The sequence below is a fragment of the Sitophilus oryzae genome, unplaced genomic scaffold (genome assembly GCF_002938485.1).
Source record: "Sitophilus oryzae breed Bouriz unplaced genomic scaffold, Soryzae_2.0 scaffold_574_pilon_pilon, whole genome shotgun sequence".
Lineage (NCBI taxonomy): Eukaryota > Metazoa > Arthropoda > Insecta > Coleoptera > Curculionidae > Sitophilus > Sitophilus oryzae.
The window spans coordinates 113,010-185,098 of record NW_022147167.1 but is presented as its reverse complement, the minus strand read 5'-3'; positions in this window follow the sequence as shown (position 1 = coordinate 185,098).

Sequence of the window (72,089 nt, the reverse complement as noted above, 5' to 3'; positions counted from 1 at the left end):
GCTGAGACGAAAACCATTCGTGCCATGAAAGCTGTTATAACTCGTTATAGTTCAAGAAAGGGGGACACACAATAGATCTGTAAGGTCGCAGTGATTAACCGCCTTCCCATACGTTCTATATTCTACTCTTGGTAAAATACGGAATCTACTAGTAAGTTTATTATTAATATAAAATTAAGAAAAATTAAAAGATGAAAAAAAGTGAGTTTGTCTTTGTAATCTGGAATATCGCAAAACTTAATGAAATTAATGTTCAGTGCCTAATAAAAAAAATGATTTTTTACAAAATAAATCAATAATTTAATTTAATAATGGTCTTAAAATAGCGTATATAAGTGTCTGAATTAATAAACTTGTCTACACCTACTTGACTTGAATATTCTTTATATCTTCCCTCAGTTAGAACTTCTTTTTATGCAAAAAAGCATTAGCACTGGTTACATAAATAAGTAATTATATCGGGAAGATACCCGTAAAATTGTTGACATTAATTGGAAAACACCATTAAAAACGCTAATGAAATATTTATAAGATTTCAATGTTGCACTACTTATTGAATTGAGAAGAAATAATTAGGAGCAGCAAGTTAAACTATGCGTGATGAACAAAAATTGCCGTGAATAATGTAGGCGAATATATTTTACGTTAATTCTATTTTCAACAACAATTACTCAGGAAACATAGTATACCGTGTGGTCCATCGGAACACGGGACATAGGAATTCCCATGTAAATTTTGAAAAGGTCAAATATTATCTCACCAGATAATTTTAAAGAGGCCTTAAAGTTGAACCTTTTGTCTATCATTTCGTTTTATTTGGAATAGTCATTTAAAAGTTATTTGCAAAAATCTACTTTCAAATTAGTAAAATTTATAATACAGCCACGTTCAAGTTTAATTTTAATTCTACAATTTAAATACCAGCAAAAATGTGATTGTGTCATTGTCAAATTCGATGTCACATTTTGTTTACAAAAATTTTAAGGTACCAAATAGAGTAATCGAGGGGTGTTTCATTATTGGAATTACATGTACATTTTCTTGGCAGTCGCTGGCAGTCATTGGCAATCTTACGGAAGTCGCCTATAATAATTACATGGCAGTCATAGGCAGTCTTCTTCGCAGTCATTGGCAGTCGCTTGGCTGTAAACTGATTTTTAGCAGTACATGTACAGGGTGGTCGAAATTGGTCTGTTTTAACAGAGAACACCTATTTCCTGACTAGATACAGCAAAACCGACATAGATGTCATGGGCTCGAGTTCTTAGAAACGTTTAATGGCGTAAACCGCCTGTTGATATTTTCACTGCCAACTGAGATACGGGGTCTTTTTGAATTTTTTACCATTTTGAAAATTGCCCATAACTTTTTTATTTTGCGGAATAATAAAATTCTATAAAAACGTTATTAAGGCAGTTTTTTAGGCACAATCCAGTGGCGTAGTCAGTTTTTTTCTATGCTTGCTCTGTTTGTCAGAAATAATAAAAAATAAAATTTTTTAAATGAAAATCATAGTTGGCTATGAACTTAAAAAAATGCTGGCGTTTTACCCTTTCCAATGATCTAAAGTTATGGACATATATTTCTAAGAATGAGAGAAATATTAGGTTTTTTAGGGCTTTGATTTTGTATTGACCTATTTGCCTAATTATTTTTTATCACAATTTAATATTCTATATTATTATTTATCTGCATAATTAAAGAGTTTTGAAAAGGTAAATTAACATTCTATATTAGTATTAGTAATTAAAATTGAAATCGATACAATAAACAAAGAATAAAACTAAAAAAAGTATTTTTTGAGTGACGAATATAGTTTTCTAAAAAAAAAATAATCAAAGATGTTCAAACTGAGCACCCCCTTATTGAATACACAGTAAACATCTTTTGCGCACAGAGTTACAACAATTTATTAGGCGAACTGGTGTAATAAGTCCAAAAGCTTACTTAGTAGTCTAGAGTTCTTCTCTCGTCCCAATGGTTCTTGCCTTATATATAAGGCCTTTTAATTTCCCCCATAAAAAAAGTCAAAAGGAGTTACATCACAGGACCTATATAGCAGGCCAAGATATGGGAACCCTTGTTCCAATCCAATTCTCTCTAAATTATCCATTTAATAATACAGTTGTAACCCTGGCTTTTTAATTGTAAATGGTAATACTAATATAGAATGTTGATTTACCTCTCCAAAAGTCTTTAATTATGCAGATAAGTAATGATATAGAATATTAAATTGTGATAAAAAATAATTAGGCAACTATAGGTCAGAAGATGGACATATAAGCTCATCCCAAATATAAATATGTGGATTAAAAGAAAGCATGGAGAGGTAAACTTCTATCTTACTCAAATATTGAGTGGTCAGTCGCGGAATGCCGATACTGTGCTGAACCCAATGATACTCCAGAACACACAATGTTTGCTTGTCCAAGATGGGAACAGGAAAGATGTGAGGCACAGATGTGATTGGTGGCAACATCTCCGCAGATACCTTCTTAAAATCGGTAATAGAAAGAAGAGAAAACTTTGAAGCCATCTCAAAACTGGCCCAAAAAATACTAGAGGCAAAATACAGCGAAGAGCAGGGGTAATGAAAAAAAAAAGGACAGTAGACGTGGCAGGAGCGAGGGGGTGATGTTTAGTGGGTAGTGTCCATGGTAGTTTTGTGGGCAGCTTAAGGAGAGATCGAGTCCCACACTCCGTACGTAAAGGTATTTTACACCTCCAAAAAAATAAAATAAAAAAAAACCAACACTAAGTCAACACAAAATCAAGGCCCGCTTCGATACAAAGATAAAAAACGTAATATTTCTCTCATTTTTAGAAATAAATACACATAACTTTATCTCGTTGGAAAGGGTTAAACGCCAGCATTTTTTTAAGTTCATAGCCAACTATGCTTTTCATTTAAAAAATTATATTTTTTATTATTTCTTAGTAAGAAAGCAAGTATAGAAAAAAAACTGACTACGCCACTGGATTGTACTTAAAAAAGTGCCTTAAGAACGCTTTTACAGAATTTTATTATTCCGGGAAATACAAAGTTATGGGCAGTTTTCCAAATGGTAAAAAATTCATAAAGACTCCGTATCTCGGTTGGCATTGGTTTAATAAAGTTCCTTTAGTTACTTACTTTAGTTACTTTAGTTAATACCGAAATTCAAGTTCCTATCGGTAAGAAATCTTAGAAGTTTTAAGAAAGTTGTTTTAGCTTGTTCAATCTTACCTGGATATCTTTTGATCTGGATACAATGTTTTGTTAATCATACATACCAATTTTGTGTAACCTGTTTGATTTCTTCTCCATTTCTGGTGTTTAATTTTTAGACTAAATTTTCGCTTTCGTCACATATTTAGAAGGATTTAGAGATCATTTGCATTGACTATCAAGAGCAGGGTGTCATCCGCATATTGAATATTGATTCCTTGAGATTAACCAACCGTAAAAATAAGGATAAAATGTACAAGCTCTCTATAATTTGGTTCCCTAATCTCATTGAGGTAATCCCCTCAGGATAATAAACAAACAAACTCCAGACCGAAGCGTCTATATCAGATTTCCACCTACTCCGCCGTAGTAAATAAATCCAGGTAGACGTAGGTTTTTGATTTAAAATTGGAAGCATCGTGCGTACGGAGTACGCGAAATTGGTAAACAGAAATATCCTAAAAAAGCATAAAGCAATGCGATTTATGTGTAGCTATATTCAATTGCAGAGGTTTATTTAGAAAAAAATATCGTAGTTTTGTGTTAAGAGAATAAAACATTTTTTTTTATTCCCATAGTATTTCAAAATATAAATGTTTTACGTCAATTTGTGCCTGTTTTAATATGTATTTTTACTTAAAAGGCTTTTACTGAAAAATAGAAACATAACGTTTTTTATCATTAAAGGGGGCAATACTTTTTATCATTAAAAGCAGTACAATAAATGCGCATTGTACTGCTCATTGATGTTTTGGCTGCAGTACTGCACAAAATATGGTGGGATACGCAGACTTTATTGAACACAAAATATAAGGAATATAAAAAGTTAATTAGAAGAATTTTAACTGTCCAATGTGTCATTACCTATACCTTTAACAACGTAGTACAGCGCTCTCAGATGGAGCGGACAGTACGCGCGGAACGTCCGCGTGGATGTTTTTTCAATATAGCTCATCCGGACGGACTATACGCGACCCATGTGAAACCGTTCATATAAACTCATGGTACTTGCTCGAAGTCGCGGACGCCCCGCTCCATCTGAAAACGCTGGTAGATGTTCGCTGTGAAAATAAGGTGAAATTTGTTGAGATATAAAAATGACGCGGAATAAAAATTACAATGAGTTAAAAAAAATATTACTATTAAGGGGCGTTCCCATCGGCTGCGCCGCTCCGCTCCGCGCCGCGCAAAACATGTCTTTAACATGTACCTTTGAACTGTTTTGTTTTAAGCGCGCAAAAATGTATATGTTAAAGTTCTAACAAATATCTCTTACGCTATTTTTATAAACTCCTGTACTCTGCTTTACTTTACTAACCTGTATTTTTGTAATGTTTTGAACATTAAATTGTGCTTTTGTCAGTTTGGAGAAATTGATTTACCTGCTTTTTTTCCCTTAGCTTTCATATGCATTTAAAAAATACTGTAACATACTTTACGACTCATTCATTCTGTTTACCACCAATAATTACCTACTAATACTAAATACAGCATCACATAACCGTACGTTACGAGAGAAAATCTCAAACACAATACGTTTCAAATTCGCGTTGAAAAGCCGCGGCGGATAACGGACACACACCGATCATACATAAAACATTCTCGTAATTATTTCAAGATCGGTTATTTTTTCCCGGTTCGGACACGACGTAAACTATTCCTGCATTAATTTTCTGTCACAAACGGCAGGAGCAGGATTTATTCGCGACCCGCAGGGGAAACTACGATAATTACGAGATAATGCCGCGGTCGTGTCTAGGTCCGCGTTTCAGGGAACACGATATACATGTCAATAAATAATTCTTTCGGTTCTGAAAATTATTATTGATATCGTCGGCAAGGGGGGAAATTATAGATTTCGCGATCGAGGATGTATATCTTCTTTCTGGTCGACGCCGAAGCCTCGGTGCTGAATCTGCCCGGAGAAGGATATTATCGAGAATACTGGTTTCTAAATTTACGGTCGTACTTGGCATACATTAATAATTCAGTTCTATCTAGTGAAGGGAGAATTGGATGATTTTTAGAATCAAATATCTTCGATTTTGACAATCAACTATATTTCGATTGTTTTCGAATTCGAATATTTTTGAGATTCGAATATATTTCGATTCTTTTGAATACTTTTATGAATCGAGTATAATCGAGAGTTTTATGGTGAACTGAACAGAGCTTTAAACAACTCTCCCAAGGGAGACATTACAATTATCATGGGACATATAAACGCAAAAATTGGATCAGACAACAACAATCTAGAGCAAGCAATGGGCAAACACGGCCTCGGAGTGATGAACGACAACGACAAACGCCTCTCTAACTTCTGTGCAAACAACAACTTTGTTATTGGAGGATCCATCTTCCCACATAAAATTACTCACAAAGTAACTTGGGTTTCCCAAGACATGCAATTTCTCAAGACATGCGATCAAAAATATACTAAAACCAATAAAAAAATTATAAAAGACAGATATTTTACAAAAAAACCGAATTAAAACATCCTAACCTAACAGCTCAGAAAATCAAACGAACCCCAGAAATTTAAGAACAAACTCAAAAACGAAGGGAGAATACTAACGTAGCTTCGTGGAACGAGGCAGCAGAGTTGTTTAAAACCGTTGTTGAAGAGACATTAGGCACAAAATGCACAAAACACAAAGAATGTCTTAGTATTGATACTTCGAACTTAATAGAACAAAGAGCTCAGATAAAACAAAGAATAAATACAACTTCAACCCACGAGACCAAAACTACTTTACAACAACAATATCAAGTATCGAATAAGCAGTTAAGAGATCAGCCAGAAAGGACAAATGAGCTTGGCATGAACAACTAGCAAACGAGGCACAAAAAGCTGCAGAACAACGCAATATGAGGGAACTGTACAAAATAACAAAACACCTGAGTGGACAACGCATTAACTACAATACAGTTATTAAAAGCACAGACGGCAGACCACTAACATCCTCTGAAGAACCGCTTAATGGAAAGAGCACTTCAGCAACCTGCTTGGACCAACAAATGAACAAAATTTTGAATAATCTTTAAAATAACAAAATTTTGAAAATCAACTGCGACACACCAACTAAAGCAGAAATACAAAAGGCTATTAAAGCACTTCTTCTTTTCTTCTTTATGTACCGTCTCCATATCGGAGGTTGGTTATCATCATTGCTATTTTGACCTTGGAAGCTGCGGCCCTAAATAGATCAGATGACGTGACATTAAACCATTGTCGCAGATTTCTGAGCTAGGATATTCTTCTCCTTCCAACAGATCTTTTTCCTACAATTTTTCCCTGGATTATGAGTTGCAAAATCTCATACCATGGACCTCTCATGATATGGCCGAGATATTGCAATTTTCTTTTTTTCACTTCCTTGAGGATCTCTAAGCTCTTTCTCATTCTTCTCAGAACCTCCACGTTGGTTACATGTTCTGTCCATGCTATTCTCAACATCCTACGGTATGTCCACATCTCGAAGGTCTCCAGTTTCCACTCGCAAAGCTTGTTGAGGGTCCAAGCTTCCATACCATACAAAAGGACTGGGAATATATAACATTTGAGCATACGAGTTCTCAGATCTAGGCTCAAATCGCGGCTACAGAGCAGCTTCTTAATCTTCATAAAGGATGCACGGGCCTTTTCAATGCGAATCTTTATTTCTGAACAATAATCCGCGGTGCAGTCGACACTTGTACCCAGGTAGTCATACCTCTCTACTCTTTCGCGCTCCTCGCCTTCCGCGTACAGATGTTCATTGGGCACTCCAGTTTTAGTGACAATCATGTATTTGGTCTTCTTAACCATATTCTCGACTAGTTGTGATGACGTTATTTAACATATTCTGAAGGTCTTGCATGTTTTCAGCGAGAAGGACTGTATCGTTCGCGTAGCGCAAATTGTTCAGTGGTATGCCGTTAACTAGTATTCCACCAGCATCATTTTCAAGGGCTTTGTTAAAGAATTCCTCTGAGTAGACGTTGAAAAGGAGTGGTGAAAGAACACATCCCTGTCTAACTCCTCGTTTGATCCACTGCTCTCGTCAGTTCAGATTGGACGCGAACAGACGCACTTTGATTGGGGTACAGTTTTACTATTATTTGTATATCTCTTGTATCGAGATTTTTTCGTTCAAACGCTTCTATTAGTTGCTTGTGTCTTGCTTTATCGAATGCTTTATTATAGTCAATAAAGCAGGCATATACATTTTGATTGACATCAAGGCATCGCTGCATTAATACATTGTAGGCAAACAAAACCTTCCTACTACCGAAACCATTTCTAAAGCCAAACTGAGTATCTGTTATATATTTTTCTAATTTTCTGTAAATCCTGCGGTGCATGGATGATTTTGAGAAAGATCTTAAGTGTATGACTCATAAGGCTGATCGTGCGGTGTTCTTCACATTTTTTGGCATTATGCTTCTTTGGAATTGTGACAAACGTCGACTGGAGCCATTCATTAAAGCACTTAAGAACAATAAAGCAGTCGGCATGTCTTTGAGCCTGCCCCGATAGCGTTCCTACAGGCCTCTTCAAAGCAGATCATAGCACAGCAGCAGATATACTGTATCCTCTAATTACAAGATCTTGGGTATCTAACATCATCCAAGATGAATGGAAACAGGGTCTCATTATTAACCTCCCAAAAAAAGGAGATACCACCAACTGTGACAACTGGAAAGGTATTGTTTTGTTAAACACCATTCACAAGATAATATCCTCTATAGTTCATTTAAGGTTAAGCTTCTATATCCTATATGGAGCCTACTCTGAGAGAGAACCAAGCTGGTTTCCGACCAAACCACTTGTGCATTGACCATATTAATACATTGCGTATTATCATAGAGTAGTCAATAGAATTTAGGTCACCTTGATTTTTATTATTCATTTCGTCAAAACTTTTGACAGTATCCCCCATACTATGTTATGGAAAACTCTAAAAGAAAAAGGTTTTCCGGAAAAACTAAATAACATAATCAAGGAACTCGACAGAAATTCAGAATACAATGTGCTGCACAAGGGTAGGACCAGCGACAGTTTTAACTTAGGGACAGGAGTAAAGCAGGTTCAATACTTTGGATGATAAAGAGAAAAAAATATTTTGAACATCAAAGAGTTCTTTAATAAATTTAAGATGCTTTTCTTTTTACAAATTAATCTTTAAAAGTTAGTGTGTATTTAGTCACGTATATATAAGACGTATAATTATGTCAGTGTTATATTACACCCGATATTCAAAATTAGACTCAAAAAACTGGTAAATATATTATTCCTGTGATGCCAATATAAGGGAGCGTGTCTAACCACGTTTCAGGGAACACGCTAGACATATCAATAAATAATTCTTTCTGTTCTGAAAATTATTATTGATATCGTCGGTATGCGAGGAAATTATAGACTTGGAAATAGATGAGAGGGTACGATATACATCTTCTGGTATATCTTATGATCGAGGAAGTTCTAGTGAATTAATATGGCTCGAAGATAGATTTATCGAGAATCATGGTTACTTAATTTACGTTTGCGCTTAACATAAACTAGTAATTCATTTAAGTTGATATTTTGTTTACAATATAAGTTTTCGAGTTTTATATGAGTCCAAAGCAAGGGGCAAAACAAATTATATTTTTTTACTAAAAGAGCTTCGTAGGTAAGCAGTATTTCAAAAAGGTAAGCAGCAGTTGCAAGTTGTTTTACTAGTTCGTCAATAAAAGAACAGTCCGAAATCCATGTGGGATATATGGTTATGGTGATGTGCATTTTCTTCGGTATAAAGGGTAGATCTTCCTTTTTTATTATTTTTCCGGGATAAAAGCTTGTATTTGTAAAACACAGTTTGGTTTTACTTTTAATGCGTATCTACTTATGTATGTGTGGAATATGTATATTATTTGCCATGGAATATGTATGTTATTATTACATAATTAACTATAAGGTTTATTTACATAATTCAGGATCCAGCTATATAGTGCGTCGGGCCTTTGTAGATTTGTAGATCCTAGAATAAAAAACTTGAGAACTTTGTTTAAGTGCAAACCTAAAGTATTTACGAGGATGTATTTCAGGAAAATATTTTAACTTCTATAAGTTGGCTCAAAAAATTGTTAATGGATCTGGATGATTTTGTTTTGAATGAAACACCCTGTATATTATTGCATTCTTGGCTTTCCTTCAGATCACTCTACCTGATCCTAAGATATGAATAAATATATTTCGATAGTTTCAGAGATATTAGTAAATAAATAAAAAATATATGTAAATAAAATATTTGTCCCCTTACCCGCCTTCAGAGGTTTTACTTTGATAAAAAATATATATTTTTCAGCCTTTCTTAAAAAAATATTAAAAATACAAGAACTTTCCTGAAATCAAAACTATATTAGGTTAAAAACTACTTTAGATGGTCTGTACTTACTTTGCTATAAATATAGGTAGTAATCGTAAATCAAACAGGATGTTCAAAATTCTACGGCAAACTTTCAAAAATATAAAATATTTTTTCTTTGTTTTTTTAAATGGACCACCCTATATATTATTTGTTTATTAGATAGACAGTATAATAATATAATAATGAACATTTTTTGTATTTAAAGTATTTCAAAATTTTTAACGGTTTCGCAGATAAAAGCATTATTATTTCATATATGGTCCTTTCAACGGTAAAATGCGAGAGAAAAGTCATAAGAGTGGCTCTGATATAAAACCGCGAATATCTGCGAAACAGTTAAAAAAATTTAAATACTCTAAATACAAAAAATGTCCATTTTTTTAATCCTCCATCTATCGAAAAAATAATATACAGGGTGTTCCATTAAAAAAAAACAAGAAAAATTATTTTATATTTTAGAAAGTTTGACGTAGAATTTTGAACATTCTGTATGATTTACCGTTATCATATTTAAAAAAAAGTAAGTATAGACCATCTAAAGTAAACACCTAATATATTTTTGATTTCAGGACAGCTCTTGAATGTTTAATAATATCTTTAAGAAAGGCTGAAAAATATATATATTTTATTTATTTATCAATATCTCTGACACTATCGAAATATATTTACTCATATTTTAGGACCATATAAAATGATCTGAAAGGAAGCCAAATATGCAAGAATATACAAGGTGTTCCGTTTAAAAAACATCATCCCAATCCACATCTCACACTTTTTTGAGCCACCCTATAGAAGTTAAAATATTTGCCAGAAATGCATTATAGTACATCTTTAGGGTTACACTTTTACACAATTCTAAGCTGTTAATTATAAGAGGCTACACAGATGCCCGACGCACTATTGCCGGACCCTGAATGATACAATAGGCAATGTATATTATATTGTTAGATTAATAATAAAAATCGATAAAAATATATATTCGCTAAGCGGAACGATTCGGCTAACCGGAATAATAGGCAATTACAATTAGTTGTTCCGATTAAAGATGTTGCACTGTATACTCTGTCATCAAAAAGTTTTGATTAAGAGGACATTTACACAGTACATTTATCACATAAAATTGTTTCATTCATCATTTTCCATACTCATTGCTATGACAACTCGTTTTTTGAAATATCTATAATTAATATAAGAATGATAACACTTAAATTATTCCTATTTTTTAATAATAATAATAATAATAATAATAAATCGTCTTTATTGTACTATAAAAACGATAGTTACAATTTGTGGGCGAAGTGTAGCTGTAACATAGCTGTAAGCTATTCTACCTAATAAAATGCAGTAAATTTGTGGTCACGTGCACATATGCATTTATTGAGAAACCTCCACGGTCTGTATCACCGAAAAATACTTTTTTTCGTCTTATTAAATATATTTCTGGCTCTGATATCACTAAACAATTCCATAAAATATATCCACGAATCAAACTGCCGCGAAACTACAATATATTTTGGAGTAAAAATAAGCGAGCAAAAGAGAGATCGCACACTCCGCCACTTTCGAGATCGTTGTGGGTTCGGTTCGGCGCGGTTCATAGTTCACGCCGTTCAATGTAGAACTCGTAAGAACCCGTGCTTTTTGTTTACATAGCTCTGTTGCTTTCTTAATTTACGCCGCGGTCACGATTCGCCCGCCGTTCGTGGCTCGAAACGCGCAAAAATGGAGAATTGAGTGTGGCAGCCCAGTTCTGGCGTACCAGTTCCTGATCGTTTAGCTGAAATATGTCCGTAAAAATGAAAATTTTTCGTTTGCCGGGCAATTTTCCGTGTTTTGGAAATACGCGGAAAGATGTTTGTACACGTTTGTTCGAGTTGCGTAAGAGATTTGCATAAATTAGCTGTGCACTTCCAAATTGGGGCCTAGTGGAGGGTTTTCGGTAGGGTTGGTCGTGTAATTTACATCATATACTTTACTCGTTTTTACCGTGTAAAATTCTATGTAATTTATACAGGGTGGCCCATCGAAAACGTTCCGCATGGCATAACGGCCAGGGTAATTTTTTTTTCAGAAAATCCAAAAAACACGTCAATTTTGTTTGTGAGAGGGACAACTTTTGCCCCAAAAATGATTGCAAAATCTTCAACCCTCTAAGCGGGGGTGTCATCCCCCAACTTTTTTGAATGGTAGGGGGGTCAAGTGGCGCCGCAATGAAAAGAGTTTTTTATTCTCTATATTTTCCCGCTTCGTTTTTGAAAATCGGTCGAGTCATTGAGAAAATATGAAGGATTGAAATTTGAAAAGTTTATTTGAACATTTATCAGAGTAAATGATAAGGATAAATTCCTTCGACCAATTTGGTGTTTTTTCTTATTATTTCTAGATGTTTACGCATTTTTTCACTTGCCAGAAGGTTGAACGATCACGAAAACGATAAACGAAAACCATCTTGCAAGCAAGATGGTTTGGTTTATACCTTTGACACGTTTTACTTTCATCTACACTTCAAACGCCTTGAATTCCCTATCATATACTGCATCAGACTTTTCTGGCAGCAGTTGTGATGTAGCCGCCTCTGTCTGGTTAACAATTTCTTGCGGAAGATTTTCCTGAATCATTTTTCTTTAAAATCTGACTTGCTGGTTGATAATTCACTATTTTATCATTAAAAAATCGCGAAACTGGTTCCGTTATGAATAAAAAGAGGCAGAGGGAAAATCCTGTAGTAAATGAAGCTATGGATGTATTCGTATTGGGCCAAGTTGCTATGGATAGTACGCTGAGTACAAGAAAATTAGCCAATTAGATAGGATCTTAAAACAACAACACGGAAGATATTACAAGTTCCACCCGTACAAAATTCAAGTGGTACAAGAACTCAACGAAGACGATTTTGATCGTCGCGGGCTGGTGTTTTTGGAAATTCTATTGTAGGTTAGTTTAATGATATTGAGACCGCACCTGATCGTTCAACCTTGTGGCAAGTGAAAAAATGCGTAAACATCTAGAAATAATAAGAAAAAACACCAAATTGATCGAAGGAATTTATCCTTATCATTTACTCTGATAAATGTTTAAATAAACTTTTCAAATTTCAATCCTTTATATTTTCTCATTGACTCGACCGATTTTCAAAAACGAAGCGGGGAAATATAGAGAATAGAAAGCTCTTTTCATTGCGGCGCCACTTGACCCCCCTTCCCATTTGAAAAAAGTTGGGGGATGACACCCCCGCTTAGAGGGTTGAAGATTTTGCAATCATTTTTGGGCCGAAAGTTGTCCCCCTCACAAACTAAATTGACGTGTTTTTGGATATTTTGAAAAAAAAAATATCCTGGCCGTTATGCCTTGCGGAACGTTTTCTTTTTTTTGGACCACCCTGTATAACCTTCGATCATGAAACAAAAAATAATTAAAACATTCGAGTCCAAATTCCTCGTGGGTACCATGCTGTAATTTTTGTGGTCCATCTGTTGTCCATCCTTCTTGCCAGGTGTCATGCCCATTGCCATTTGAGGGATTTGACCTGGTGGATGACTATTATCTGTTTTTTTTTCTCCTATCCAATCTATTGTTTTACGGTCTCTCTTGGTTATTCCCAGCATATTTTGTTCCAATAAAGTTTTCTTATGATGTCCGTTTTAAGTTGCCAGGTTTATCCTGGTAGTACACATTGGTCGAATGTTTTCTTCTGATAGAATGACATTCTAGATTTTAATATGATTGAATTTCTTCCATAAGTACTCCATGCTAACTTAATTCTTGTATTGATTTCTGGTAGTAGAAATCCAGAGCTGTGTATTAGTTGTCCCAAATCTATATATTCTCTTAAATTAATTTTTACTGGGTTCCAAATACGCTGAATTATGTTTTCATTTTTTTACAAATCTTTATTTGGTCTATAGACAAACATCAGTGTTATATATCATAAAAGAAATTACAAAAATTAATATCCAAAAACATACAATCTTTAGTGAATATTATGTCATTGTCCTGTGATAGATTGTATTTTTTTGGATATTAATTTTTGTCATTTCTTTATGATACATAACACCGATGAAGGCTGTATTGTTGCCCGAAACGTTTGCCTAGGACAGTGGAACAGCCACTACTCATACAGACATTACTCACATGTATACATGCATATAAAATAAATAATAACACACGCGTGAGTTTTTGAAGTAATAACAAACTAGTGTGTTATAACTTCAAAGCCACACCATATGATAGAAATTATTAAGCTTTATTCATCAATTATTACTAATTCAATTATTTATTTAAATTAACATTAACATTAAATGAAATTAATACTAATAATAATAATAATTTAATACTTCATCCATAAGGATGATGGGACAAATTTGTTCTGTAGTTCAAAGAAGTAAGCAAGCAAGATGGTTTGGTTTATGCCTTTGACACGTTTTACTTTCATCTACACTTCAAACGCCTTGAATTCCCTATCATATACTGCATCAGACTTTTCTGGCAGTAGTTGTGATGTAGGCGCCTCTGTCTGGTTAACAATTTCTTGAGGAAGATTTTCCTGAATCATTTTTCTTTAAAATCTGACTTGCTGGTTGATAATTCACTATTTTATCATTAAAAAATCGCGATTTATCTAAATGACGTCTTAATTAATGTCTGTGCTGTTTATTATTTATACAAAAAAACAAAACGCACATCTATATTACATAGTAACATAAACGCACCCTGATAATTTATTAATTCGCAACAATGAAAGTAGTACTGGTAGATTCTTTTAAATCAATTATTCTTTAGAGATTGGACACGAGACAGTTCTGCTGCTGGATAAAATTTTGTATAGCACTTGCGTGTTATAACATATAAGTCACTTGAGAAAATTAGCTAAATATTTCCTAGCGTGACTTATATGTGTCGACTTTTAACAGAAATATGACTATTAATCCGGATCCAAAGAAACTGTTTACTTTTCTCAAAAATAAAGAAAATTAATTGGGAAAAATAACCCTACGACAAAAATACATTTTTCTCACTTCAGTTTAACTGTTCGTCAAAAAGAATCCCCATTCCTCGTATTACCTGACTAGTTAATTAACAGTTTTATTTTTATCTCGGATGTTATAATATATGTGCGGTTAGTAGTCGAGTGTCTCATTTGCATATTTATTAACTCGAGATTATGTTTAAACAATGATTCAGGTGGGACAAAATATTGTACTTATTTAAGATCTCTTACAGAGATGATTAATTTCAGTTTTGCATGTTCATCCTGCGTTCCGTTGGATTTTCTGTTTAGGACGTATATTCCTAAAAATTTCCTGCTTGAAAAAAAAATTACCTATTTATAGTTATCTAATGTAAATTTTACTTTTCTTTCTACTCTGGTCTATACTAGAAAACAGGGGAGTCCCTCGACACCTTATCCAGCTGATCCAAGGTCTGTACGAGAACAGCAGAGGAAAAGTAAGAGTAAATAACACCATTTCAGATGCATTTGACTTGGAGGCGGGAGTGCGCCAGGGATGCATTTTATCTCCCTTACTTTTCAATATGTGTGGCGAATCTATAATGAGGAAGTTATGGAAGACTACAACGGCGGTATCACTATAGGCGGTAAACAAATAACAAATTTAAGGTACGCAGATGATACACTTATACTCGCATCCTCCGCCAATGAATTAAAATTCATTATGCACAAATTAGAGGTGGTCAGCGAGAGATATATGGATTAAAACTAAATAAAAGAAAAACAAAATTAATGATTATCGATCGAGAACCCACGAATACAACAGAAATAGCAGGTTTCGAAGTTGTAGATCAATATATACAGGGTGGCCCATCGAAAACGTTACAGCAATACAAATTATTTTCAACCCGTTCTAGAACATTCTGAAGAACTTGCGGGGACATTTCGCAACAAACATCAATAATTCGTCTTCGCAGGTCTTCTAATGAGGCGGGTGGAGTGCTATACACTTTACTTTTTATGTGTCGCCATAGAAAAAAGTTTAAAGGCGTCAAGTCGGGTGACCGGGGAGGCCAATCAAATGCACCCCTTCATCCTATCCACCGAACGGGAAAGTTATTGTTTAAATAATTACGCACATTTTACGAGTAATGTAGAGCTGCACCGTCTTGTTGAAATATTAGTTCCGCTTCAACGTATTCAGGATTGTTCTCTATGATGTCAGCTAGGGCTGGGTCGATGGTATTTTCCAGTAAATCCAAGTACATATCACCTGTTAGATTTCCAGGGAAAAAAAAGGACTCACAATAGAATTTCTAATAAAAATACCAGCCCACACGTTCAATTTCTTAGGGTATTGTGTGTGCACCTCGTGAAAAACCCTTCAATCCTTCATATTTTCTCAATGGCTCGACTGATTTTCAAAAACGAAGCGGGAAAGTATAGAGAATAGAAAGCCCTTTTCAATGCGGTACCACTTGACCTCCGTTCCCATTTGAAAAAAATTGGGGGATGACACCCCCGCTTAGAGGGTTGAAGATTTTGCAATCATTTTTGGGGCAAAAATTGTCCCCCTCACAAACAAAATTGACGTGTTTTTGAATTTTCTCAAAAAAATAATTACCCTGGCCGTTATGCCTTGTATATATCGGCTCCTTGATACCTGTCCTCACCCTGTATATATCGGCTCCTTGATAATATAATCAAACAAAGGAGGATGTAATGCAGAAATTAAGGGAAGACTGTGTATAGCACTTAATTCCATGACCAAACTCAATAAAATATGGAAAGATTCAGCCATTTCAATTAGCAACAAACTCAGACTACTAAGAGCCCTAATTTTCCCCATTGCCACTTATGTCTCAGAGACCTGGACATTGAAGTTGGCAATGAAACGTAAAATCGACGCTTTTGAAATGTGATGTTATAGACGGATGTTGCGAATACCGTACATAGCTCACCGTACAAATATTTCAATACTAGAACAACTAGACTGTCGATATCAATAAATCAGTCATACTTAAGATACTTTGGCCGCATATCCAGGAACACCAATGGCCTGGAAAAACTAATTGTGGGGGGAAAAGTTAACCGTTGGGTGGACCAAATGAAGACAATAATAGGTCATAGTCTGCACGAGGTCAGTACTGCTGCGCAAGACAGAACAACATGGAGAGACGCCATAAATGCGATATCATAATATCACCATACTGTTATAGAGTAATAGGAAGGAGGAGAGAATGTAAATTACCTAATGAGTGTTGTAAAGGAATATTACCGGTGATTGAAAGAATTGGGAAGATACGCAACCTAATGGGCAAATTCGTGACAAGGCTGATTTGATTTCTCCTTAAGTCTTAAGTGCTGTATGGTGGAGCCTCTAGCCTCTAGTCTCTGACAAGACGGCGTGGAACTGAAAACGACAGTGTTGCCATATTAAAATGTGTAATATCTGTAAAGTACGTCTACTGGATCTGTGTCTATGAAAGGAATGCGGACAAAAAATATTTAAATAAACAGCAATATATTTTATACGTCGACTTGACGCAAATCGCTCCGCCCACTCATTTTATTGGCTACTTGCAAATTTGTCGAATTTTTATTGATAGGACGTGTCGTCTAATTTTTTACGAAAAACATCGAGAGAATATCGTTTCTCCTCTCACGGATACCCCGTACCTACAGAACGGATAAACGTACTTGTAATACGTTTGACGAAAATATCTTCTCTCTATGATGAAAAATCCGCGTTTATGTATTGAAAATTTATTCGTGTAAACATAGAACAAACAACAAAACTAAACATTCTGTTATAGGTACTGAATATTTCGTATGATCGAAAAAAGTTCGGCCTTTGACATTTACAATAATATTTTACATGCAGAATGTAGCTCATGTTTAGGAGGAGAGTCAATCACCGCGACCTAAAAGATCTATTATGTGTCCCCCTTTCTTGCGTTATAACGAGTTATTATAACTCATCATACAGTCTCAGGGCTTTAACAAAAGCCAGTATCTGAGACGGCCCCACTTAGACTAGCTCTCCATCCTCGACATCAGTCGTCAAAGTTCATGGCACGAACGGTTGCCGTCTCGGCGCACTCAATGATAAGGTGTTCTGGTGTTTCCCCATTTTCCCCACAGAATCTGCATTCGCCGTTGTTTCTCAACTTCAGCCTACTGAGGTGTTTGTTCAGAAGACAGTGTCCTGTTAGAAAGCCCGTGACAATCCGAAGATTGTTTTTACTTAAATCAAGAAAAATATTTGATTCAGAGACTGAAAACTACACCCACCCCTACATAAATTTTAGTATATAATAAAATTATATAAGGATTCTTGCCACTTAACGGCTGATATAGAAATTTAATTCTACGCTGTGTTTGTCATAATGCGGATCAATCTGCTCTCACTACCGGTTTCGGAACCCTACTCCATCATCAGGTGAGCTTGGGCAGATCCACAAAATGACAACCACAGCGCAGAGTAGTTAATTCCGACTTGTCGGAAAGTATCGGTTAGATATTAAGTCCCGAACGGGAGATAGCCTGCGTGCAATGGTAGTACTTTCGTAACACCGAGGCGCAACTACCGATAGTAAAAAGATGGTAAAAGGCTTTTTTTCAGGCAAGCCAAATTATTAGTATATAATAAAATTATATAAGGATTCTTGCCACTTAACTGCTGATATAGAAATTTAATTCTACGCTGTGTTTGTCATAATGGGGATCAACCTGCTCTCACTACCGGTTTTGGAGCCCTACCTACTCCATCATCTTTAACTTGATTTGACATAAATTTTGAGGTTATGTCCTAATTCTTCCCAATTTTTAGGTATTAGTGGCATTTGAAGAATATGAATATGTCTTTGTCTGGCGTATGACGTCACAGGTGATATGCGCAAACTGAACAAGAACTGACTAAGAACGAAATTGGAGCCGCTATCGATCATATCTTCTTTTCTTTGTATCATGCGTCTATCCGTCTGTGCATAAATGGTTTCTTAAAGGGTTTGGTAGATATTCTAAAAATAGTTGAAAACAGCAAAATTTCCAAAAATTTTGCCGGCAAAAATCGAACTTTTTTTATTTATTCCTATTTAAAAGATTTTTAGGCGTGGATCAATGCAGATTGATTAGTTAAATTTTTTAGTAGACACAGTTTGTCAAAACATAACCTAAAAACGGGGTCAAATTGCATTTAGAATTCTTACATTGACGTCTTCTAATCGTACCAGGTGAGAAAAGTGGAAAAAGTTACTAAATAAAAAAATCGAATTAATAAATATAAAAATAAAAATAAAAATTTTGAAAAGGAAATTTTGGAAACTGTGCATTTTCGAAACACAGTTTAAATGGGCCGAATATAGAGCTCCACTAGTTCTATCCATAGGGGCTCAATGGTGCATGGTACAAAGAATACAAGGTATGATCGATAGCGGCTCCAATTTCGTTCAGTTCGCGCATACCACCTGTGACGTCACTAGGAAAATAATGAATAAATAAAAAATAAAGAAAGTTGACAGGAGATATGCATTTTTTGTATTTTTTAGGGTTATGGTTAAGAATTTTATAATTTTTCTAACTTTTTAGTTCGTTTAATTTAATAATTACTAAAATCAGCAGTTCCAAAAATATATTTAAAAATAAAAGACAAAAATCCAAAATATTAATTATCTATTAACATGGATTTGGATGATAATAGGTAAGAATACTAAATTTATTTCTATATTCGGTATAAAATTGTTTATTAGGTTTTTAGTTTGCGATGTTTATGGGGACAGAGATGAGGATATCTATGGAAAAATAACCACAAGAGGAATTGTTACATCATTTAAAAAATGTTGGGAAGTCGATTGTTTCCAATCGAAAAGTAGAAAATGCCAAAGCAGATGAATGTATTATAATTGTAATAGAAGTAATTCCGAGGGTGAAATTTATTATAATTAGTGGAAGTAATTCCAAGGGTGAAGTTTATTATAATTATTAGTAACCTGTGCTTCTTTTTATATGTAGATGTTTCAGGTTTTGAGAATAAATCGGTTGAACGAAACCTAAAATTTAGAGGAAGTACTTGTATACCCAGAATATGCCCATCAAGGATTATAGCTGAAATTTCCTTTAATGGTAGGCAATTATTCAATACAAATTTACTTTTTAAGTGACTGAAATATTAAATAGTTTACAATATGGTAGGTATATATCACTGTAAACATATATTACTTTTAGGTACAATTAGAGCCCCGTACATTTCAAAAAGTAGAATATTATTTTATATTAAATGAGGTATTGTACCAACAATCAATTTATATTAATACCGGAGATTAAAATATAACAGAATAAATAGTTTTTTTTATTTATACTACAAAAATAAACTATAGAATACAACAGTATTTAAAAAATTAAATAAAAAAGTTATGACCCGGCCGAGATTCGAACTCCGGTCTCTCGCTTCCTAGCCTGACTCTTCACGCACTGCTCCACAGTAACTTATTTAGCGATAGTTCAATGACGGTATATAAACAAAAAAACAGGTTCATTACAATATCTTGACGATTTGAATTGGCGCGCGGAGCGTGCTGACCCCAATAGCGCCTGTTATCACCTGTGACGTAGCGACCAACCTGCGCAGTATCATACCTTGTTTTCTTTGTACCATGTCCTTGGTGGTTTACTATGGTGGTTTAGCTCAGGGCCATGTAAGTGAAATATTAAAAATGATTCCAGCAAAAGTTTCCCAATTATGACGGATGATGGCGCTGATCGTCAAAATTTTTGGACAGGGATTTTGCTTACCGACAATACGACGTGAGCTACGACCGGACCAGGACCAATCAGAATGATCAGTCTTTCTTGGACATTTGCCGCGGAAGTGTGTGTTAATTTCTGTTGTGATAAGTGTGGTTGTGTTTGCAGTTTGATTTTTCGGTTTTGATATTATGTTAAAATTAATTTTGAAGTATTGTATCACCTGTTTTTATGTAATAGTACTTTTTTTAGTTCTATGATTGTTTCTATGTTATGATTTGTTAATGTTTGTTTAACAATGTTATACCAAAGAGGTTATACTTAATATACTTATCAATTTGCATAGCCTAACTTTTTTATCAATAAACTTTGTAGATTTTGAGATTATTTAATTCCTTTTGTTTCCGTTTGTAATTTTATTTTTAAGACATATTATGTGATTGTTTCACATAATATGTTTTAAAAATAAAATTGCAAATAGCGAATAAAAATAAAATAAAAAAGTGTATTTTACAATTCCCCCCGGCCCCGCACCCCTTTGGCTAACCTATAATGTCAGCTATGTCGAGAGATGGCGTTACGAAAATGGAACCGATTTATTACAAGGAACTTGGGCTTCTTTTTCGTTAGTATATTCTGTGGTTTAGCTACTTATCGTTTCCGAGAGGAAGCATCTTATTTTTATTTATACCTTTATTTTTCTTTCCGCTGGTATAATTTAATGTAGCGAGCAAAGGCCAACATTTTCGAAGTGACTTCGAAACTTAATTTCAACGTTAACACCTTAAAAATTATTTAGATTCATAAAAAAGGCCCCCTAAAAAAACTTACTTAAAACAATTAGAAGAAGAATTTCGATTTGAATGAATTAGGCAAGAAACATTTTGATTTGCAAACCAAAAGAGATTTTTTGTTTAAGTTAAACGTTTCAACGTGAAGTTAAACGTTTACGAATCGTTCTAGAACGTACCAGAAACGTTCATTAATAAATACTTAATTAACATCACACCTTCTAGAATATTTTATAGTGAATTAAAGGCGTCGTTTCACTCACGTGCCTGCCACATCTACTGTTTCAATAGGGCTTCATCTTAAAACTTAATTAATTAGGTTAGTTGGAAATGGTTCGATCAAAAATAAAGCAATTAACGGCAGTTGGAAAGATCGCGGAGAAGGTTATTATTACGATTTATTGTCGATATTCGTTATAAATGATATTCTAATAAAGGTCGATATAAAATAATATTTCGCGGAAATTCAGGAAATGTTTTGGCAACATGGATACAAAAGATTATTTCACTTTAAATAATTATAAATTTTAGGAGAATACAGAATTTTAAGGTTAATTCCAATGGTGGATGCTTTGAATAAGAAGACTAAGGAAGGAGCATAATGCTATCCATGTATTCATGCATGATGGGCGGAAAAGCCACCATAAAAGCTCTCTAGGGTGGGGATCCTTGACAGTTCTGTTTGACGATTCATTTGACACATTTGAATTTGATTTGAAATTTTGTGGATTTGTCAGTCTATACGGAGCTTATTTTATGTTATTTATTATTTATTCTACTACTGATAGTTGTATAAAGGTAGTAAATCTAGATGGAAATTGTGGCAGAACTTAAATTAACAGTGACACTATCGCGATTTATCGAAAAAGTCTCTAAAATAGTTGGTTGTGTAGCGTGCGGTAGATCTCGGCAAAAATTGAGTGAAATAATGGAACAACTTTTCGCTAGTAAGTGACTATGTAATATACATACGTGTAGTAAACTGATCATTTATGAAATTCACTTAAATTAACTAAATTATATATTTTTCTTGCATTTTAGCTTTTATTTATTACTTGTCAAAGATTAGATGTCAAAGAATTTAGATACGTTAATTTGACTTACCTGCTTCAGTAGCGTATCGGATGTTTGTGTTAATAAATACTTATTATGGCTTATCTATTTTTATTAGAATTATATATTTTTATAACAATTTTAATAACTACCAACATTTATTCACAACGTAAAATAAAACAACAAATTATTGAGTCTACCCCACGTCTACCCTACATCATAGTTTTACATTTTTTAAATAATATTAGAACGACACTGATAAACCGGAATTTAAGTCGGCCATATTTGAGGCCCATCGCGGTGTACCTAAGATTTTTGATATGCTCCTTCCTTAGTCTTCTTATTCAAAGGGTGGATGTGTGCCCTTTATTTAAAATCAATAATTTTTAATTGAAGTTTGATGTTACAAGAATTATTAATTAAATATTATTATTAATTAAAAAGCTACACTAGAAGTGATATTAAGATAGAGGAACCTGGAAGTTCGCGGAATAACAAAATTCTGTAAAGACGTTCTTAAGGCACTTTTTTAAGCACAATCCAGTGGCATAGTGAGTTTTTTCTATGCTTTCTCTTTTTGTCAGAAATAATAAAAAATATAATTTTTGTATATGGAAATCATAGTTGACTATGAACTTAAAAAAATGCTGGTGTTTAACCTTTTCCAACGATATAAAGTTAAGGGTATCTTGGTATCTATTTCTAAGAATGAGAGAAATATTAGGTTTTTTATCTTTATATCGAAGGAGGCCTTGATTTTGTGTTGACCTATTTGCCTAATTATTTTCTATCACCATTTAATATTTTATATTATTATTTATTAGCATAACTAAAGACTTTTGAAAAGGTAAATTAATATTCTAAATTAGTATTAGTAATTACAATTGAAATCGATACAATAAACAAAGAATAAAACTAAAAAACGTATTTTTTGAGTGACAAATATATTTTTCTAAAAAAAATCATCAAAAAGGTTCAAACTGAGCACCTCCGTGTTGATTACACCATAAACATCTTTTGCGCACAGAGTTACAACAATTTATTAGGGGAACTGGTGTAATAAGTCCAAAACTTGCCTAGTAGCCTTCTGTAATTCTTCTCTCGTCCCAATGGTTCTTCTTTTATATATAAGTTCTTTTAATTTTCCCCATAAAAAAAAGAAAGGAGTTACATCACAGGGCCTAGCAGGCCAAGATATTGTACCAATCAAATTCTCTCTAAATTCTCCATTTAATAGTGCAGTTGTAACCCTGACGTTTTAATTGTAAATGGTAATACTAATATCGAATATTGATTTACTTTTTAAAAAGTCTTTAATTATGCAGATAAATAATAATAATATAGAATATTAAATTCTGGTAAAAAAATAATTAGGCAACTAGATCAAGACAAAATCAAGGCTCGCTTAGATACAAAGATAAAAAACCTAATATTTCTCTCATTCTTAGAAATAAATACACATAACTTTATATCGTTGGAAAGGAATAAACGCTAGCGCTTTTTAAATTCATAGGCAACTATGATTTCTATTTAAAAAATTATATGTTTTATTATTTCTGACAAAAAGAGCAAGTATAGAAAATAAACTGACTACGCCACTGGATTGTGCTTAAAAAGTGCCTTAAGAACGTTTTATTATTCCGCGATTTAACGAGTTTTATTATTCCGCAAAATACAAAAGTTATGGGCAATTTTCCAAATGGAAAAAAATTCAAAAAGACCCCGTATCTCAATTGGCAGTGAAAATATCAACAGGCGGTTTACGCCATTATACGTTTCTCAGAAATCGAACCCATGACATCTATATCGGTTTTGCTCTATCTAGCCAGGAAATAGGTTTTCTCTGTTAAAACAGAACAATTTCGACTACCCTGTACAATAAACTTATTTTAATTCCAAAAATATGTAGTAGTTCTATGTTCACGGAATATTGGAACACTCTGTATATCTAAGTAAAACTATCTAGAAAAGGCAATTAAATTTTTTGCACGTAGAAAATGACATGTTCCTCATAAGAAAATTAATATCGCATCTAATAACAATTATTAAAACATTATCGTTCTTGTAGCACTGTATGACTAAAACTTTCTATATTCACTTAAGACTACCAATCCAAAATTTTTATGTATTTAAGAATTGCACTAATTATAATAAAAAATCACTATAATTATAAACTTAACTAAAGAAAACGAATTTCCATGTCCATCATAATTTACAGCACGGCAATTATTTTAATACAATGTTAAACTACTGCAAAAACACGACAGAAACCTACAATGGGTCTCTTAATGAGGAATTTATCTAATAACTATGGCTCGGCAGAATATTACTTTTGTCATGGACTTATACAGAATCTTTGACACCTCGACAAATGAAATTAGCTATGGTCGGACGCTCCACTGGTTTTCTTGTGGGTGGTAACACTTGCAAAACAATGGACGTTTCACTTTAGGCATAAAAATGGATGGCCGCTTTTGTTAAGAAGTTAAATAAAATTGAAAATTGCAACTTACATATTTACAATTGACAATATTTCCATTATTTACGTTGAATATTACATACTTTATGGTACATTTATTGTGCAGTAATCAATAAATGTCCATAAAAGGAATATTTTTAAACAATATATGCAAATTTCACACTAATATTTCTAATTTAGGGTGACCAAACAAATATTCTCACCTACAATTTTTTTATTCTCAATTTGTAGAGTATTTCACATAGGAAAATTTCTTTAAATTTTTATGTATTTATTTTATGTGAATTAGCACTGGGATAATGCACAACAGAAAACTGTAACTCATGTCACCAATTGGAAAGATTACAAAGTGTAGAAAAAATACAGGTTTTTCTGTTTTCATGAACCTGTATGAATAATCAATGGCGCCAGATACGTTTAGCAATAAGGTATAATGTATAGACTCTTGTGGTCCATGGTAATATTATATATTTATACAGGGTGTTCCAGAAATAAGTGCAAGTATTTTAAGGGGTGGTAGATGTAGCCAAAAGAATCATTTTTTCTCTTTGCCGTTTTTCAAATAAGCCAATTTGAGTTATTTTACTTTGAAAATTTCCAAAAAAAAATGATTTTTTGCTAAAATTTTGAGAACCACTGGATCTTTTCTGGATTTTCTTTCATGTAAATTTAAGCTACTACTTATGTTGCCATATTATCAAGAAATTATGTTTTTTAACTTAAAACTAAAAAAATTTACAAATTTTTTTTCAAAATATTCTAAATTTTCACAATTTTTTTTTCGCAAAAAATACATTATAGGCGTGTTTCTGAGGCCGAAATACCAGTTAAAATACTTGCACTTATTTCTGCGACACCCTGTAAAATGTATCTACTTACATTTTATTTTACTGTATAAATCTTAATAAGCTGATTATAATCTTTAAACTTTTCTGTTTTGAAAAGAGAATTAAGATATGCATACGAGGGTTGTCTTTTATATTTTGCCATCTATGGAGGTAGAAAAAAAAGATTAGGTAACTTTTAAACACTATTATTTTTTTAATATTCTAGTCGAAGAGAAATGAACTTTTGCATCCGGTGGTACCAGTTCTGAAGAAATAATTATTCCATCCCCTTGTTGGTACCTTCAAAATTGCGTTTTTGAAGGCGCTGACTGCATCTTCTGGGGATTGAAACCTTTAACCACGCAGTTCATTCTTAATTTTTGGAAAAGTAAAAAATCGTTAGGACTTAGGCCGACATTATATTGAGGTTGGTCCAACAATTCGATGTCTTCTTGCTTTAAAAAATTGTTTTTCGAGCTGTCTGGGAACAGCCATTGTCTTGTTATTGCTGAATGGCTTCGGCCACATGCGTTCGCCAGATGTGTACGCGCCTTTACGTATAGCATCGATGTTTTCCTGGGCAACTGCCATTGTTCGTGCACTTGTGCGTCACATTTAAATTCTCCATACCAACGATAAATGGTCGACTGATGTGGTGCTTCATTGCCGAAAACAGTAACCAACTCGGCAAGGCATTCTTGTTGAGACAACTCTGTCTTCGAAAATAACAAAAAATTATTGCGCGAAAATTTTCTCGGCTTAACTCCATTTATTACAGTTGAGGGTTGGAACCTTTGGTGTTACATAGCAAAATAAAACACTAAATCACCACAATACACCAAAAAACTTTTACTTTTACACTGGACGCGCGTTTTGCTAACCATGTATCATCTGTAGCAGATGATTATACACTAAAATACAATCTATAATTGGAGCGTTTATATACTGCTTCGTGGTGAGATCTAGCCAACCGAGTCAGAACCCACCGAGCGTAACAGTTAGATTTCCGCCACTAGAGTCGTAGGAACAAAGAACTTGAGGGGATTGGACCGTTGTCTCTGTTCATACTATCTTTACATTTATTAATTCTGATTAATTTTGATGCTTTCATATGCATCTAATTGCCTGTAATTTGAGACTTGTTTAAGTAATTTTATGTTATTAAGATCTATACAATGTTCTTTATCAACAATATGTTCGGCAACGCAAGATTTATCAGGTCTACCATATCTCATCTGAGCTAAATGTTCTTTAAATCTAGTTAACATTGATCTTCTAGCTTGCCCAACATATTTCTGATTACAATCTTTACAAGAAATTTCACACTCGACCTTTCCAGTATAAAAAAAAAAATTCCAGGATAAAACACCTCTACTGGAAAGGTCGGGTATTTATGAAACTGATTTATGATCCTAAAATGCTTAGTTTCGAAGGTACAGGGTGTAGAAATTTCATTCTTATTTGGATTTTTTTCCAAATAATTTCTGCAGTAACGTCAATTGGTGTCTGGGAGTTTTTTGACATGAGAAATTTGATTCTGACGTTAATATGACTCCTACTAGTAGACGGCGCCACCTATATATGTTTTAAATATTTTGAAGAGTTATAACTTTTCGTCCGTACCTGTATAAAACTTCTGAGTAAAGAAATATACATTTACGGCGTTTTTTACGTAAAAATTGCTACGAGTATTGGTTCTCGAGATATTTGGAATCGAAATTATCAATACCTGTCATCATTGACATAAAATTAAACATGTTGACTAAATAGTTATTAGACTGAAATCATAAATTTGAAAGTTTTTGTGTTAAAAGTTCAACAGAAACTGTTTTATCATCATTTTTATGCAGAAAAGTTAACGATTAATTTAAAAAAATAAAAATTTCCAGAATTGATTATTTCAGTGAAATAACTATCTACTCGACATGTTTATTTTTCGTCAATAATGACATGTATTGACTATTTCAATTCTAAATATCTTGCGAACGGTTACTCGTAGCGATTTTTACAAAGAGATATTTTTTACGTAACAAGTTACAGAGATGTATATTTTTTCCCTCGGTAGTTTTATACAGGTAGGGATAAAAAGTTATTAAGCTTCATAACAGTTAAAACAAATGTAGGTGGCGCCCTCTACCAGTAGGAGGCATATTGACATCAGAATCAAATTTTTCATGTCAAAAAACTTCTAAAAACCATTTTTCATCCAAATATTGACGTTACTTCAGAAATTATTTGGAAAAAATCGAAATAAAAATGTAAATTCTACACCCTGTATCTCTGAAACTAAGCATTTTAGGAAATACATTTATACGAACTTTTTTACTTATTTTTATCTGCAGAATATGTTGCCGAAGTTTCCGGAATACAATTCGGACCACCCTGTATATTGATAGGCGCCTACTATGTTTCTATATGCAAAATGTGAAAGACAACCCTCGCATTGTATTCTCACCCCAACATAAATTAATAATAATTTCGTTGTAAAAACCAATAAAGTGGTCGTGTGTGCAAGGATTTTGTTATCACATAGTATAGTATACATATTTACAAGTTTTAATAATCATTTTACAATAATCAATATAGTTAGTATTTCTGCTGAAAAACCAAATTAAGACTTTGTCGAGGATATTGTTATAAATAGACTTAGTATAATAGTGTTTAGGAAGATCTTATTAATTATCTCGGTATAGAAATTAAATCAATAGCATCAGTAGGTAAGTTAGCTTATAACTACATGGAAAAAATAAAATATACAATAAAAAAAATATACAATCGTATTTACATACAATACCTGCGAGATTCAATCAATATATTTTATAATTTTATACAATTATTTGGTTGCACTTTCTATATATAGTGCGGGGCTGGAAATAATATTCCTCAAACTGTCAAGTCATTACGTAACGCTAAATGCAAATGAGCAGAACGATAGCGATCTACAGCGAATCTATCATCGCAAAGTAAAGCATTATCCAGTGCCGTACTGCAATGATTCTCATAACCAATCACCTGCTTCAATATTAAGGATTTTATAGTATTCTAGTCTCATACTAGAGAATACTGTGTTTCACAGTTATACAAGTACATATTTAACTATTTTACTTTTTTATTTAATTTTATAGGTAGAAATAATGTTGATCCTGCTATAATTATTACTCTTTATAATTAAATTAGTACGTTCGATAAAAAAACGGCTTCAGGTTACCTTAGAAATGACAATCGATAAGATTTTACATGTAAAGTTATATGGTAAATATAGGGGTTACCGTACGTCTGGATTTACCCGAACATGCTTGTGTTTTTAATGGTTCTGGGGTGGTCCAAAAAATGTCCGGGAAATCTGACAGTAAAAACAGCACAACTTGTGTTCACAATTGTAATTGTTACGGATGGCGACATATCTACTAAACCGACAATAATCGAAAGTACCCATCTTTATATGGTAAAAGGTTTCACTGTCGTAGGTGGACGTATTAGTATACAGTATGTTCCAGGATTGTCTTTCAAGAGGATAAACTTTTTTATTATTGACATTTTGAAAAAAAAGCATTCTTCATAAAAATGTTTGCTTGTTCTTAAATGGTTGATTCCGTTTATACTTTTCCAAATTTCCATACCGTTTTAAAGAAATTAAAAAAAAACATAAGAATATGTTTGATTTTTTTTCAGAAAAAGGGTGATAATAGTTATCCTAAAATCTGATGCTTTAACAACATCAAAAGTATGACGTTAATGAATATTAATATAACCATTTATCCGAGGGGTGTCTCACTACTGGAATTACATGTACATTTTCTTGGCAGTCATTGGCAGTCTTATGGCAGTCGGCTATAATAATTACATGGCAATCTTCTTCGCAATCATTGGCCCTCGCTTGGCAGTAAAATGATATTTTGACAGAACACGTACATTTTTTCCCAAGTGAGACACCCCTTGCATCTATCAAATAATGAAAACGAAATTATACTACCATATAAACGCGTTTTGATTTTTAGGACTCTAAAATGGTATGAAAACATGGAAAAGTATTAAGGGGATTAACCATTTTAGAAGAAGCAAACTTTTATGAAGAATGCATTTTTCTCAAAATATCAATATTAAAAAAGTATTTCCTCTGGTAAAGACAATCCAGAGACATACTCTATACAAATAGATATGTCAAAAATGTATTCAACAGTTTTCTCCAGAAGAAACAGCATTTAACTTAAAATTAATTCAATTTAAACCGACAGTGTCATAAATAATTTATCCGATAATTGCAAAAATATATCCCACTTACTTTTCCCTAAACTACCGTTACACTCCCTCTCAATCGAAAGTTCGAAATGCTTTACGCCGATGTTGCCACATTTACTGCCTATGTAACTAATTTAGCCAACGATATTCGGGGTATATTAGCTAAATACCGTATGATCGAAAAAAAAAACGGCGTCAGTGAAATGAAGATCGCTGTCACTTTATATGTAAAATGATATGGGAAATGTCATCGATCGTCATTTCATAGCCATCGCTGACGCCGATTTTTTTTCGACCATACGGTACATCCTAACTGTTTAACTTTTTCTTCGTTAACACAAAAAATCTAATTGAAGGCAAATAGTCTATAAAATGTAAAGCTTCTTTTTTACAAAATACGATTAAAAAAAAAAAAAGTGCATTCCCAGATACGGTACTGTGAACCGACTGTGCTGCCTGTGTTGTAATGTCCATCGACTGTGCCATTTTTTATACATTCACACAGGCACAGGTCTAGGCGCACAGTCTAGGCTCCGCGCAATCAAGTCTAGGCTCCGCGCAATCCAAACCGCCCAATCAGTAAATACTTATTTAAATTTTTTAACACTATGGCCAGTAATTTCGACAGAATATCAAGAGACAACTTTAGACCATTAAACGGTCTACACAAATGCGCATACAAGAGAAAAACTCAGTGGCGTAGATGTTTTTTTTTAAATAATTATTCTAGGGATAACCCACATGCATGTCCCTGGCGAATCTCTCCACCCTTTTTTAGCATTAAAATATGTTGCATTTATAGTAAGTTTTACTCAAAATTTCATTCGAATCTCTAAAAGCACTAGAAGAAAATTAAAATAAATAAAAAAAAGATCAACCTCCTGTAGCTACGAAACGAAGCAAAACTGGACTTATGTTGATATAAAAATAAATCTTATTTTTACATAACGAACCTCCCAACTAAAGGCCACATTTTTTCAAACACCCTGCATAAAGTTTCTTATTATACATGTGTATTACTAACGTATACATTTATACTAAAACAGGACAGGGATCTAACACAAGTAAAAATATCTGCTTTCCAGATTCAATCCATATTGAGAAATAATCTTCTATCGGACCACCTACGACATTTATTATTATTTTTAAAACAATGACGTACAACAACAAAACGTAGAAGATAAAAAAGGTATTAACTTTTAACGGTCGGAGAAGCACAACTGGCAACGCGGTCTTGCACCGAGCCCACTCATTTATCTTTCGGATGGGCGCGGCAGCCCAGATATGACGTCACAACGACTACCGCATCGATGACGTCACGACTAGGGAGCGAGGGGCGGGAGGCGCGGCAAAATCGTTATCGGGGTTTGTTCGATACGATTCGAATGTTGGGCTAGGGAAGGGTTTAGGATAGGATACGAGGGTTAGTCGGATAAGTCTCCCCAATATCAGCTGGAATAATAGCTGACCATATTTCTGCAGCTGGTTTCTCGGAGATGGACTGTTTTTAGTGGATAATGATTCGAGTCCCACACTGTCTAGGTGTTATTTCTATGATCGTCTCTCTCGAGATGGTGATGGGAATGATCAGGATTTGTCTAAAAAAGATTTTTAAACCATTCTCTTACCAAAAAAACCGGATAGTGTGGATTACTGGATTACCAAACCAAACCAAACAAAACATATATTAAGTGAAGCATTTTCAGAATTTTCAGGCTAAATTAAAAATTAAATTTAGAGACTATACAGGATGTCTCAGAAATAAATGCAAGTATTTTAACTGGTAGTATAGTTCAACCCCAGAAACGCGCCTATGGGTTTTTTTTAGCGAAAATTTTTTTTTAAAATTCGGAATTTTTTGAAAAAAATTTTGGAAATTTTTTTAGTTTTTAGTACAAAAACATAATTTCTTGATAATATGGCAACATAGGTAGTAGATTAAATTTGCAAGAAAGAAAATCCAGAAAAGATCCAGTGGTTCCCAAATTTTTAGCAAAAAATTATTTTTGTGGAAATTTTCAAAGTAAAATAACTATAAAGAGAAAATATGTTTCCTTTATCGAGATCTACCACCCCTTAAAACACCCCTTAAAATACTTGCACTTATTTCTGGGATACCCTGTATTTAACTAGAGAGAGCTTTAAGATCTAAAATATGAAACATTTTATAAATAAGACTCATTTAATTAATTTCATATTAAACACAAAACACAAAGCAATTTAAAGCGTTGAATCCAAGTCTGTGTGAAATTTCGTGAAGAATAATATGTAAGTATTTCCTTAAAAACATTTTTTATGCTAGAGACTAGAGACTTAAGTTTTGTAGCACAAAACGTGGGTCTTGCGGAGTCTACAAAAAAGAAATTTATATCAGTTTTGAACAGAAACTGTTATTAGAGAAGAATTTAATTAGCAAAAATATATGTATAGAAAATTTTATATACTTTAATTACTGTGACAAGAAATTTTAATTACAAAAAGTTAATAAAAACGCCAAAAATCAGATTTTGTACTTTTTCAATGTTCCAAGTTCCAAGAGCCCAGTTTAACTAGATTATACTTTTCATTTTCAATGTCCTTATGTGCTTCTGGAATTTATTTTTCAAAATACCTAAGTATTCCATTGTATTTCATTTCTTGTTTAAATGAAATTGATATATTTCTCATCGTCAAAAAAGAGGTGTTTTGACGCCCTTTTTTGGCTCTTTTTTGACGAATTTGCCTTTGAAATGATTACCAATGGACATTACTTTCAAAATTAGTCCCATATCTATCAAAAACACACATTACATTTTAGAAAATAACACAACACGGAAAATAGTAGAAAAATATACAGGGTCGCTTTTATGTATGGAAACGGTCGATTATTAGGTAAAATATAGAAGGTACCCCAAAAAGTTAAATATAAAAGTTACAGGGTTTATAAATATTTATTATCGCGTAAAAATTTAAGTATACAGGGTCGGTCATAAAGGCGTGGCACATCAAAGTTTCATTTTTTTAAATGGCACCCCTGTATATTATTGCATATTTCGGTTCTTCCTTCAATTCTAAGCAAGAATTCACAATTTATCTCATACCAACCGTTTCCGAGTTATTGACTTTGAAAACATCAATTAAACAATTTGATTTAATTAATTTCGATATGCTCAGTTTCATTTAACGATGTCATTTTGCCGAAACTGTGATACTTAATAATATTTGACATTAGTTCTCAAGTTAGCATTTATAAATCTGGACACTTAAAAGGGACATTATAAGGAAACTGCAGGTCGCACAACGCTCAATGGAACTAAATATGCTGGAAATATCCAAGAGAGACCGTAAAATAATAGAGTGAATACGAGAGAGTGTAATGGAGAGGAATCAAGAGACCTAAAGGAAGACCAAACCTGAGATGCGACCATGATATTAGGAAATTAGCAGAGATAACTTGGGCCCGCATAGCCAACAATAGTAAACAATGGACCCAACTGCAAAGAGAATATCTAAATATGTGAGGGACGCTACACAATAATTGGGAATGGATTAGTAAGCTAAAAATGATTACTTAGCAATATTTCATGTTATCGTGCAGTAGTGAAGCTATGGGGATTGATGGGGGATGCCCCCAATGTATAATTGAGTTGGGAAATTAGTCATGACAACGCTACGTCTAAATCCCAAAGTTGTCAAAAACCAATTATGCTGCTGCACTAATGCTCGGTAAAATCCCTCATGTCTAATAAGCCGATGAGACCACTCGGATGTGGCGTCCTCGGCCGGAACGTATATAAATTGTATAAATACAGAGATATAGATGCCTATATCTCTGACTAAATAGCGTTTTCGGTTTATGCGCTAAGGGTATTATTTATTTTATCTTATTATTGTACGTCACTAAAAAGAGATAGAAATTACTTTCATATGAGGCTCAAAGTAGGGCCACATTTTTGAGTTCTTTTTATTAATTAAATTTTGGTTGGCAACAACGCGTTCTGCTGAACTGGAGTCTGGAGTCCCCGTTTAATGTGCAGGTTGCAGTTATATTTTATATCACGATACATTATTACATGTATTATGGCCTCTAAAAAAAAGTAGGAAGTTGGAAAAATTGCTTGTCCCCTCCCCCCCCCAAAAAAAAAAAGTTCTAGCGTCACCACTGTTATCGTGCAGTTATAAAAAATGTTCAATCCTGCAACTTCTTTAAAGCTAGTCTCCAAAATCAAAGTCTCCAGGCCCCATATCTATTTTCAAAAAAAAACTTAAAACAAAATATATTTCCTGCTTAACAATAGAAGAAAATAAATTTCCAGCTTAACGAAAAGTGCCTCGGTGCAAAGAGGATCCTTCGGGAAAACCCCCGTAGTCCTCGATTCCTGCGAGCGCCGCGTTTCGCCCCGCAAGGCGACGCGGGGGCATCCCGCATCCCCATCGACGGCGTCGTCTCCTCCGAAACGGTGACGTCACTGCGACGGTGACGTCACTCGGCGTCGCGGCGACCGACCGGCCGTTTATAATGAACGGCACGTTGTGGCAGGGGAACAAAGTGCCGACGGACCGAGCGAGAAACGGTCCTACTCTCTGTTCCGTCGAATCGCGGAGAGTAGCTCGCGCGCGCGGAATCTCTCACAAATCGAAGAACAACAACGCGTTCGATTTACGGTACCGCCGCGTCGTCTTCTCGCGGTAGTACTGCTCCGAATTCGTTCAGTTTATCGTGCAACAAACAAACCCTAAATGTCTTGAGTGTTTTATTTATTCTCGTAAAACTTTAGTGTTTTAGCTTCTTTTAATAGAGACGCTTTAAGGACTGTGTTTACGGACTTTTATAGTGCTTGCGCCTAATAACATTTTCACACCATTTCCGTCCAGAAAAATAGGGTATATTATACCGACGTCCACCTGTTGAAGACGCGATGCGTTCCTGAATGCTGCTCCTGACGCTGTTCGAGGTGGATTCGCCCTTCGACGTCGCCCAGCTGGAGGAGGAGGCCGAGGACGCTCCGGCCTTATCACCAGGTAGCCTCCGTTGCCTGTTGTTGTAGCCGTGTTTCCAGTGTTTTGTAGTAGTCGCTAGCTTGAACTCTGTCGATGTTGTTAATGTCGTTGTACGGATGAGGCGGCGGCGGGCAGCAGGAGATGCGTCTGGGCCCGTCCGCTCCGTTTCGGCACCCGCAGCAGGCCCTGTTCAGGGCGGGCCGGAGGCCCTGTAACGGCGCTGCCAACCCTGTAGCGGCGCCTCAGGGCGAAGTGACCACAGATTCGAATAACAATTCGCCAGGATTCGGATGTCATCTGCAGAATAAGTGTATGTAAACGAACTTGATTTTTGGTGTTGGTTGATAAGGTGGCTTGGGTTCGATTACTAACGCTTATTCTCCATTTACTAACAAAATTGAGTGTAGAGGCGCGTATATACTATCGATATATTACGAAATGATGAATTTTATTATGATAATTATTTCATAAATTTCGTTTCTGTTGTGTAAAATTATTATTTAAAATCACTATATTATATGAACTTTTTTAGAAACATTTAGAAAATACGTATTTTCAAGTCGCGCTTCTTAAATTTGCGTATCGAATATTTTTGTGGACTTTCAACCTATACAACGAAAAAAAAATTTGTGGTCATATTGCATTTAACATGTGAGTGAAGTTATTACCAAAGTAAAAAGAAATAATAATGGAAATAGAATAATTTTAGTATTTTTTTTCAGTGTTTCTGTCTAATTAATTATCATTTCAATTTATTACAATTTTTTTAGAAATAGTGCTATAATAATAATAATAATTTTCAAATCGCGTTTTCAATACATTTCAGAACAACAAATATAATATTCTTGCTTGGTTATATTGCACAGTATACAAAAATGCAGTTTGATTGAAAATGCTTATTAAGTAATTAATATTTTTGTTATTTAATATTTGTAGATTAAGAAATTTAAAATTATTACTTTTGAAAAATGTTTTTAATTTTATAGAAAGAATAATATGAAATGCACGTTTTACAATTTAATTTACCAAACCAAACATACAGTATGTCCATGGATTGTCTCTACAAGATGAAAAACTCTTGTATTATTGCCTTTTTGAGAAAAATGCATTCTTTATACAATTTTTTTTCTAAAATGTTTAGTCCCTTTTATAATTTTTCAAACCCGAGAAATTTCCATACCGTTTTAGACAGTATTTAAAAAAAATATGCACATAATATGTGCATGTTTTTTTTTTGCTAAATAATCATATAATAATAATAGCCTGAATTTACTAAAAACGCGTTCCATGGTAATATAATTTCGTTTTCATTCTTTGATCGATTTTTATTGATAGATTTTTAATTAACAATATAAAACGTATAAACGGGATTTACCATTTTAGAACAAGCAAATTTTTTTATAAAGAATACAGTTTTCTGAAAATATCAATAAAAAAGTTTTTCCTCTTGTAAAGAACAATACGGGGACATACTGTATATAATAATGCATCAAAATACATTTAATATTAGTTTAGATTAAGCAATAATATACACGCTTAAAATTTAAAAATAAAAAAAAACATATATTTAATAAATTTTTATAATATACTGATACAATTATTTTATTAATATTATTAGTAAAATTAGAGTTTCCATACGCCCGGATTTACCCGGACACACTCCGAACTGGTGCGGACTGAATTTGAGAAAATATCCGAGAAATATACAAAACCATAAAAACTTAACTTTGTTGAATATTTTAATTGTTACGATATCACATATCTACTAAACCGACATTGGTATGTAACGTGCAATATTTAATTTTTCCAATAAAATTATGCATTTAATAATACCAATACTCTAAGTAACTTATAAGTATACTTAACACTTTTTCAACTGTCTTTAATTTCCTCTTTAAAGTATGTCCGTCGCGTCGGTTCAACGAGTCAGAGAAGAATATCGCGAGACAGAAAAATAATGACAGAAAACACAATTTACCTATGAATTAAAATGATGAATAAATTTATAATTTATTTTTCGATGTCCAGATTTTGTTCTGATTTCAGGGCTTCCTTATCCAGAATTTCCAAAAATTTAATTAAAATAAATTTAATATTTTAATAAAAATGTATCTAATATTAAATAATGAAACGAATTTGTCGAATTAATCAGTTATGTCCAACATTCCCCATTAATATTTTAATTTTGTATTTGTTAATAATTTCCAGGTAGCAATACAGTTCTGTTAACAAGTATTAAGGCAAGCTATGTTATTTTATTATTTGCATTAATATGTCTAGCACTCGGTTTAAAATGATATGTGAACGATTTCGTGTGAAAAATATTAAGAGAAATCAACCTTTTTATTCGCATGCATTTTCTAACTCGGTATAAGAAATAAATGTCGGTGTCACCTAAATCGTATACCGCAATAAACTTTCTTCTTGATCACATCTTCTCCTTAATAGGTGCTTTGTAGGTGTCATTTTGAGAAAAACGTTTTGGTTACTGTCGTTAAATTATATGGTTTTCAGACTGTTATTTAATTTTAATTGTACCTGCGTATACAATAATTGTAAAAAGTTTGGCAAATGGCACTAGTTGCTTTTATTATAATGGTGTATATACAGAGTGGTCTATTTTAACAATTAATTTTAATGACGATTTCCTATTTCTTTACCTAGCATTAAGTAATTGAATTTATAATTAAATAAGAAGATTTCTAAATTGAATTTCAAAATTTGCATTTCAAATATAACAACTGCTATTTCGGTATATCATTTATGTCAAAAGGAGAAATTTTAACTAAGTTATTCAAATATAAATAAAAACAAATCCTGCAGTATAACGCAATGCATTAAGCTGAAATCTATCTCTGATGTATTATATATTAAACAGACTGCATTATATAAATGTTGGTTAATACTTAATTCTAATATATTAAGATATATTAGAATTACCTTATGATAAAAAAAGGCGTCAAAGATGGCTGGGGAAGGACAATCGATGATAATTTTGGCGAGGTCAATCTCTAGACGGTATTTACTAAAAATTGACATAAACTTGTCATAAATTAAAAGTAATTATAAAAAGATTAAAAAAGATAGAGCGGTTCCAGACACATAAATCTGTTTTTTTGTTGTAAAAAATTTCTTCTTAGTATTTTAAACTGCACAATTTAAAAATATTTTTTACTACAACCTTCTTAAGGGCAACTGGCAGTAAGCGCCATTAAAAAATAAAGAATAGTACTGGCCAAATAAATGACGATAACGGCTTGACCTCGCCAAAATTCCCCTTTTTTAATTCCTGTCATGACGCCGTTTTTTTTTTGGTTTACGATGGCAAATTTAAATTGTCTATAGACAACATACTTTTTAGACTGCCCACCAGACAGGTCCAAACATAGATTTTTCGTTAAAAAGTTAAAGCACGAATTCTTTAGCAAAATTATTACTTCTAATTTTGTATTGTGCCAGTCAGTGCTTCCATAATGAGATCTACTTTTGAAAAATACTTTTTTTAATAGATGAACTTGTTGCAATTAAATTATCAGCTTCAGTTAAATTTTTGCCGTAAATATTTGGTTATAACAGAAAGATGAGCGGGTCAAAAAAGAGTGTTCCGACCTAGCAACGCATGAATCTGATACTTTGCTATGGGCCTTATTTCAAAAAAGTAATTAAATATTTCGAGATTGTTGGCCCGTTAGCTTCAAAAATCTTTATCCACTTATATATTGGCTTATGGAGATGCGTACAACTTATCTTAGATAGGAACTATCGGAAACAAGAAATAGCCATCTTGTCTGATAGTCAAGCAGCGTTAAAGGCGATCAACTCAGTATCAATCAATTCGAAATTGGTCAAAGAATGCATAGAGAAGCTGAATAAATTAGGCAAAGAAAACAAAGTCCTCCTACACTGGGTGCCTGCTCACCAAGGGATAGAAGGCAATGAAAAAGCAAATAATCTAGCTAGGAAAGCAGCGAACACTCCACTAACTGAACCAGAACCGTTCTGCTTTCCAAGTGGTAACCAACTCAAGGCGGAACTCAAGAACTTGGAAGATTCCATCCGCAACCTGGAATGGAAATTTTCCAATGGTCTAAGACACTCGAAGAAGTTTCTGAGGGCTTATGATGAAGAAAAATCACAGATCTTCCTGGGTCTGAGTAAGAACAATCTTCGGATTGTCACGGGGTTTTTAACAGGACACTGTCTCCTCAACGAACACCTCAGTAGATTGAAACTAAGAAGAAACGGCGAATGCAGATTCTGTGGGGAAGATGGGGAAACACCAGTACACCTCATCACTGAGTGCGCCGAGATGACAACCATTCGTGCCATGAATTTTGGTACGACTGATATTGGAGATGGAGAACTACCCTCTATAAAACCGTCCCAGATACTGGCTTCTGTCAAAGCCCTGGGACTGTATGATGAGTTATGATTCAAGAAAGGGGGACACAATGGATCTGTAAGATCGAAGTGATTAACCCCCCTCCCACTCATTCTAAATTCTAAATTCTATATATTGGCTTAAACAAGTTATAAGTAAATAAATAAATTAATTAATAAAAACGGCTTTATTTTTAACTCGGCAAAATTCAGCTGAGCTGTTAGTTTCACCGAGCATTCAAAAAAAATATAATTATAAGATTACAATAAAAATGAAAAGTTTCACGATATTATCTACTACATATCATAATATACAACGAAAAAAAAACATAAAAGATCACCTAGTTATTTATCTGTAAAAGATGCTTTTTAAATTTTGATTTAAATGTGCAAAACGAGATATTGTTTGATTGACTGATAATGGGATATTGGTTAAGTTTAGTTTAACTATATATATATATATATATATATATATATATATATATATATATATATATATATATATATATATATATATATATATATATATATATAGTGCATATATAGTGTATAAAGTGCTTCGCATAATTTTTTAACCCAAAGTTCAGAACATCTTTGCTTTAATAGATGTTGGGGAGATTAATATAGGCTTTTTAGAGAACTTTTGATACTTGAATACGAAATCGAAGTGTGCTGTCGAACACTACACTCAAATTTTTGTACTCGTTAACAAAATATGGATTCTTACACCATTTATTGACACGTTCAAACTCTGAGCTGCCCAATTCTTGGCTGGTCCAAAGTATATAATTATAGCCGACTTATTTGGGTTCAGTTTTAGGCCGTTATTTTGCGAATATTTAGAGACGGTTTCTAGACATTCATTAAGTCTCCTTAAGGCTTGCACTGCATCAGATTGTGAAAATGAAATTTGGATTTGCTAGTATTTGTACCCATTGCAAATTTCGTTTCGAAATAGAAGGCGTGTTTGATGAAAGGACATCAGAAATATCTGGACTATCATCAACTGCTAAACTTTTTAATGAGTGTTTAGTGCCCAAAAATCTTTTTTGACAAGAAACAAAGCATTATAGTCTTATTTTTACCAAAAGAAAAGGAACAGAGTAAAGTGGGAAAAAATCAATACCTTGCTTTAATATTACCAAGCTTACCGGTATTATTACCCCGGTAATATTACCCTTTACATCACTATCCATGGAGCTTGATGCAACTCCAGACCCCACTCTTTTAAAATACCGAATCACCCATCTCTAAAATGAACAGCTTTATTTTGAAAAAGATTTATACTACTTTAATTTATTTTATATGTATAAATTATGGTAAAAAGTGAGTGAATACTCAATAAAGGGTATGACAACTTAAAAGAACACACAATTGACTAACTAATTTAACGTTAATCCAATGAGAAATGTTTTTCCAACTTTTTATAAAAAAACTAACAATTTCCTTAAGCAGTCACTTAACAGACCGAACAATTAACATTTTAAAACAATTATTTCCAGTAAAACAACGCGATTTGATTCGATCCGACGCTGTATAGCAATTTTACTTTAAGAATATAGATTGTAAAGTATCGACTATGCTAATCCATATTCAGCAGGGTTAAGTGGGTAACTTCGGCTGCTGTGCTCGCTTCAGGCTAACTGAAATAAAAACTTAACGCAAATATGCAGGATTTATTTTGAAATATCTCTTCAGGTGCAGATAATTTTTTTATTGATGGTTGGTCGTTAAGCAGCAAACACGTCAGTATTGTCGCATATTGAATATCAAATATTGCAGGATTATTTCTAAATAATATATAAAAAATATTTATGATCCTTTTCATAATTCTTAACATATAACACTAAAAAACTGTTTAGAGGTCTCTAAAACATTTGCCATGAATTATTAATTTATTTGCAAAATTTGATATGACCTAAATAAAGAATGAATGATAAAAATTGATCAGGGTGTTCCTTTATGACATATTAATATTTAGGGGGTGATTCCAAATTTTAAGAAACAAACTTCATATGATTGTATATCCTAGACATCTTAAATTTTGAGATACAGGGTGGTAGCATGTACAAAATAAAAATTTGTACATCAAAAAGCGCATTTTAATGTATTGAATATATTGTATCAAATTTTACACAGTACGTTCCCGAATTGCCTTGTCAAGAGGATTTTTTATCATTATTGACCTTTTGAGAAAAATGCATTCTTCATAAAAATTTTTACTTGTTCTAAAATAGTTAATCCCGTTATATTTTTCAAATTTCCATACAGTTTTAGAAAAAATTACAAAAAACATGAAAATAAGCTTGAAATCATAAAAATCAAAAGGCGTTTCTATTGTAATACAATTTCGATTTCATTCATTGGATGTTTATTTATTTTGATTGACGTCATATTTTTTGCTGCAGTTAAAGTATCACCTTTTCCTATAACTATTATCACCCTTTTCGTAGCATTGAACTAAATAAATTTTGTATTACTTTAACATTTTAAAACATCAGCAACAAATATAACATTAATTAAAATTCTATCAATAACAATCCATCAAATAATGAAATCGAAATTGTATTACTAAAGAAACGCCTTTTGATTTTTAGGAAAATTCAAGCTTATTTTCATAATTTTTGTAATTTTCTCTAAAACGGTATGGAAATTTGGAGAACTATAAACGGGATTAATAATTTTAGAACAAGCAAAAACTTTTTTGAAGAATGCATTTTTCTCAAAATGTTAATAATAAAAAAGTGTTTTCTCTTGTAAATACAATCCGGAGACATACTGTTTAATAACATCATTATGATAAACCATTTTTTTAGAAAATTTTACTACCTTCTGTATCTGAAAAGTTAATTACCCTGATAATATAAATTCAAGATTGCCATAACGCAACTTTGCAATATAAATGATGTAGACAAAATGTTTTAAGTAGACATGAGAAGCATATAAAACTGTGCTGCAAAACAATTCTCATACTATGTACCGTATGATCGAATAAAAACGGCATCCAGTTGGCCTGGAATTGACGATCGATGACATTTCCCATATAATTTTACATATAAAATGACACCGATCCTCATTTCGTAGCCATCGCTGACGGCGTTTTTTTTCTATTATATTGTATTATGGTAGGCAGGAATTTGTATTAAACTTGTAGTAAAACATAATAAAAATAAAACGCCAAAGAATCAAAGTTAAATTGACATATAGAAACATGTAATTTTGTAATTTATTTATAAGGAATAAACCTTTCTTTCTTAATCTTTATGTTTATTTTACAATATTTATTTGGAAACTGTAAGCATCTGGTCACAGCTTATGATAAACAGTGGATAAATAAATTTATTACTTAGTAAAACTATTCCAATAAGATATGTTAACCCACAAAGAAATAATTAAATTTATTTAAATGTTGCATAAAAACTGATCATTTCCTTAAACGACTCCTTGGCAAACTAAACAATTAACATTTTATATCAATTATTTCCAGTAAAACAACATTATTTGATCCGATCCGACACTATAGCGCACAAAATGTATCATTTTAATTATACAGGGTGACCCAGTACAGTGTTGCGAAATAACTCCATATTATGTTTCTTATTTGACATTTTTTCTCCTTTTTTAACACGTATGCTGAAAATAATGACTCATATTTTAAAAATACTTTTAAAGTTAGATATTATAGGCGATTTGAATACATATTATAGGTTAAAATACCATAATATTATAATATAAACAGAGTGATTTTTGTAAATATGACCATATTTACACTAAATTCTTTACACATCTAAAACAATAATTGACATTTTTTATAATAGATGTTATAATGATTAACTAGATGTTAATTTGAATCCAACTTTATGTTTTAATAAATTATTTTTATATGCCTTAAAAAATTGATGCCTCTACAAGAATTTTCTGATTGTTCATGATTATTTTTAGGTGCATCAGGACAATGAATAATCGTATTAATTAATTTGCCCAGAAAATATTAAAATTATACAAACACTAATAAAATAATAATATTTATATTAGCAAATCCCTAATAGTGAAAACACAAAAAGCTAATAATGTGTTTTATTTTCAAAAACAAAAAAATAATCAATTGATGTCGATTTTGGGGTGTAATATATTACGTTAAATAGTCGAATTCGGGCAATGCCCGAGAAAAATACGCAAATCTAGTTTTGAGCAAGGAATATTTCCCAAACCCGAAAAATTAATTTTATTCAATTTTTTTTTGCTTATAGTGTGATTTGATTGCATTGGTTTCACTTTTTTTGGTTGGATTGGTTTAGTTATTTGGCAAGTTGGTTAGCGTGGTGATTTGGAGGGTGTTAATTCATTGGTTAGTTGGTTTTTCGGGTTTTGGAAATATTCCTTGCTCAAACCTAGATTTGCGTTTTTTTTGGGCATTGTCCGAATTCGACTATTGAGCGTAACATATACAATAAAGAGATTTTTACATTTGAAATAGCAGAGATAAACATGTCTAATTTTGACTCACTATTATGGAATAATTACCTTTGAAAAAAATAATTACTAAAAACTAACTAAATAATTACCAAAAACTATCATAAAATGTTTCCAGTTAAAAAGTCTCAATAATTATTTCAAATCAAATTATATCAACTTTAATTCGTAACCTAAGGTTCTTATAAACTTTTAGTATTTGGCATATTATACAGGGTTAATCGAGGGTTGTTTTTTTACCTTTTTTAACTTTAAAACATCCTGTGCAATAATTTCGTTTGTAAATTTTCCTAAAATATAAATTTTCGGTCATAGTCATGACTCCTGAGCATTTTGTTATTTTTTTTCATGTCAATACATGCTTTGGTTAATCATTACATTGTGATGTAATTTTTTAATATAACGAGATGGTTTTGGTGACTATTGTCGCAACGTTATGCTACATTGGATACTCTATACTCTAAACTAAATTAAAAAAAAACGTTAAAGACTAACGAACGGTTTTAATAAACATTAATAACGATAACAGAACTAACGATATTAAGGAAAACATCTGTAATATTCAAGTATAAAAATAGAAAAAAAATTGTAAAAAATACCATAATACTTTCTATTGCCTCTCTTGGCTGCTATAAGTGCCTTTTTATGTCCGTTCATGCTATCATTGAGGCTGCATGTATCATATTGCATTATGTTTTCCCATTCTTCTTTAAAGTCCAAGCGAAGTTCATTTAATGAAGCTGGTACCGCTTCGCGACCTCTAACCCTCCTGCCAAACATTCCCCAAACATGATGGGCAGTTCATAGTAGTATATAGTTCATAATAATCACCAAAGCCGCCTTGTCATATTGAAAAATAACTTCAAACAGAAATGATAATTGAAAAAATTGCAATGTGTTTGTGGTAAGTTCATTTCGCTCTTAAAAATTAACCAAGACATGTATTGATATGATCCAAAAAATAAAATGCTCAGGGGCAGTAAAATTGTATTTTAGGAAAATTTACACACGAAATTACTGCACAGGTTGTTTTAAAGTTAGGTAAAAAACAACCTCTCGATTAACCCCGTATAATATGCCAAGTACTGAAGTTTATAAAAAACTGAGTTTACGAATAAAAGGTGATATAATTATTATATACAGCTTGCTAGAAAATTCATGAAAATAGGGCGAAAAATATAACACTTTCAATTTTTGACCAAAAATATCTCCGTTGCGTGTTTTTTTGCATCTGAGTGTACTAGGCATAATTTAAAAATCATTATATTATAATACTCATGCATACGAGTCTCCTTAATAAACCTTTCTAATAAATAAGTGGCAACCTAGCATTTTTCTATTTAGAGTTTGTATATCTTGGGTACCATCGCGTCGCCGTCGTTTGGTACGGTAAAGTGTTTCTGTTTATTTTATTTGCCTGAGGTATGGGAACTTTTTTCGGAACACTGCCTCACCCTGTAAACTGTAAAATATCGGCAAATCTAATATATGGCTCGCGGAGAGCAGTTTTGAATATTCATGTGTGCGTGTAGGCGCTCGCCCATTTTAGTCCAACAAGTGTATCCTAAATTATGCTCAATTAGAAAACAGCTCAGTCGGCTGGACGTAACGGTATATGACGGTGATTATTCTGCATTTAGCTAACGCGGAAGACGGCTTTTTATATATGTATAATATAATATTGCCATCGCAAATCACGGCTTATCATTTAGAAATGTTTATGAGTAGGTATATTATTATGACCTTAATTTACTACTACTGTAGTTCAATCCTTTAAAATAATTTATTATCGTTAAGAAATTAGTAGTATCCTTGTATATGAATTTTTAAAGTAGCTCAACCTAAGACGTTTATGGATGTAAAGCACCAGATGGCGGGGCGTATTTCTCACAGTCTTTTACTACAGAAAAATATTTTTTGTTACTCTGAATTTTGAAGCGACCAAGAAAAATAGAGAAAATAAAAATCGATAATTTTCGGACTGTGCCAGTTGGTTACTGTCGACCAGATACTTTTTATCTATTAGATATGCTATAAAAGCTGGTAATTATTCAATTCGACCATTGTAAATACCCGACAAATTCCGCAAGGCCGACGAGGCCGATGTTTTTCACTGATAAGAAAAAAAATTGTTTGTTTAGATAATTTTCTAGATATTTTTTCTTTCTGAATGCACATTTTTAAAGTATTTTATATTCTTTGTCATCTTGATCTATTATACTGGTCGCACGTATCGAAGTTCTGTTTCTTCTAGTTTTAAAAAATGTTCTTATTTCTTTGTAGTTGTAGTGGTTATAGTGTAAAATTAGATTAATTTTATTAAGTTTAATTATAATGTTTAGTGTAGAATACAAGAATTAGTTTAGTAGTGTTTTTATAGTTTATTATTTTGTAGTTAAGTAGTAGGTGAAGGGATAATTTGGTTATTTTTTCTTTTTGTTTGGTTAATTAGTAAGTTTGATAATTTTTTCAATGAAAAATACAAGAAGTAGTTGTATAGTGTTTTTATAAGAGATTATATTCGTTTATTTTGTAGATGAGTAGTAGGTGAAGGTATTCGGGTATTTTTTCTTTTTGTTTTTCTTCTAATTGTAGTAATTCTATTAAGTATTGTGATAGATACACTATATCTTCTTTCAATTTCGTTGAAAAGTGCGTTATCATATAATTTTGGTTTTCTGGTAGTAGAATATATGAAAAAAAAATCTGATCAAATTTATTTTAAAATAAATTAATCGAGTCTTATTAATCAAATTAATCTAGTCAAATAATAATAATAGTTAGTTACTAAATACTATACAGGGTGAGTTTCCTACGATGTTCGCTATGGCTATCTCGGAAATTACTGGAGACAGAGAGTCGGTTAAATGGGGAAAGAATTGCAGTTTTGTGGGGTCATAAATATGCGCCTTTCGGATTTTTCGGAGAAGTTCAAGGCTTACTAGATATTTCGAGAAAAAAGAACAAATTTTGGCTATTTTAAAACTTGTCTCTAATTCCGTTATAATCTACCGTATGATCGAATAAGAACGGCGTCAACGATGGCTATGAAATGAAGATCGTTGTCATTTTATATGTAAAATTATATGGGAAATATCATCGATCGTCATTTCATAGCCATCGCTGACGCCGTTTTTATTCGATCATACGGTATTTTAGACAAAAAGTTTTCAGATAAAAGTTGTAGATAATCACATACCTAATGAGTTTGTGTTTTCCGTTTTTTTTTCTAAAGCCTGTCATTTTTTTAATTTTTAATTTCTGTGACTGAATAGCCCGATACGTTATGTTATCTGCCTACCGCACTCCGGACATTCAAAAATCTCATTGCTGTGTTGCCTCTTTACTTTTTGGTTGTCGCTGTTAACTGAGTTTACAACCCTTCTCCATTGAGTTCTATTATGAGCTGCTTCTTCCGACTCATTCTGCATGTTAATCTCCTTTAAGTTTTCGTGGAAAATGTCCTTGTATCTTTTGAGTTGTCCACCCGGCCTCCTCTTACCGTCTACAAGCTCACCGTAAGCCCACGGCCACATAGAAAGCGTTTTTTGCGTTTTTAGCGTGAAGCGTCTTTAGCGACTAAAACAAAATAACAGGATTATATAGGAGTGGCCACACCAAGAGCGTGTAGCGTTCGGCGTGTCTCGCAAAAAACGCAAATGAAAACAAATCAGTTTGTTTTCTGTAGCGTCTTTAGCGTTTTCTAAGATGAGACCCCGTCATAGGCGGACGTTATATTTAATAATACAATAAAAATAAATTAAATAGTATGCATTTTTTTTTCATTTTAGGGTATTATCTAAAAATATTTTTATCTACTCTTTAGGAAGATTCTATTAAATTCAAAAATTTGAAGGAAATGTTTGAAAAAGTATAGTTTGAAATGTTGAAAAAGTAATAAATTAAAGGAATATTTTCTTACGCGTAAAAAACAAACAAAAACAAATAGTTGTTGACGAGTAAAAAATAGTTTTTTACGTGTAACAAATAGTTTTTTTACACGTAAAAAATATATTTTTGGGTAAAAGAGTTTTTTACTAGAAACAATAACTTTTTGACGCGTAAAAAATAGTTTTTTACGTGTAACAAATAGTTTTTTACATGTAAAAAATATTTTTTTTTGCGTAACAAAAGTTGTTTTACCAGGAACAATAAGTTTTTGACGCGTAAAAAAATAATTTTTTACATGTAACAAATAGTTTTTTACATATAAAAAAATATTTTTTTTTGCGTAAGAAAGGTTTTCACCCGAATCAATAAGTTTTTGCCGCGTAAAAAAAGAGTTTGGTTTGGTGTAAAAAAAACAAATGGTTTTATACGCTTAAAAAATAGTTTTCTACCAATAACAAATAGTTTTATACGCGTAAAAAATTGTTTTTTACGTGTAACAGTTTTATTCGCGTAAAATAATAAAAATAGTTTTTTACGTGTAACAAATATTTTTTTATGCGTAATAATTTGATTCACGTTTACAAAATTTGTATTAAAATATCAATATTTTTGATAAACACATGGACTGCTCACAAATACACGTCGCGTCACTACGTATTTCTAAGCCGTTAACACGTTTCGTTAGAACGAGCTCGTGTGTCAGGGCCGTCTCACTAGCTCGTATGCCACGGCTTTGAATTTTTACTCCCAGCGCGCGTAAAGAATTTCACTCCAAAATGTTTCATAAATCATGTCCTAAAATTGCATTAGCAACTAGAGATATTTACTATTCGATTATATAATTATAATTATTTATTATATTATATTATAATTATATCAAGTACTAACCACAACACTACAACATAAAAAAACTATAGACATAAAAACTAAAATTCGTAAAATAAATGGCAAATAATAATAATTATTTTTACACACACCACTGGCATTAGCAGTAGATTGTGTTTGTCTCCGAATATATGCCCCGGCCCGTCCACAATTCAATCCCAGCATCTTTTATCTTCGTCTCTTCAACGCTAACGGCGCCGATCTCGCTATCTCTTTCTCACAGGATTGATTGTTGGACGGGCCGGGAATCCACGAGCTTGCGACGTTACTAATTGACATATTGATAGAAACTGCAGACCTGCCGCGTCTTTTGGGTGTTTTAAAATCGCAAAAAGCGCTTAAGACGCAAAAAACGTAAAACGCTTTCTGTGTGGCCGTGGGCTAAAGCTGTTTTCTTGCATTCTGAATACGGTGACCAGCCCATCTTAAGCGGCATTTTATAACCATGACTTCAATACTCACGCAGTTAGCTTTTTCAAGAACCGATACGTTTGAGACACGATGGAACCATCGGATTCTAAAGAGTTGCCTAAGGTGTCTCTGTTGCAACTTGTTTAATGCATTTATGTGTCGGCGATACGGCACCCAGGTTTGGCTTCCATATAACATGGTAGGGATTATAAATGCTTGGTACACTGCAAGTTTCGTTTTTGTACTTAAGTCATGATTGTAGAAAACCCTGTCTTTTAATTTCCAGAATGTTCTTGAGGCGCTGCTAATCCTGTGCTGAATTTCAGAGTCGATATTGGCCTTTTCTGAAATCAAACTGCGCAAAACCAGTGTTTCCAGTAGGGACATAACTTGAGTTGAATATCCGGGAAAGTTGAGTTATTGAATAACATTGCACAATGCCCTAATTATGCCCTCCTTTACGCGTTAACATTTTTTCGGCAATTTTCTTAACATTTGAAATTGTCAGAACACAACGCGACGCCCAGTTCGAGTTCTTTTTCACTTAATTTTTAGTACCCGAAACAGCTTTTCATGACACAAAACTCGTACCTGAGTGGTTTATAGTTTCAATAACTGCACTAACAAAAAACTAAAATACTTAAACATTGCGACAAAGCCACGATTTCAGTATTATTTTAGTGCGATCAACATTTTAAATTTTGAAACATTATTTAATTAATGTTTTGATTAATTCTTTAAATTAATGTGAGTATTATAAATGTGTAGCTAATTACATTCAAAAAAATTATTCCATTCATTATTTCGTACATGACGGATTTATGCTATATTTGGAACACTGTAGTTTGGCATCTATTTATAGAGAGAATGCTAATGTCATTAGTAGATAGAGTAATGAACTAAAAATACAATCCTTTGCATTTTCATTTGCAAGATATATTCAATTAAAAAGTGTTGGAAAGATTGAACATGTTTTACCAAATTCATATTTTATGTTACTGAAGAGTTGTTTACTTATTATGAAACTAAACCTCGAACTAAACCAAAATGAAGATGAAAAATTACTGGAATTACTAGGATGGACATGAAAAAAGATTTACCTAGAATGATAAAAAAAATAATTTAGTATACTGCCTTGAAAGTTTCACTATTAAACTCTAATAAAGAAATTACTAAATATAGCAAATTACAATAAACAAAAAAATTAAATTAACATATCTTACACCTATCTATTGCTTATCGAGAGAACATTAAATAGTAAAATTCTTAGAAAATATTCAAAACTATTATTATTGTCATCATTAACTATTTTATGTTCCCCGAGGAGGGAAGTAGAAAAATCATTAGCAAAAAAATAGTTAGTTGCATCAGATTTTTATAATGAGATTAAAATTAGCATATTAATTCGAGTTGCACAAATTTCGCCCCTTGTAAATGTCAATGTCAAAAATTGTTTTTAAACGATCAGTTAAAGTCAGATTAGCTTGTTCTCCTTTTTATTAGTCAATTTTGAAAATAGGAAATGGAAGTTGTTAGGTAGGTAAAAGTAGATAAGAACTGTTTTGACAATGACTAATTAATAGTAGAAAAATCAGATCCTTGAAATTTTATTATTTTTAATTAAAAAAAATAGAAAGAATATTTTTGTTGATGTATACAGGGTTGTTCACCACATGCGACACGGAGTATTGTAGCTAAACGATTAGATTTTTACAAATTGTAAGTTTTGGGTTCGGGACTATTAGAGCTACAATTTAAAAATATTTTTACAAGATACAGAGTGTCCCAAATAAATAAAAAATATCAAAGTTTAATTTTTAAATGGACCACCCTGTATATTATTACATTTTTAGTTTCCACGATTAAAATAAAGGTAAATTTGATTAAGGTTTATCCCTCTTAAACCTTACAGTTTTTGAAATATTTTCAATTTTGTGAAATTGCAGTAACAGTTTTAAGGCTTAAAACTTGCTAAAAATAATACTACCTCATACAGAGTGTCTAAATATTTATTTTAAATAAATTCTAGCTTTAAACGGCAATAACTAGTTTAATTTAAATGGAACACCGGGTATATTTTAGGAGAATCAGATGCACAATTTAATTGTCCATCAAATTGTGTTAAACCATTTTTTACCTATCCCTTGAAGTTTTCGTAGAAAATGCATTTTCTTATAAATTAGACCTCATTTATCAACATATCCATGGAATATTGACATTTTAGATTGTTTTTAAAGCAACAAATGTATAAAATGTACAGGTGCTAAAAACGATAATATTACCATCCTATTTGTATACAAAAATAAAACTATTTAAATATTCTAAACAATTATTCAGAAATCAATATAATAATAAGTTATGAAAATAAACGTCTCTGTTGTTATAAATAAGCATTCGTCAAAAAATGAAATAAAATTTTTAAGGTGTTACTTTTTACCACACTGTCTAATATACATGCAAAATTGAGTTTTTTAGTATTTGGAGCAATTATTAATCAATGCAAACATTCAATTAATGTAGTTTGAATACTGGAATCATATTAATTGGTCCTCTTTTACAAATATTTATACATTTTTTTTATTTTTTAATGACATAAACGAACTATATCGACAATATTAATATCTGTATCCTTTAAAAATTTGTTACATCTTTAAAAATAATCTAAAACGTCAATATTCCATGGGTATATTGATAATTGATGTCTAAATTATAAGAAAATGCATTTTCTACGAAAACCTAAAGACATAGGTAAAAAATGATATAATACAATTTGATAGACAATTAAATTATGCATCTGATTCTCATAAAATATACAGGGTGTTCCATTTAAATTAAAGAAGTTATTGCCGCTTAAAGCTAGTTATTATTTAAAATAAATTTTTAGACACTCTGTATAAGGCAGTATAATTGTTATTATCATGTGCACCATTAACTTTTTTCTCTGTTAGCATGGCTGAGTAGGCCGTTTAATGCCGATTACCTAAAACTTGCTCTTGATATTGTGTCGATTTCGGTCTCCTTGATGAGATAAACAGAATTTTATTAATTTGCTTTAATCCAAGTCTAATAACAACCTTTAAAATTTTTAATGTCATTAACTGACCAAAATGTTAAATAAGTACTCAATGATTGCTCATCAAGAAATATGAAAAAAAGTTCCTATCAACATAGGTGCTGAAATGCATAGTTTTAAAGTTACAGGATGTTAAAACTTTTAAAAAATAGATCTTTTGTAATTATCTTAAATACCATTATTTTTTTTCTTACGTTTGCTGTCGGTAGCACTGAACAAAGGTGCCCGGTGGCGTAGAGGTACAGGCTCTTGTCTACCAATCTCAAGGTAGTGGGTTCGAATCCTAAATCCGGCATTTCATCAGCCGACTATTTTTATTAAAATAAAAATAGTTTGGGTACCTAGGTCGACTCAGCCTTAAATGACTACATGGGATTCACAATCCTGAGGTAATAATAGGCGGTTGAAGCGTAGTGCTAGCCACATTACCTTCCTTGTATACCATGGCAAGCTCTACCCTGCTACTCCCATCAAGGCGTTAAACGCTATATACGGGAGCTATTATTATTATTAGCACTGAAAACATCATACATAAAAAAATAATATTTGTTAATATTATTTTTATTCAAATTTTTGTAATTGTAATTAATAAAATTGCATTTATCTCATGAAGGAGGTCGAAATCGACAAAATATGAAGATTTTAAGACAAAATATGAAGATATATGACATCTTTTAATCAGCATTAAACGGCATACACAATTTTGATAGCAAGAGAAAAAAAATCAGACGCGCACATGTTTTCTTTTAGAAAAATATTCCAGTAATAACCCATATGCACCTCCCTTGTGAATCTGCCGACACTTTTTTAGTACTAAAATATGTAACACTTACAGTTACTTTTACCCTCAAAATTTCATCCCAATTGCTAAAAGCAATTAGAAGAAAACTAGAATAAATCGGAAAAAAATGGAGACTTTAACACCCTGTAGCTACGAAACAAAGCTGAATCATATCTATGTTGATATAAGAAATAAATCTTATTTTCACGTGAGGAATATCTCCCCACGAAAGATGGCACATGTTTTTTGAAACACCCTGTGTAAGAATATATCCAATTATTTTTATGTGGATTAAATTTTATTAATTAAAATACTTAATATCAATATCAATTAAACATCCAACTCTAGTGTGCATTCCACACCTGCAACATACCATTATTTTTTAACAAAATGCTAATATACCCATTTTGTTTTCAAACAACAAAAAATATACTAAACCAAAGACTTAAAATTAATTTATTCTAGCCCAGAGACAGATTTGGATGGAAATTTTAGTGATAAAATGGTAATTATAAACAAGCCCATCTAAATTTAGTCGATCTCAATGACGAAAATACGCTGAAAAATTAGAAATTCTGAATCTTTGCATAACTGAGTCTGTGGTACCGCACCGTCCTTGTAATATATCTAGTTGTAATTAATAGCACCGATTATTCTAAAAAGCCAAAAAAATTGCCAGTAATCAACCTTGAATCTTTAAATTTTGTTTGTAAATATTTTGGGCGAGGAAAATATATTATGTATTCACGGTGTAAACGTAAAACACAAATATGTATATGTATATGGTTGTCAAAAATTGAACTAGTGAGGGATCATTAGGTTCATAAGAAGCATGAGGTCAGCGAACAATTTATACGCCAGTGTCTTTTAGAATAAGCAAGTCAAAGTGATGACACACCAATAACTTAATCAATCATCAATCTAACATAGTGATTTACTTTAAGGGTAAGAAGATACAATTTTTTTGCTAAGTATGCAGTAATTCAAATCAAATACACTCTTTACTTTTAATACAGGATTTTTTTCTGTTATGGGAAATCTTAAAGGACAAGACTCATATTCAGAAGTGGTTTTGGAAACTCTGAAGTTTCTGTTATTCAATTTGATCATATCTGTGATAAACTGCGATTACGTCTAATTTACTACTATGTAACCGATCACTCAACATCGACATACGTCTGAGTTTTGTCCATTCTTATATATACTCAATCCTGCTGTGAGACATGGACGATTAAAATGAACACCATGAGACGGTTGGAAGCTTTTGAAATGTGGATATACAGAAGACTCTTGAAAATACCCTGGACAGATCATGTACGCAATGAAGAGGTTCTTGGGAGGCTTAACAAGGAAAGGGAATTACTTGCAAATATAAAAAAACGAAAGACGGCACATCTGGGCCATGTCATGCGCAGTAGCAGAGCAAAGCTTCTGAAGTTGATTATAGAAGGAAAGGTAGAAGGTAGAAGAGGACTTGGGAGACGCAAGCACTCTTGTTTGAAAAACTTACGAGACTGAACTGGACTGAACTCACACGAACTGTTTCGAGCTGTACAGGACAGAGAGTGTTTCGCCGCGATTGTTGCCAACCTTCATTAGAAGATGGTACTATAAGAAAAAGACCTCTAATTTAAAAAAATGTTTTTAGATACATTGATATCTACTATTATTCGTTAACATAGGCGCAGGTTAAGAAACTAAAAAGCCTTTGGACAGGTTTAAGCTTATCTAATCTATTTAAGCTCATGATCTAATAATTTATTTTAAATAATATTTAATTAGAGACGAATTAGGTAACAAAATAAAGTCCTCCTACTCTGGGTGCCTGCTCACCAAGGGATAGAAAGCAATGAAAAAGCACTAATAGGATTGTTCATCCTCATAAAACGTCCGTTCGCCTCTTCCCGCGCTTCAGCTGACAGTTGTGCCGTCATTGTAGTCCTTGTCATGATAGTGTGTATTATTAGTTGCCTACGGTAAACTTATAAAAATAACAGCTGAGAAATTTTGAGTTAATTATTTTGTAAATTTTAAATGTGAAAAAGGTGTTTTTAAAGTTTTTAGAGCTATAGAGTGTATAAATACGTTCATTTTGTGTTGTGGATTGTGACAAAGTGCTTACTCTTACTAAGTGCCTACGATATTGTTTATTAATTATTTTAAAGCAAAATATGGAAGTACTCTGAAAGGAATGCCTGCAAAAGGTGATGCTGGGAACTGCTGCTCTTAAAAATGCATTATCCGAGTATTTAATACGATTTATACAGATAATTTTCTATACTGCATACATATAAGGTGTTTAAATAAATAAACTAAATAATGAACGTTTTGCACCCGGCAACCAATAATGCACGTGTGTGTATTATTGGTTGCCGGATTAGGACTAATAACCATGACAAGGATTACAATGACGTCACAAAGCGAGGAGTTTTCGCATGCACCTGGCAGACACTTTTGGCTGAACGAGGAGTCCTATTAGGTTAACTGTTCTTGAGCTTTATTCTACCGAGGTGTTCATTGACGAGACAGTGTCTTGTTAAAAACCCTATGACAATCCGAAGATTGTTCTTAATTAAATCAAGAAAAATCTGTGATTTTTCGCCGTTTAGACGGACCTCCGTTTTTCCAACATAGAAAACTAGATTCTTGAGTTTTGCTTTAAGTTTAACACATCCATATAGAACAAGTGCGTTATTTTGTGAGTCTATTACCAGGCAGTCCAATAGTTAATTCTCGAGGCTTGGAAATAGATATAGACATTATTACTTCAACTAAACCTAACCCCTGATTATATTTTTTATCAAAATAAGCAGTTTTACACATTTTCTATAGGTCAATATTAATCATTGATAAGAGAATTAATTATCATCATTTTCAGCTTATCCAACCATTTCGAATCATGATAATGTAGTTTGGCCTATTGTTTGTATTATTGTCTATTGCTGGCTATGCGGGCCCAAGTTATCTCTGTTAATTTCCTAATATCATCTTCTTGGATACCATGCTGTAATTTTTGTGGTCCATCTGTTGTTCGTTCTTCTTGCCAGGTGTCCTGCCCATTGCCGTTTGAGGGATTTGACTCTGTGGATGACATCTATTACCTGGGTCTTTTGTCATATCCACTCTATTCTTTTACGATCTCTCTTGGTTATTCCCAGCATATTTCGTTCCATTGAGCATTGTGCGACCTGCAGTTTCCTTATGATGTCTACTTTAAATGTCCAGGTTTCGCATGCATAGATCATGACTGGTAGTACACATTGGTAGAATGTTTCCTTATTGGGCATTCTAAATTTGATTATAATTGAGTTTCTTCAATAAGTTCGCTAACATAATTCTTCTGTTGATTTCTGGTAGTAGAGATCCCGAGCTATGTATTAGTTGTCCCAAATATATATATTTTTCTACTATTTGTGTTGTTTTCTACTATTCTTGTTTCTACTATTTGTGTTGTTTCTACTATTTGTATAGTGTTGTGTTATTTATTAGAACTAAAATTAAAGAGAATTACAATTACTATATTTTACACCTAAGTGTTAAACGTTGTAATAGTAAAATGTAAAAATAATTCGTGGTTTTTAATACGTACTAAGAATTCCAAGTATCGTTAAATAAAACTAGTCTTTATTAGTCCCAACTGTAGAAACTCTCATCCCTTTCTCGTGTAATTGGATAACATAGAAGCTTTATAGTCGTCTACGTAACATACATTAACGCACATACACGTATGCAAATTTTAATTTGTTTACGTCGGTCTCTCTTTTATTATCTCTACATGATAAAAAAGAGTTAACGAAGATTTCCCAAAGCCGAGAAACGTAGCAATTAAATACGAAATAATAATCGTAAATTTGCCTGACGAAATGCGATTTCAAAACGTCATTTTAATTACAGAATCTCCGTAGAATAGTCGGTCGGCCCCTCAGAGTAATATAAACGCAAGGATGAATCATACACGATTCACTTTGATAATAATATGGGTCATGTAAACAGCTTTAACTGCAAACTTATTGTTGTTCGATTTTGACCATTTTTGAGAATAAGAGTGACTTAAATGAGTGATGAAAACGATGACTGTTTAAACTTAATAGCAGTAAGTAGACATACTGTAAATATTATCATCATCATCATTTTCAGCTTATTCAACTATTTCCAATTATGGTGTAGCCTCCCTCACATATTTAGATACTCTCTTTGTAGTTGGGCCCATTGTTTGTAATATTGTCTATTGTTGGCTATACGGGCCCAAGTTATCCCTGCTAATTTCCTAATATCATGGTCCCATCTCAAGTTTGGTCGTCTTCTAGATCTCTTAATTCCTCGTGAGTACGATGCTGTAATTTTTGTGGTCCATCTGTCCTTCTTGCCAGGTGCCCATTGCCACTTGAGGGATTTGATTCTGAGGATGACGTATTATTACTTGGGTCTTTTGTCCTATCCACTCTATTCTTTTAGTGTAAGTATATTTGGTAGTTTTGTTGGCTGTAGTACTGAAGGCATGTTAAGGACTTATTTTATGAAGTATAGAATTTGTAATATTTAATAGTCAAAACAAAGATTAAGATCTGAACTGGATAACTATTTTTGTCAATATGTCAAAAACAGGAATGTCTTCAATATTGAAGACTATATAGAGGGAATATCGGAAGTTGACAGCAACATTCTTATTTTAAATAGATACCCCTCTTTTTTATTACATAATTAAATTCACTGTAAAATTTTATGAATTTTGATATTAAACACTCTATATCTAACATGAGCCGTTTTTGAGAAGAAAAATATTAAACATTTTTGGACGAAAAAAACTGAGTCAAAAAAATCTGTATAGCCTAAAAGTCAAATTTAGTGATTACCACAGCCACTGTGATATAAAGAGAAGGCACGTGGCTATCTATTTCAAAAATTAAATTGTTCGAATATTATATAATAATGGCGGTAGCTGTCATGGAATTAAGTAATAAGTGTTTAACATCAATATTCGTAGAATTTTACACAATTAAACTACCCCAAAACTTTCCTCAAAAAAATACAATTTGACTAGACTAATAACACCGTAGGTCTTGCTATTTTATGGATACGTATCTGCTAGGATTCATTTGAACTAAACGCATTTAAATCGATTCTGCAAAATGCATTTAAATCGATGATTTTCATGAGTCATTTTAAATACTCCTTGAAATGAAAGATTTATTCAATATTTCCCCACCTCTAATTTCTAATACCTATGTTACGTCTTTTCGGTCATTTTCAAAGAAAATATGTTACAGGGATACTATTCTACTCATCTCTGTATTAGGAACTCTAGAAATCATAGCATTTCTTATTTTACATGACACGAAATCATCTGTCCTGTTCCAGGAAGCGTAGGCCTTATAAACAACACTTCTCCTTTTTTTATTACTCCGAGCTCGGTCCTGTGGCAGTACCGTAGGATTTCTCTACAGGTGCCACCGTTTTACACACGGAGGAATCTTAATAAACTTTGTCGTTACCGTGCCCGTTTGCTTCCACTAAATTACCGTAATTGACACTACACTTTGTAATTGCTTATAAAACTTTATTTTATGTGTATCGAGCAGCGCTTTGATGCATTTTTAGAAACCGATCGGCGTGCAAGCGCCTTTTTGTTTGTTTGACACGAAGCCACTTCCTGAAATTACGCTCAACACACAAACACGACAAAATATTATGGAAGAGTGCTTATATATACAGTTAGATATTTTAAAAATAAAATATACGTAGACCGCTTTGTCATGTTCTTTTTTTTTATCATGTTTTACGGATGCGAGACATGGACGCTAAAAGTCGAGAATATAAATAAAATAGAAGCCTTTGAAATGTGGTGCTACCGGAGAATTCTTAAAATTTCTTGGACCGAACATACAAGCAACGAGGAAGTTCTTGGACAGCTGAACAAAGATCGGGAACTGTTGTGTAAACAACCATCAAGGCCAGAAAGGTGAGCTACTTCGGACACATAATGCGTGGCACCAAATATTATATTCCTCGTTTGATTATTGAAGGAAAAGTCGAAGGTAGAAGATGGGTAGGTCGAAAGAAACTGTCATGGGTCAGACATATACGGAACTGGATCGGTCTGGGGGTGGAGAGGCTGTTTCATGCAGCAGAAGATAGAGAACTCTTCCACGAAATAGTCATGGAGATCGCCAACGCCTGAAGACAGGCACGGCACCGCAAGAAGAAGTACACATTGATTGAATGCCTTTCTCTTCAAACATATCGGAAGTGCTCCTTTGAAAATATATTTCAATCTTCCATAGGCGGCGCAAGTTTGGTTATTGTGGCTTGTACGTATTTCGAGTCCCAAGTACAAGCTTGTCGCCTCATATCGAGCAAACCATATTATGCAGCTACCAAACATTACTTACTTGATTATGATAAATAATATTCAAATGGATTTGCTTGAGAACTGTTACTTTGAGAAATCTCTGGACTAAATTATATCGAATTGTAAACCTAACTCCTCCTCACTCTCCTTCTCTTAATCATTCCATATGTATAAGGAATATCAGAAAATAGCAGGCGAATAGCCAAACAACATAAAATTAAAATTGCTTTCAAATCTGGAACGTCCTGAAAAGCGTCCTAACAAAAACGAGACCGGAAAGTCAAAATGACCGAAGGTATTGCTGACTAGACCAACCAGCATAATACAAAGTTGGTATTTCGGGTAGTCCACAAGGAACCTCACAATTGAAAAAGCGTAAATTCTTATACCAAAAGTTCCAACCTAAAATTATTTTGCCATTCTTTGTAAAACTAATGGTATATTTTTTCATCAATCGCTATTTTACTTATAAAAAGGAAAAACTAAATTATCGGGCAAAACCTACAGTAAGATTAGCCATGAAAACATGACTAAAATATGACTACGCATAGACACTTAGTGTTTCTGCCTTCCGGCTTCATCAGGGAGGAATCAGCAACGATGAACAACTAGTGATACTGAAAATGGGAAGCAAACGAGGCTCGAGGTACCATTTGCAACCTGGTAAAGCAATAGCCCACAAATCTGTGGGCTATTTAATTAAATTTATTTATTAATTTTAATTAAATCTGTGGGGGGGTTTTGCCCGATAATTTGGGCAAAACCCACAGATTTGTTTTTCATTTTTTTTCTTTTTTATTACAGTCCCCATGATAACATCCTTTGTCTATTTTACTTATACAGGGTGTCCCAGAAATCAGTGCAAGTATTTAAACTGGTAGTATAGTTCAACCCCTGAAACATGCCTATGAAGTTTTTTTCGCGAAAAAAAAAATAGAAATTTGAAATCTTTTGGAAAATGTTTTGGAATTTTTTTTAGTTTTTAGTGTATATAATCAAAAACCCTTGTACCCGAAGGTGTAAGGTTAGTTTTTAGTTAAAAAACATAATTTCTTGATAATATGGCAACATAGGTATTAAGAAAGAAAATCCAGAAAAGATCCAGTGGTTCTCAAAATTTTAGCAAAAAATTATATTTTTGGAAGTTTCTAAAGTAAAATAACTCCGTTATTTTAGTCTTATTTGCAAAACGATAAAGAGAAAATATGTTTCTTTTATCGAGATCTACCAGTCCTTAAAATACTTGCACTTATTTCTGGAACATCGTGTATATAGTTTTTTTAAGATTTCTTTTATTAAGCGACTTTCTTTTCAGCCAGCATGTAAAGTCTACATATTACTATATATTATTATACAATTTTTCTAGAACATATCTGAAAGTAATTTGTAATATACATAAATTGTAAAATTAAATAGAAAAGCCCATATATTTTTGTATTTATTGTTAAATTAAAGAGAGTGGAAATAGAAATGATATCATATATTGCATATATCAATGGTCGCGCAATATGCAATTAAATCTTTAAATTATTGTTATACATATCTATTTAGAATTATGATATTATTTAGTGTCCGTAAGGTGCCAGATTGAGCGGTAAAATCGTTTAATATATTTACATATTTAAATAAATTTTAATACTCTTTTCGAGCAATTCAAAAAGTATACGAGTTAGTTTAGTAAAGACATAAACACTTTGACGGACCTGTCTTCCCAGAGAAACTACTTCCGCAGGTGGATGCTACAACCGGGCGCAGTCAAGACGGAAGTTAGTTCTTTCCATCTTAATAATAAATTAGCAAAACAAGGTTTGAAGGTAACCAGCTTTCCCAAAACAACATCCCAAAATATTTAGGCGTTACACTAGATAGGACCTTAACCTTCAAGAAGCACCTTACCCAAACTGCGATGCAGCTAAGCTCAACACTCGGAATAATATCCTCCATAAATTATGCGGTACAACATGGGGGCCGTCCGCGAGTACCTCGCGCTCCTCTGCGCTGCCTTTGTTTACTCTACTGCTTAGTACTGTGCCCGATGTGGCTCAATAGTTCTTACACAGGAAAGGCGGGAGTCCAGTTGAACAACACAATGCGTATCAAATCAGGAAGAATAAAATCAATTCCCACCCAATAGCTTCCTACTTTAAGTCATATTTCTCCACCAAATGTACGCAGACAGAATTATTTCTTATTCGAGAACATTCTAAAATTACAAAAATGCCCCAATCACCGATACATTTGGATGTCCATGACCTGGATAGGAACAGGTTTCGTTCAAGACATCCAACATTAAAAACAGCAATCAGCTTACATCGGGACGGTTTTAAATTAACGGAGTCGTGGGGTATAAAATGTGAATCAGAGTTGCCAGACCACGCCGGCGCCGGCGTCGGGAATATGCCGCCTATAACTCAGGACCTACCAGGCTTTTATATGTCACATAAAACATGGTCTGCGTTGAATAGCATAAGGATAAATTAGGTGTGCTGATTTTATTTAGACGGGGAAAAAGAGCTTTCCCAAAATGAGCTTGTAATACTGGCAGGCAAACTATCCGGCACATGTAGAAGCATGTCCATTTTGATCCTATTCCGGCCCCCTTGATGATTTCCTGGAAACTACAGACAGTGCAGTCGAATACATCCGTAATTTAGATGTTTGTTTGTGATATTTACGAGGATATTTGTTATATACAGGGTGGCCCATCGAAAAAGTTCCGCAAGGCGTAACGGCCAGTGTAATTTTTTTCTCAGAAAATTCAAAAACGTCAATTTTGTTTGTGAGGGGGACAACTTTTGGCCCAAAAATGATTGCAAAATCTTCAACCCTCTAAGCGGGGGTGTCATCCCCCAATTTTTTTCAAATGATTTCAAATGGGAAGGGGGGTCAAGTGGTACCGCAATGAAAAGGACTTTCTATTCTCTATACTTTCCCCTTTCATTTTTGAAAATCGGTCGAGTCATTGAGAAAATATGAAGGATTGAAATTTGAAAAGTTTATTTAAACATTTATCAGAGGAAATGATAAGGATAAATTCCTTCCACCATTTTGCTGTTTTTTCTTATTATTTCTAGATGTTTACGCATTTTTTCACTTGCCACAAGGTTGAACGATCAGATGCGTTAGTTGCTAGATAGCTGTTCTGTGACTTGTGCGTTGAAGTTCTTCTCAATTTCGTTAAACTTTTTAACAATTATGATGTACTCACTTAAAAAGTGGAAATAATCGAACTTTATTTTAAAAATAATGAATATGGGGTTGCGCAGATATTCAATGAATGCCATCCTGACAAACACCTTTATGGCAAAATTGTTCGCTAGTTAGTAGCAAAATTTCGAGAAACTGTTTCCGTTATGAATAAAAAGAGGCAGAGGGAAAATCCTTTTGTTAAATGAAGCTATGGAGGTATTCATATTGGGTCAAGTTGCCATGGATAGTACGCTGAGTACAAGAAAATTAGCCAATGAGACCGGCGTACAAGTGTCCAAAGGAAATAAACACAAGTTCCACCCTTACAAAATTCAGTTAGTACAAGAACTCGAAGACGATTTTTATTGTCGCTTGCAATTTTGTGAAACTATGAATGAACGAGTGGCGAATAATAATTTCTTATTTTATGTGTGTTTTTCGGATGAGTGTACTTTCTTTTTGAACGGTGTAGTTAATCGGCACAACTCTCGGTACTGGGCCGAGGACAATCCCAGGGTTTTTCACGAGGTGCACACACAAAACCCTCAGAAATTGAACGTGTGAGCTGGTATTTTTGGAAATTCTATTCTAGGTCAGTTTAACGATATTGAGAAGAACTTCAACGTACAAGTCACAGAACAGCTATCTAGCAACTACCGCACCTGATCGTTCAACCTTGTGGTAGGTGAAAAAATGCGTAAACATCTAGAAATAATAAGAAAAAACAGCAAAATGGTCGAAGGAATTTATCCTTATCATTTACTCTGATAAATATTTAAATAAACTTTTTAAATTTCAATCCTTCATATTTTCTCAATGACTCGGCCGATTTTCAAAAACGAAGCGGGAAAATATAGAGAATAGAAGGTTCTTTTCATTGCGGTGCCACTTGACCCCCTACCCATTTGAAAAAAGTTGGGGGATGACAACCCCGCTTAGAGAGTTGAAAATTTTGCAATCATTTTTTGGGCAAAAGTTGTCCCCCTCACAAACAAAATTGACGTGTTTTTGGATTTTTTGAAAAAAGAAATACCATGGCCGTTATGCCTTGCGGAACGTTTTCGATGGGCCACCCTGTATATATCTGATTGTTATTATTATTTACAGACATGTTTATCTTATCTTCATGTGTTTTGTTGTGACGTTTATCCATACGATAGATATATATGAGGCATATTTTGGCAAACGTTCCAGTCACATACATTTAGGGCAAATATCGCAACTAACACTGAAAACAACATCGAAGGTCATTTAGCACATAGTCTAGAGCCGGCTAGGGCCGCCTAGTAGGCTTAGGCTAGGCTCCAGATTCTTATGAAGCTGATTGGCTGACTATTAATAATGTGTACTACCAGTCATGACCTATGCATCCGAAACCTGGACACTTAAAATGGACATTATCAGGAAACTGCAGGTCGCACAACGCTCAATGGAACGAAATATGCTGGGAATAACCAAGAAAGGCAGTAAAAAAATAGAGTGTCCGACAAAAGATGTCATCCAGAGAATCAAATCCCTTAAGTGGCCATGGGCAGGACACCTGACAAGAAGGACGGACAACAGATGGACCACAAAAATTACAGCATGGTACCCACGAGGAATTAAGAGATTAGAGTTATATATTATAGAGGTAGCCATGATATTAGGAAATTAGCAGGGATAACTTGGGCCCGCATAGCCAACAACAAACAACAATGGGCCCAACTACAAAGAGAATATACTGAGTATCCCATAGTAAATGGTTGAATAAGTTGAGAATGATAATGATGGTGATGATATGAATGATATTGGTTTCAATTCTGCAACTAAATAATCGGCTGAATTGTATCTAGCCTTGTCTTAAAGATCACTCATGGTTCAAACGTCAATGATATTCAATTATTAAGTAATGAAAGTTCTTATGAACCCTACATTAGCACCCAAGCTTCAAATTGATTCAATAAAAAACAATGAACTGGTGGAAAGAAATTAAACCATTACCAGAGTATTATAGCAATAGAGGGATTATATTGATGTAAAATAAGAAAGTAAACCTATATTGATTTCTGTTATGAATTTGATAATTTTGTATGAAACACTATCGATCTAAATACTTTCAAAATCAAGTCACATAATGTTCGAGTTTTACTAGTTTTGTTTTTAAAGTAAGATAAAAGTAGATATTTAGTAACTTAAGAGTCCATTTCACTAGTTCGAAGAAGTAGCAAAATAAACGTTCGGCACAGTGGCGGATACAGAGGGGGGCCCATGGGCGGCCCCCCCCCTAAAATCTATGAATTGGGTTAAATATTAGACTTTTGGGTTAAAAATGACGACATAAAAAGCACTATTTTTTATTTGGGCCCCCCCTAAAATAAATTTCTGTATCCGCCCCTGGTTCGGCAGTTAGTTAACGTCTTATATAAAACTGGCTAGGTATTTTTACACAAATTAAAGATAAAGAATTATACTATACCCGTATTGTAGCACATTTTTGTAACTTGTTTATATTTAATATTTTGATGGTCAAACATCAACAAAATATTTCTTATGTTTGGAGTAAATTTTCTCGAAACTATAAACACAATTTAAAATTCTGGTACAATACGGGAATAGATTGAAGTTTTGTGATTACAGCGATATATAATTTATATGGTTTTATGCTTCCTATTTTATGGCAAATGCTGAAGCTCTGCAAACCTTAATCAAGCCTTTATCAAAGCACGTGTGTTTGGACTTTTTGATTGCGGCTTAACACGACCGGTTCGGGCTAAGCTTTAGGCAGATTTTTGAAATATAATATATATTTCCTTCGGCCACACACCCGCTTTACCCAACCCCTGAGAGCGACTCGAAAGTACAGCGTAATAGACTCTTAATTTCAACGTTTACAGTATGGTGTTCATTTCAATCTATTCGTAAGAAGCGATTAATAAACATTACCGTCGGAATACGACAAAAAGTAAATTTTATTATCATAGTGCTGTTATATGTAAATCCAAGTCATTCATCTTAAACCTACCGGCTTGCTTTTTTTGTTGATATTATTGCAAATCTGTGGTTTTACGATTGTGACTTAACAACAACACCGTCTGTCGCAATTAGCATTCGTTTATCGTAGTTCTACGATGTTGCTTTACAACTACTACAAGTATTTTTAGGACTTTATGTAATTTATTAGTCACCTCTTTCAAATTAAATGATCAACTCTTTGTTTTTCTTCTCTCATGAAGACGCGGTAGTTCTAGTAATACTCTTTTTTACCAACGCCTTCAAGGAGACGAACATAAACATTGCAGCGTTGCCTAATGAATTTAAATTAAAATTATATAATCCTTTTTAGAGTTCTAGGATTTGCAACAATGTCTATTAGAAAAAATATTGAAGATTTACTACTGTGTTTTAATAGTCCAGGAGGCAGTGAATTTTTTTTGTACTTATTTTCCCAGTGAGTGAATATATAATAGTTTGTTCGGATGGTGGCATTAAATGAGTCTGGCTAAAATTTTCGATGAGTTCACGAAATAAAAAAAAGTCCACTTATTTTCCTAATCATAACTATTTGACATTTATTAAGTGAATAACTTTATTAATGGAAATAACAGTCTGGCACATCCCAAGTGGAGGAAAGTCAGTCTGGCTGAAAATTTGCGAATGCAAAAATTTGACAGATGTTTGAAATCCGTAAGACTTATTTTCCTATGGTTGAAATTTGAAGTATCATTTGATACTATCATAAACTATAGTCCAAAGCAGGTTTGGCTGATTTGTGAAATTGGCAAATGTCTGGCGGTATCTTGAAATTTGCAAAAATTACAAATGGTTTGCTCATATTTTCTCGGATTTGAAAACGCTTAACGTTTCGGAAAGTTTATCTCTTTCCCATCGTCGGAAGCAATAAAAAATGAAAAGAACAACCAAAAGAAACTATTTAAAATATTTAAATGCAACTATTCGAGAACACTTTTTTTTAACAGATACGTCTTCCAAAGCCGTTGACGTTCTGTTAAAATGACATTACATCAAGTTAAACTTAAAAATTAACAATAATTACTACCTGATAAAAATTATTTAATAAGGTAAAACCAAAAAGCTTCAAACTTTTTGTATGATTATTTTTAATTTGTTTTTAATTGTTACGTATGTTATGTTTATTAATGTTATGTTCTTTAAAATCAAAGAAGCGATTGCCGTACATTACTAACATCTACAGATAATATAAATAAATAATAAAATAATATTGAACAATAATATTAATTTTTGCGACGTGATTGACAAAAATCATTTAACGACTATATAAAAGTAAGTCAATTTTATACTTTAGCACAAAAGTACTAAAATATATCATTAAAACTGACATAAAGTGTCAAATTCAACGAGTGTAACCATAGTTTCTCGATATATAATTACTTACAAGGTATTACTTTTAAATATTTTTGTATTATTTGAAAATGTTTAAAAAATTATTTGTGACTTTAAAAAAATAGTTTGTTCTATTCGGAGTAGGTAAAAATGACTTTTTGTGCCTCGCCTGTAATCTCTTCAAACGTACAGGGTGGTCAAATTGGACGCTGTTAAAGGGAAACACCCTTTTCTATAGGAGACGAAAACTAATATCGGTGTCTGGAGCTCAAAAACATGACGGTGAGAACGGCACATCGATATCTGTTACCGTTTCGGAGTTACGGGGTGTTTTTCAAAAATATGCATTTTTAACAAATGGCTGTAACTTTTTTGCATTGGAAAATTTCGTATTTTTATGAAAATATTTCTAAATCATCTTTTTACGTAGAATTTAATGGTTTAAGTATATTTTTTTTAATTAATAATTTAAGAATTATCAACAGAAAATTTGATTTTTATATGGGACACCCTGTATATTTTTAATTCATTGAAAATAGTTTAAAATTACCTTTCCAAAAATATAATAATAATAATAATATATAGTTTATTGAATACTAACAACACATGTCTACAATTCATACAATACAAAATCATAGTTTTTAGTACCCAAATGGATAATGGAATCATTTCAAAAATGTTCTAGTCCAGATCCATAAAAAAATATATTATATCCATTCACTTATTGTACTGTGTTCTTAAATTCATAATTACAATTCTAAACTTAGTTTACCCTAATATAAACTATAAAAAAACATAAGCATATATGATCAAAGAAAAAAAATATAGCATACTTAATATTTTGCTCGATTCCTCTTCGAAATATAGAGTTTTTAAAAATTCGGCCACTTTGAATAAGTAGGCTTTGAACGGCGCTGGCGAGGGTGCTGGCTTTGTAATGCAAAAAAAATTCTAGCTGTGAGCAGCAATTGAAACGAAAATAATATTTGCAATGAGAGATGCAGAATTTTATAACAATTTAAACTATATTTAACAACATCAACATATTTAAACTATATCTAACAACAATAAAAATTAATAGCAAACGAAAACATGATATTTTGCTACAGGTGTTCGACATGACGACCGTCTTCTGTTATACAGACGGGACTGTTTCTGAACATTTCTCGCGGAATTTATTAACTCAGTGGGGGTGAAAGATACCCCCGCATAACCATTAAGTATTTCTAATTCTTATCTAGATTATACGGGCAATTTAAAAATAAAAACCTTTATTCTTCCGCAAAGATAAAAATCCATAGGCACCAAGTCCGGTGGGATCGGCGGCCAACGGCTGGGATCTTGGTTAGCTATTCAATTATTCTGGAAATTGGCTGCAAAAATTGGCTGATAACTTCAGCGTCTTGAGGCAGTGCCTCGTCTTGCTGGAAAACAATGTTTTCGAGTTCCATTAGGTGCAGATCATCAATAAGGCATCTAGCCTATCAAAACCTACTAGTTAAAAGTGGCGAACTTTTAAAAATTCTGTATTTCGAAGGAGACTATAACAAAATATCAAATGTACTATATTTTTGGAAAGGTAATTTTAAGTTCTTTTGAGTTAATTAAAAATATACAGGGTGTCTCAAATTAAAAAAAATATTTTTTTCTGTTGATAACTCTTAAATTATTAATTTTAAAAAAATTATATTTACCTAAATCATTAAATTCTATGTAAAGAGATGCTTTAGAAATGTTTCCATAAAAATACAAAATTTTCCATAGCAAAAAAGTTACAGCGATTTGTTAAAAATGCACATTTTTGAAAAACACCCCGTAACGGTAACAGATATCGATGTGCGGTTTTTACTATCAATTTTTGATAAAAATTGAGCTCCAGACACCGATATTAGTTTTGGTCTATCTCCTATAGAAAAGGGTGTTTCCCTTTAAAATCGTCCAATTTGACCCCCTGTACAGTCTCGCCGCAAAAAGGACCATTTTTACTTCTAATAAAACAATATACTATTATAATATATTCTTCAGCACTATCTATCGCTCCAACTATATTATTTTTCAAATATTTCTCTAAATTTATTTGTTATACGAACCTCTCCTCCTCAAATACTATTTACGATTATTCCCCCGATCGTAGGCGTCAACAAACCCCCACCGAGAACAAGCGAGGAAACAAACACAAAAACAGCAACGCTAAAAATATGCCCGCGAGGGTTCGTAACGTAAAAAGCCGGTCTCTGTGACGCAGAGGGCTTTAAACCTACGTGAAAATCGTTTTTCGGTTACGTTGATACAGTGAAAGGAGCCCTTACTACGATACCTATATCTGTCTCCTTCTCTCCCTCGACTCTGATCGGAAACTCGTGACGTAAGTGAGATGCTGCGTTGCTAAGGGAAGAACAGATAAAGGGAATAAAGGAATAAATGGACTGGGATGCTTAAAGATTTATTATGCATTCCGTTTTGAATGAATTCTACATGTTCGCGTAAATTTACGAATTTCGAGATGAATGGAAAACATGTAGGAATGAAGTGAATTAAAATTAAGAGAATTCTTTATTGTCCGGGGCTATTCAGAAATTTCTATTTTTATATTTACAGCTTTACAGTATAGTACTTGGAATTCGTTAATCATTCATCATCTTTTTTTATGCTTACGATAAACGTAAGATGATGGAATTTTGCGGTGCCCATACTGATTCAAACGCTAGTAAAATTTTACATAAGAGACAATAACCGATCTCGTCATCGAAACTGCGTGGTGTGGATTTTTACGTGTAAGACAGTGATGTAGACAGCTTAAATGAAAAGTCAAATGTATTAAAAAGAGATAAGAGTTAGATTGGTGCGGTATTGCCAGATTTTGCATTCACATTTCAAACCGCACAAGTAGGTGTCTACGAAAAATGTTGCATCTAGGCTTGGAACTTTATTTTCACATTTAGTTACTCATTTTACTACATCTGTAATAGATTCTTAAACAACTGTCTACCAGAAATGGGCATTATTGAATAGCTTAGATATATTATCTTCGTTTATCATATTACTTCTCGTACGAACCTGGTCTTGTTCTAGTGGTCTTGGTTTTTGTCTTATACAAAAAGCATGACCAAGACCGACCAGTGCAAGACTTCCGAAAGATCAAGACCACGACCAAGCATGCAAGACTCTTGCACACTTGCGGTGTTGCATTTGTTTCACGTTTAAATGATATGATAAATTACTTATTTGTCCAAAATTATTGTTTTAATTTATTACAAATAATATTAAATGTTTGAATTAAAGAACATAAAAATTATTTAAGAAAGGGAGATTTTCGCAAATCTAAGATTTGTCAGCATTAATGGGACACAGGGCACAGAATAAATTTTAACAATGCCAAAATTATAATTAAAGAAGCGATAGCCTTTTTATCTTTTTATGGCGCTAATTTTTTAATTAATCAGTTTAACCGGTGCGCGGTGGGGTGAGTACCTACTTAAAACCTCAAGGCAAAGAGTCTTCGAAATGGACACAAAGGACCGTAGTAACTTGGAGTAATGCCTGTCGCTGCTCTCAATTGTCAGAATGAAAACATAACGTCATCCGGCTGGAAGTAAGTACTAGGAATCCGTTGTAAGAGAGTCATTATAAAACAAAAAATAACAAGAATCTTGGGAATACAGTACTTCTGTTGATTTGTTATAAAACTCAACAAAATTCAAAACATTATCTGAAATTAGAAAAAATCACTGTTTCTCTCATAGTTTCAAAACAAACGTACTATGTAAGTACTCCGTTTAAAACTCAACTAATGCCTTAATCTTCTGTTGATGACGGTTAAACACGATTAGAGAAAAGCGCGTCCAGTGTAAAAGTAAAAGTGTTTTGGTGCATTGTAGTGAATTAGTGTTTTATTTTGCATTCATGGGGCACAGGGCACAAAATAAATTTTAACAACGCCAAAATTATAATGAAAGAAGCGATAGCCTCTAAAAGAAAAATAAAAAAGGTACGTAAATGCATGATACCATCGATCTAGAGATACCTATGTATGACTACGTGATGGAGTCAATGAGTTCGGAGTAGGATGTTTTTTTTTCTCTGACATTACCTGAACTGCATATAACAGACTAGATTAAAAATCATTGGTTTTGTGACATGCAACTTATCAATGAACTAAAAATTATTAGCTCATTTTTGATCATGCGATGTAAAGACTTTTTAATGTGTGTTTATGTATACTTAAATTATCATGCTGAAAAATAATTCGTCTTTCAATTAATCACTATTTTCAATGTTCGAAACAACACCGAACGTTAAAAAATCACCCGCACATAACAGCACCTTTGATACTTTCTCCTGACCCGACAGACGGCCAAATATGACACTCAATCACAAGCTAACGAGCGCGTAAAACTGTTCGGTACTCGATAATTTTGTTCGAAATTCGCGTGTTTTGGCACGAGGGACGCCAACATTCGCGGCTTGTTTATATTTAAAAACGAAATCTCGTCGCACGGCGTCGTCGGAGAAAATCGAAAAGTAATGCAACTGGATACTTGATTTACAAGTGTCGATAACGAGATAGCTTACCGCAAACTTGGAACGGGCCCAGCTGTTTGGACAGATACAATTTGCACTATTCAAAATATATTAACTCTATATTATCATAACAGATATTAAAGATACTTAATGTTTGTTAGTTTACTGCAAAATTGAAAGTGGCAATATATTTCTTCATAAAATAACAGTACAGAGAGTCACATTTTCGTGTGATTTACAAAGTATCTCGGTTATGGGTAGAGATACAAAGATGCGGTTTTCACATCACTTACTACTTTTTTTATGAAACTAAAGATGCTACACACAGATTTGTAGTAACTAGCCCTGTTAGTTCCTGAAATACAGGGCGAAATTGAATTTGTTGCGTTTTTCGGCTCCTTTCATATCTCGGTTATCTTATAACTTATCGAAAAGATGAAAACTGTGCCCAGCAGAAATTTTCACGTAGAATCCAGTGGTGTAACTAGTTTTTCTTTGGAAGCTGTTATTCTCGAAATATAACCTAAACTTATGTTTTTTTTTTAAATGACACCCTGTATATTATTTTTTAACCTTTTAACATAAAACAACCTAGTTGAAAAGAGAATTATTATATTTTATTTAATTTAACAAGGTAATTTTGCTTTCCATAATATTTTTTCATAAACAGCACTGAAAATGAGCTTATATACACAGCTTTTAGATTTGATTGCCAACTTTCAAAATAAAAATAGGGTACAAGAAGTTAAAGAAGCTACTGGCGAAACATTTTTTGAAACCTCTCTTAAATATCAAGCATTTTCCCAAAAGATATTTAAACGTTATGGGGTTGATCGTATTTCTTATTTTCTTAAAAATATTTCTAACTCAATTATCATCTTAATTCTCAAAACTTCTTAAAATAAAACAAATGATTTTCGGGATATCTGGAATACGATAAATTACAATGTTTTAATTACAAGGATACCTGTACCCGGTAACCTACCTGTTCAAATAGAGCCGCTACATCAGAATCTTCATTGAGTCTCTATCTAAATGTACACTATAATTGGAAATAGTTGATGATGATTTCATTTTTTAACCCGATAATTTTGCTTTCCATCGTGTTATTTTAATAAACTGCACCGAAAATG